The following is a 72,089-nucleotide window of genomic DNA, read 5'->3' on the forward strand; positions in this document are numbered from 1 at the left end:
CAGTAAATAAACGCTGGCAGGCAGTCAGAGAGTATGTTGATTCAAGTCGAGCATTAGCATTTCTCCTCCATGCTAATGGCTGACCCCGTATCCCCCCGGTGACGACTCATGAGCGTGCCGGCTCCCGCTAAACAGCCGGTGTTAATGACGGGGAGTGCAACCAATCCCCCTGCTGTGTCTTGGGCTAATCTGCTTTGATCACCTTTGCTAAAATCTCTATTATCCACCAGATTCCGGCCGTCAACAAGGAATTACATTAATGCCACTTCCTGTTATCTGGCTGCACATAGCGTGCGCTCCTCTGGGAAACGGAACGGCCGAGGTTGCACAGGTGAAGATTTGTAAATGCAGTAACATGGGCGAGGCCCAACACTGCATTGTCTTAGGGTCTCATTTCAGGCACTCGTACGTGGGAAGCCGACACAACTCATTCGCCAAGAGATCACCAGGTCCATGCAAGGACGGGGGGGTGGGGAGGTGGAGGGAGAGAAATAGACAGTGAGACAGGTCCCTCGGATCATTTAGTGTTATTTGTGCGTTCCAGGGGAAAAAGATGCAGAGCAGGAAATATGCGGATGTACGGCGGGCAGGCACAGCCGCGTCTCTAGTGGCTGTGGGAGAGCGCACCATGAATAAATTGAGCGCCGTCCCCAGGAGATTGCCTTCAATCATGAAGCATAAGGTGTCAGTGTTGTGCCCCGTGTGCAGGGAGCACCAAATTACCGTCTACCAGATTGCTGAACTGGCTCTGATAGAAACATCGGGATCGGACCGGTGAGGAAGGCCTGCTAATGAATGAAGTTAGCCACATTGACGGATGGTTAAGTTAGGAATGTAGTTGGATTTCCAGTGAGGTAAACCTGACTTTTAGAAAGCAGAAAATAGACAGGACAGTATTGTGGATACTGAATAAATGCGGATGTAGAAAAAAAAAAAACAACAGAGAAAAATAATTTTCTATTATACGCGTCTGTTGTTGTTGATTTGCGCTCGCGCTCAGTCTCCTAGCGGCACCAAACAATAACACGGCGGTGCATTACCTGCCTTCAAACAAATATTTGACGACGCATTCGACATGATCAAATATTTATAACCTTTATTATGCTGTTGCGGAAAAACTGTGACGCTACAGTAATGTGGATCCATAATCGCCGAGGCATTTCTGCGTCGCGCGTAACAGCATCAAATGCTCCCAGCGAATCCTATGGTGTATGAACCATAACATTAAAGGCCATCCAGCATTCCGCACAAGCAGAAGTATTAACATCTCAATTTACATACAAATTTCCATGTGTCTAAAAGCAAAAAAAAAAACAAAAAACTCTTTACTAAGCCATTTTCCTGTTTTGAATAATAGGTGGTTTTCCGGATTCCTGTTGATTGACTAAACAAAGACATGACTAGTGCATTAAAGCAATTGTTTATTGCCACTAAATCACAGCATATGTATAATTTTTTGCTGTAAACGGTTATTAACTGATAGAGAAACCATGGGTTTGTATAATAGCTGGTAATCAGTCTACCTCAGAATGCGTTTTCACCCTCATACACAAGGTTAAAGAATGAGAGCGTAGTCAATTACATTTATCAGGTCACAGAAATTGATTTAATGCCTAAGGAAGGTTTTTTTTCCTCCCCCATCTCTCTCTCTCCCTCTCTCTCTCTCTCTCTCTCTCCCTCTCCTGCTGGGCCTCGGCTCTGTGGTGGCATTCTGCTCACATAATCAAGGATGAACGTCGCCTGTCTACCCAATCTACTGCTTGGTCCCACAGGGGAGGATGACTTGCAACAGGAAAACCTGCATGAATACTAATTTGCCTACTTGGCTTTAACAGCTTTTGCAAGGCAATCTCATAGGAATTTGCAGAATATGATGCCTCCCCATCTTTCCATATTAATTACCCCGTCTGAAATCGGGGACAGCGAGAAACGGGTGGGTGGGTGGGGGGCGGTAGGGGTTGGGGAGAGGCAGGCAGAAGAAGGTGACAGAGGAGGGGCGTGAGAGAGACAGAGAGAAGCATGGGAATAGCTCTAAGCGGGGACTCTGCTCTCCATCCTAAATACGGTTAATTATAATGTGATTTGAGGCATCTCGAGCAAGAATCTGGCAATCTGGATTTGGAGCGCTGTGTGTCCACAGGCCCAGTTTGGATCTCTTCATTATGGCTGCAAGTCGCCAGGCCCTTCTCCCTCCATCAGGCTGAGTATCATGGAGAAAGATTACACCGACCTCAGACGTGTTAGAGGCCAGGTAATTCAGACTCCCGACCTCCTTTAGGATCATTTAAAGGTCCCATAACATGCAAAATAATATCAATACTAACTGTGTGTCTATAGACTGTGAATGACCTCCACCAGATATGAGGAAGAAGTCCGTCCTTTACTTCTTCTGCATGCTCTATTTGCGAAAACACGCTGTTCTGGAAATGGGCCTTTTGTGAGGTCACAGTGGGTCAATCACAACACCTTCAGGAGTTATTCCAGTCCCAACGCTACCTAGGCTTTGTCCACATGGAAATATGTCTAAAACCCAATGAAGCATCAGTTTTACGGAAAAGAAAGATAGAATCCAAAGAATTCCAAATCAGGCCTTTATCTTGATTAAGGCTAAAATGAAAGATCTGAAAGTAAGTCAGTCATATTCAGAATAAAATATTTTTGACTCAAAGGGATCTGCTGAAAACTAGGAAAGGTGTTTTGTTGGCATCCAATATATCGGCGCCTGCATGGAGAATTTGCAGAGAAAGTACTGCAGTACGTATGCCAAGCCACTAGTTGGCGGCATAATTATGCTCCATAGATGCAGCCAGGGTTAAGACTGTATACGTACATTTCAGTACTCGGGAGCAGTAAGATCAAACAACTAAGACAATGCAAGCACAACAGTTAGAGAAGCGCTTCAACACATTTGCACAGGTACTGGTACAGGTCCCCCTCCCTCAAAACTCATCAAATAAACAATGAAACAACTCCAAAACGAGCTATACATTAACTCCAATGACACATTCAGAATGGGGGTCATTTCAAAATGAATTTCAGCTACGATTTATGACCCTGGTCATCGTTTCAAATGAGAATTAGTTCTCAATTGACCTACCTGGTTGAATAAATAAATAAATCCAAAGAAACCTTTCGGTTTACGGCTGTCATATTAAAACTGAAACGATGCGAGGCCCCGATGTTACTGGGTTCCATTTTTCAACAAGCTATTCTAATGCACTCAAAACAGGAAGGACTAAGGCCGAGCTTTGTTTCCTTCTTTATTGCAGTGTTGGGGCTGAAGAGAAAAGCCGACCTATTGTGCCCCGTAACAAAGTGGCTGTGGGTTTGATCTCGCGTCCATACAGATATGCAGACGACCATGTATTATACAATCTCATATAGCAAAAAAATATAGTACGGCGAACACAATCAGGAGATGAAAGCGGTGAGGATGTGTGTAGCGGCAATCCATCTACACACACACACACACACACACAGCATCCAGCTGGGAGCTCAGCGTTTCCACGTGCAACCAATGAAATCCTCTGCGAAGCGTCGCCACAATAAGGGGTTTTTAGGCGTCCGTGCTGAACAGATTTCCACTTGGCCCTTTGTGCCGGAGAATCTCACCTGGTCTTTGGAGTGGGGGCAAAGGGGAGCAAACCTTCCTGCCCCGACTATGGAGAGACAGCCTTCCTCTGTAACACACTCTCATTCACAGACATCATTCATGTGCAAATCATCCTTGGACCCATTGTTCACCCCCTGCGCTTTTCAGATACTTGCTGAATCAAGTGATATATGTAATGACGGCGCTGCAGATATGTTCCTGAGCGAGGCGGTGGTGGTGGTGGTCGGGGAGGGGGGTGGGGATAATAAGACAGCAAACATGTTTGTCCGACAGGAATTACAGCCGACCTGTTTGGGAGAAATTCTCACAATTTGAACAGAACTTTTGTTTGTCTATTGTGTTCAGTGAGGATCGTCAGTTTGCACTCGGCTGGAGTGACCACAGAGAATGACGACTATCACTATTGCGTACCAATATAATATACAATATATTCTAGACTAATACTATTGTAAGTGCTCATGAAAGTATTTTTTATTGTAGTTGATCAATTCTCAGATGACAACGCCTGAAGACAGTCTTTAGAATCATCCTTCTGGAAGAGACAGGAGCTGTAATGGCGGATCAACTCATATTAAAAAATAAAATATTGGCAGCACGTAGGTTGCGTTTTGGATTTTCAGAAATACATCATCAAAAAAAGGTCATTTGGTTATAAAATACTAAAATTCAATTATAATCTTGATGTGTTAATATTCGTCTTTAACCCTGTACACCAGAATTTGAAAAGGTATGTGGTGTTTTGTGGAAAAGCCGGACTGAGAAGTGAAGAAGCAGACTGAAATCGAAGCTAGAAGAGCTCCATTCATCTGCTGCGGTGTTGCTGCGGTGTTGCTGTACACCTGAGAGAGATGCTGAGGTCCAAGTGTTTTGCCAAGTTTACGGTCAGGCGTTTGGTTAGACTTGCAGTCGGTGGAGATTCGCTTGCAAAGCTACAAAACTTGAGTGTTGCATGAAACAACGGCAACAAAACATTAAAAAAAAAAAAAAAAATCTATTTACACATTTCAGGAAAGTTGCAGTTGATTAACCCAGTTTAATGCGACTTCAGCCGGCGCTCGCAGGCAGCAGATGAATTCTTGATGTAACAATGAGGCATGACACACGCACCGGGAACCTTGGAGACGCGGTTCAATTAGGCTTTGAATCGCTGAATAACCGAGCCGTTTTGTTTTAACATTCAAGGACACAATCGCAAATCCCCGCCAGAGTAAACATTCTTTTTTATTTTTTTATTTTTTTAACCAACAACTCTGCTGATCAGTGAAAAAGATTGGTTAACTCTTTGTGACGGTCCGATCTCTTTGGAAATCAAAAGCACAGCCCTTTGTCTCTGCAGCTCACATACCAAAGACGTTGCAGAGGAGGCCACATCAGAATGAATGAATATTTAATTGAGGCCTATTGAGGAAGAAGATCAAAATGACCTTGCTCCAAATGATTATTCACTGATAAAAATAAAAGTAGGCTACAGGGGAAGAATGGAAAGGCACACACTCGAGAGCCTCAGTTTGTCCAGCCGGCAAGAATATATTACAAGAAAACATGCGAGGACAAAACCACGGCGCGGCTCATTAATGTGTTTAACTTTCCCACTTGCTTTCATCTCCCCCGCGCTCCCTCCAACACACTCGCCGCTAACATTAATTCCCCATTTGAACCGACGGCACTCTTTGCGGCAACGCTGCAGTGGTTTCAGCGACACACCGAACGGGAGAGGATCAGCCGCTGTTAGACAATTATTCCTGATTTATTTACGATTATCTGTCCATGAAATCTAATTTCGTGGAGGGATAAATGCACTCTCTCTCTCGCTCTCTCTCTCTCTCTCACCCTCGCTCTAATGTGCAGTCGCTCTCTCTCTCTCTCACTCTCTCTCTCTCTCTCTCTCTCTCATATTGGTAACCACAAGTGTCTTGGACGAAATGCAAAGCGCCGATGAAAGAACAGTGACCCTTTCTTATTGGAAGTTGTCCGGACAAAAGACAGGTCAATCTGGCTTGTGAGGGAGCAGGACCCTCCCTCCCTCTCAACTCTGCAGACACTCACAGCGAGCTATTGGGCGAGGAGGAGAGGAGGAGAGGAGGAGAGGAGGAGGGGTATGGAGGGGAAGTGGGGAGAGGGTTGAATTGATGGGGACTCAACATGAATGGCTTTAAGCTCAGTACTTGGTAGCATGCCAGGCTGAAAGGGAAAGGTTTCCATATTTCGTTTAAAACAATAATAATAATAATAAAAAAAAAGAGCTCACATTCTGAGGTAAATTTGGAGCTAACTGGAAACTCTGCACGTCGGGTCCGCAACAGTTCAGGATCTGCAGAGAGCTAACATGCATATACACATCCAATTAAGTGCCAACAGGACTAAAGCATCTCTTCTTCAGGGCAATTCTGACCTAACTGGAATCAGTCTTTAAAAAACAAAGCAAATTAAATGTAGCAAATTTTAAAAACGCTCATTCACCTTTTGTGCGACGAGCAACAAATCACTCAGCTTCCTTGTTGTTACCGACAACAGAACCCCTTTAAAACAGCGTCATTGTTTACTGTAAGAACAACTGTAATCTATTGACAGACCTTTTGTCCATGGCACAACCAAACAAGTCATGTCATGGCACTTGTAAAAGAAGGTCTAGGCCACCCTGCTTATTATGAACCTCTTATTAGTAATAACTTAGAAGTGCAAGTTCCAAAAAAACAAAAAAACAAAAAAATCCATCAATCAATCAATTGAAAATAACAAAATGTGCGTAATTACACGTGATATCATTTAGTTTAGTTTAATATAAATCTGATCTGATCTAATCTAATCTAAACTGCCCATTATGAGGCCATACAAGACTGGCTGTCTTTCCAGTTCTGAAAATACTTTATACTTTGTAAACTTTATGTTTCTTCACTTTTGAATTTTCATGGTATTTCTTTTATATGTATTATGACTTTGTCTCGTGCTTGTGTGTAGCGAAGTCAATACATCCTGAACACAAGTGAAAAGTCAAATGTCATTCTAGATATACAATACATATTTGCCTTGATTTACAAGCCAGTAGACCTGCCCGTTTATATTAATTTTATCATTTTAAAATTGAAAGGACAGACCAAGAACTCCAGATGCGATAGGGTTACGTTTCTCAACAAGCTATTCTAATGCATTTAAAGGGGAATTATGCGGTCCGTCTCCTCTTTGCTGTTTCTGCTTATAGAACTATCCCTATACTTTAGCAGTGCGTCACAGCCTAAAAAAAAATCAAAATCAAAATCAACAAAAACAGCTACCACCCCTGCCTCCCCCCCAGCAGACACGTGAGCATTTATTTTCATCGAAGTTGTCTAACAACGTGGCTAACATTATATATGCTGTTATGAAGTGTGTATTAGACATATAACCAGTGCGTGAAGGTCAGGGTGCAACATCAACAGGTTAGGCTAGAATGCGAACTATGTGCCTATATGTAGCACAGCTGCTTGCAGCAGCCTTCTATTACACATCGCATGAAAGGGTGTATGGGCAATCAATGAATGGTTCACAGCGGGGCACGTGTGCAGCATGCTTCCAACCGACGTGACTGCGCACACTGTTGTTATGCTCAGATTTCACTAGAATTGCTTTTCTCATCTGCCACTGAAGGCTAAACGAGTTAGCGAACAAAACATCATTTGCGATTGTCACCGATCCCGTCGGAAGCTGATGACGAGCGAGAGGCTGTTGCTGCTGTTAGCGCACGTGGCTGCAATCGTGCCGTAAATTTAAGTGCGGCAGTTTGCAAAAAAAAAAGAAAAAAGAAAAAAGAAAAAAGAAAAAGAAAAACCCTCAATCTGACTGAGCTTCACACAGATGTGTCATTTCTGAACTTATTGTCATATAAAACGAAAAAGGTGATCGCAAGGACAAAGAATTGAAAATGGTGGTACTTGTCGTGGGAACCTTGAGGCTTCACTCAATGGAAACAAAAACGGTAAAGCTTGAGTCTGAGTTGTTCCACTTGGCTTTTACCTTTTCAAATGTACTGTGTTATTCATTTTCATATCTGCATTTTTCATTTTTTTGGACTTTCGGGCCAATGAACACGTGACGGGGGGGTGTGGCTATTAGCAGAAGAGACGTTTTTTGTCCCTCAAAGGGGCTGACTGACTTCCAGAGCTGCTTGTTTTTCGCTAGCACAATCTGGAAAGTGGGAAAGGCAAAATAAAGTAAAGGGCTTTTTCTCATTTCAGGGGAGTTCACGGAGCATATTTCTGAAATCACAAAGAGAAAGAGGAAAAGGAAATCTTTTTAAAAGGTTGTTTTTTTTTAAATCTTTTAATCTAATTCTAGAGACGCAATTGTATGAAGACACCAACCAAATCCATCAGTACTCAAGTTGGATCACTTTCAAACAACACCAAGCCCTTGAACGTAAACCCGATAGTCGCACAGTGTCAACCAGCACGTTCTTCTACACCACAAACGGAGGATAAGAAAATTAAAAAAAAACCTCTTCCGCCCACGCCAGGCGGACTACACAACTAGTCTCATCAATGCCTTCCCAATGAATCAGACAAGGTAATTTCTTTTACTACCAAAAGGAAAAAAAAATGTTATTGTGTGCGTACATAGCAGTACAATATAACGCCACTTCCACCGCAAGCTATCTGTCACACACAAGTATCTGTTGACATGCTCCTTAACATGGATATTATGTTAGGGAGCCTTTTAGCAAACTCCAAATTATTCTGCCACCGTCCCTTTTCTGCGGTGGGTCAGGGCTGTCTGAAGCCATTACTGGTAATGAATGTGGAGTCCTACTTTAAAAGGTTCAGCCATGTAAAGTCATCTAAAGCTGACTAATGGAATCCTGCTGACACCGGATGCCGTCTTTTTTTTTCCTTTTTCTTTTTTTTCAACCCCAAACCCGGAATGGCCATTTTGGAAATTTACGCTGCGGCCATAATGAACTATAAATGCAAACTTGGGAATATGGCCTCCCACACAATGGCTCAGAGTTATTTATAGAGTCGCGGCGAAATTCATAAATTGCCGAATGGCCGCCGCTTGGTTTCAGCTCCGTGCCGCTCATTTGCACAATAATGTGGCAGGACGGCGACGCGCCTCTTTTGTGTTTCTGGAGCGGCGTCGTTAAAGAAACAAACCCGCGCAGGGGCTTCGCCAGGAGGCTCCGGGGGAAAAATATCGGGAGTTTGTCGGCGCTGGAACACTTTGGTGCCCTGGGAGATGGGCCTCTTCAGCGGGTTCACAGGTCGCGCAGCGGCGTGCAGAGTGGCCATTGTGCTTTGTCATTTCATAGGTGACTCACATCATTACACTCGAGCGTGCTGGAGGCAGAGCACTCGGAGATGCTTGCGGCATTCAAAATGCATGATTTTCAGCCTAGTGCAAACAAATCGCTTTAAAAGATCAGTTTAATCTATTTCGAGCTGTTATTATGAGCCGGGAGAGTTGTTCAGATAAAGAGACTGAAGCAGGGTTAACATCAGAGTGTTGGACAACTCTTCACGTACTTTACCCAGCGTGAGAGCTGTCAACTTTATTATTTGTTTTTGCGATACAGTGCGCACAGGCTTTACAATGCAGACCACTAAAGTAATGGTCACGGGGTGAATTACTGCGAGCTCAAACTGCCTGATATTTTTCAGTGATATAATGTAGTGCTTTTTAACCAAAAAAAAAAAAAAAAAAAAAGTATCTGTAGTGGTGGTTGAAAAAAAAAAAAAAAAATCAGTCGGCGAAGTCATCGAAGTCATCGAAGTCATCTGCGTTTGTGCTGAGAGGTTGAGGACGTAAGGCTGCTTCAATGTCTGAGTTGCTTTCATCGGAGTCGCACAGGAAAGCTGCGGAGAAAAAAAAAAAGGAAAAAAAAAAGACGAAAAAAGCAGTGAAGAAAAACAAGATCGCATAATGAGAGCAGAATGTTTACCCTTCCCAGGTTCAGGGGAAACGTGACCCTTTGCATTGTGCGCATAATTTCTTTACACAGCCTCTTAAAACGAAAGCCGCGCTCTGAATGCGACGCGACTTACCTTGAGTTTTGATTTAGGCATTCAAATTTTTTTTTTTTTCTTTTACGTGCAGCCGTGACTTTATGGTCTAATAAGCCGGCTTGTTCACTCGGGGGCGAAACATCGCAGCACGGCCGATCTGATCTCAGCTGGACAAACCTGAATCCACATAATCCAGAGAATCTGAATATCATCATCATCAATATGCATATTCCACTCCAGTGTTTGTGCTGAAGTGTGGATATGCTGTGTGGCAACGTGAGACTGATGGTCCAAGATTAGCTTAGCAGGTGGCTAACTCAATATAACCTACACTACCAGTCAAAAGTTTGGACTCACCCTATGGATTTAATGTCTTTTCTTTCATTCTCATGACTATTGACATTGCAACTTCTCACTGAAGGCATCAAAACTACGTATGAACACACATGGAATTATGTAGGAAACAATAAAAGTGTAAAAATAACTCAAACATGTTTCACATTTAAAATACAAAACTTTAAAATAGCCACGTTTCATAAAAAGCATATTACAGTTATTCAACGTGTTTTTATTTGTTGCAGGATTAAATATATCCTGTTCATATCTTTGATGTCTTCTGCAGTGTAGAAAGTTGTAAAGATGAAAAAAAAAGATAATTGCATGAGAAGGTGTGTCCACACTTTTGACTGGCAGTCCATGATGAAACTTTGCTCTTGGACTTCCAGCAGTTTTGACGTGAATTGATTGTTAAGCTGCGTTTTTAATAAGAAGTGCCATGATGTTTATACACTTCAGCTCTGTATTTACTGTTGCTGCGGAACCCTTCACACAACAAAAAGTAAGAATCATAACATTTCTGAGAACAAAGACACATATATCGACTCTGGTGCCGGTATTAATCGGTCCCTCTTTAGCTCAAAGGGCTAAAGAAAAAAAAAGGTTTGAACTAGAGACAGATTCACCTGCCTGCACATCAACTACTTTCTACACTGTAGATACTGTACATACTGAAGACATCAAATATATGACCAAGATATGTGGATTCATGTTGCAAAAAAGTTAAATACCTCTATATGTTGTTACATATATTTTATATGAAGGGTGGCGATTCTAGATCATCTAAAATATAAACCTTGTTTGAGTTATTTCACACTTTTTTCGTTTAATACATATTCCATATGTGTTCACGCATAGTTTTGATGCCTCGAAGTGACAATCTACAATGTAAACAGTCATGAAAATGAAAGAAAAACCATGACATCAGAAGTATGCGTCCAAACGTTTAACTGGTAGTGTGAAGTACAGTGCATTGCAAAAAACGCTGTTCTCATACGTGTTGTTATTTGACAATGTTTTATGTCAACCTTTTAAAGAAATGCAGAATAATTGTTGGGAGTTTACCAAATAGCAAAAAACAAACAAATAACATGGCATTGGCATTGTGTTTCCACTATCCTGCCATCTGAATCGCTGGAGTTTCATGTGGACATTAAGTCAGAAACTTCCTGCTATGACTCGCTGTCTGTTATGGGTGAGTATTCTGAAACATATCTACACTTCTTGTTGCAATGGTAACATCAGAGCCTGAAGTCAGGCGACGGCACACACCAAAGCGCTGCAGAACCTGGATGTTGCATGAAGGCCGTTTCATTGCCCCTTAAAAGGCAGAGCTGCATTGACTGACTTGATAAAACGGCTGTTGTTCTCGTCAAAGCTTCACGCCTCGCAACGTCAGTCAGTATTCAGTTGGGAACCTTTCAAAAACTCCGCCGCTTCTCTTCCGTTTTGTTTTGTTTCCTTGTGTTTTTTTTTTACCGCGGCACCGAGCGCTGAATGCGGACCTTGTGTCTGCACTCACCTTTCGACTGCGGAGCAGAATGACTCCTGGAGGAAGCTGCGTTTGTCCTGGAAACACAAAAGGCAAATCGTCAGCCTTGCAAACTTACTGCCACGGCACATTTTTATTGAGAATGCCGCCACTGATGCCCACCTATAAAAAGAATATATTTTTTTAAATAAGTGAAGGCATCGGGACGGCTCATGGAAGTTTCTTGACACCTGCTGCTCCAGTTGCCCCCCCCCCCCTCCCTCAGGAAAAATAAAAACCACTTCCACAGGACTCCTTTGGTCAAACACCTCGTCCATACGCCGGGTTTCCAGGTTCCCATAGCTCCGGTGATATCGCTATGGAAATGTGTGACTTCCGAAAAGGCTTTGATCTGCCTCAATGCATATGCAATAAGCCCCCCCCCCCCCCCCCCAGTCCACTTTTAAAGGCCTCCTCTTTAATTTACATCATCACAGGGTCCCATTCAAGCCCCACAATATAGCCTCATCATCTCCCAGGTTTTGCATGCACATCCATATGGCTTATTTGTTAAGACCCTCTATATCGAAACCACGCTGCTGCTTTTCTTGGGGAGGCGGGAAAAAGAAGAAGAGAGGAGGTAAAGAAAAAGAGTTTGAAGCAGATGAGCTCTGAATCGAGCAGGGTGTGTGTGTGTGTGTGTGTGTGTGTAGCTGTTGTGTGGCGTGTTCCTCCATCTGTGTCAATTCCGACCCCTGACCCCTCTGATTGCCATCCTCTCAATCACCCTCATCTTCTCATCTCTTCGCTGCAGCAAAAAAAAAAAAGAAAGAAGAAGAGTCTGGGCGCATGTGCGTGTACATGGAGTGTATGGAGCAAATGAGGCCTGGCTGCGTTCCAATTGCCATCTCCTAAACTATATATCGCCGCGCCGCCGCCACTTGAGGCAGAATGGGAAGGAGGAAGAGGACGTTGCGCCGCCGTGGTTTCCTTGTCGCCGAGAACAGATTGCCCGCCGCCAGAAGCAATATACCTTACACGCCGGAATAATCACCCACCCCTCCCCTCACAACACCCTGCCCCCCCCCCCTCCCCCCGAGCGGCTGTAACCTCTATATTCACACAGCGGAAGACTTCCTGCAAGACACTCTGGATGCTCCTCCATGCTGTTGGTGAAACTCGCCGGACGCCAGGCGATTAAAATGCGAACAAATCGGTGTGGAGGCGGAGCGAGATGAGCGGCGCTGGAAATGAAAAAAATAATAACAAGGGAGTGACAGAGAGGGGTGGGGGTGCTGCAAGGTGATGCTAGGTATGGGCAAACTACGGCCCGGGGGCCATATGCGGCCCGTTAAGCTTTTTAATACAGCCTGCCGAACTTGCCGAAATTATATGAATAGTCAGTAGGTAAAAAATAGCTGCGATTCATCCACAGTTGTCAGTGTTTTAAGAGTCCTTTCAATTAAGAGCTAAACACCGTGGGACACTGATTTTGTTTTGACTTTGTTTTTGTTACTTTTTCAATAGACATTGAAGCACAGGTTGTTGTTTTTTACATATCCCATGATATACGTATTCCTCCTATGAGGTGGCTCAGCAAAACACTCCATCCATCTGCTGCTGCTGCTCCGGCCCCTCTGTCAAATTCTAGAACCCATTGTGGCCCCACCCGTCAGAAAGTTTGCCCCCCCCACCCTTCTAGCTCGCAGGTCTGCTTGGAAATGCATCATGGGAAATCAATGCTGATGATTTACCCCCAAGTTTTCCATTCAAACTCATGAGAGCAGCTGGTCTTTGTCCTGAAGATGGCAGAATACAGCAATCAAATTTTCTCTACGGCAATTTGGGGGTAGGAGGCTGTAAGCATGAGATATGGTCAGAATACACAGTGAGCTGCTTCATCATGAAAAGTGTTTTCGGGTCGATCCTGAAACAGAGACGTAACGTATCAAGGTGACAATGTCTGACCAGAACTGTTTCCAAAAAAGTGAAAAGAAGTAACTGACGACTTGTCCAGGGTGTCGCCCTGCCTTCACCCTATGACAGCTGGGAGAGGCTCCAGCTGACCCCCGTGAAACCTGAGCTCAGGAAGAAGAGGGTAACATAATGGATGGATGGATGAAAGTAAGTGGGTAAAAAACTATTATGAAACAAAATCAACGTACACTTACATTCTGGTCTTGTTCTTTTGCTTCTCTGATTGTCTGAAATATAGGACACCATTGACCAAAATATAATGGTGATGATAATAGGGCTATTATGGTTCTGAATAATAATGGGTTTGCTTTAGATCATCCCTAAATACTGTTTCCCCCTCAGGACAAAGAATCCTAATCCGATGCCTGTATGACAATCAACAGATTAGCAACAAAGATCCTGTTGTAGCCATTTTTTTTTTTTGCCGCCATACGCAGCTCGAAACAAGTGTTTTTTTGCTAAGCCAGCGATGATGTGATCCTGTCTTTAAAGGGGGTGGGGGGTTTGTTGTTTTTTTTCTTTAGGAAGGAAGGTGAAACTCAATGTATTTATGCCAACAACGAAAAAGAATCAGCAATAGGAGTGGCGTCTGCTCCCTGTGAGTGTCCTGTATCCATATCCAGCTTTACAGACACACGCATAAGAGATAAAGCGCAGATGCTGATGCGCGGCCATTTGCGGCGTGCGCGGCCTGGACCCATCCGGCAGCCGGGAAGGAAAAACACAGCAATAGCAGCCCATCCGATTAATTCCGCTACTTTGTCACAATAATAGCTGTTGCGAAGAGTAAATTAGGCTTTTCTTCCCCTGAACTTCCCCCCGGGATGGGAATGTTCTATCAGCTGTTCCACTTCAGCGAGGGACAGGACTGATTTCAAGACGGGGCTATTACCGCCGAGAGCCCGGTCTGGATGTGACCCCGCCAATCTAATATTCCGTTTCCATAAACATTTATGCCAGTTCATCTTGTGCAGAGTTCCCCCTTAATTGAGGCAATGATCTGAATATGTAAGACGGGCCCGGCCGGCGTTTCACAAGCTCTGCTAGACAGAGGTGAGCGTAATGTGTAAAATGATGCAAATTGCACCTATTGTGATGCCCTCTTTTTTTTTCCCCCCTCCCATAATGCCTCACTCTATTCTTCCGCCGGCCCTATACACTTGTTACGTATGGTTGTTTATCTGCCGCCTAAACGGTTGCGGTTTGGGCTCCCAAACGCTTCCGAATGACACTTTTGTGCAATGACGAAAGGGCGTTTAGAGAAAAATGGTTTTTATATCTGTTCTCCGTGAATCCCCACCACCACCACCACCACCCCTCCAATTCAAACCCGTGTTGTTTTCCAGTTTACGGCGCAACCAAAGCATGTCTGCATTTGGAGGATGAAGAAATTGGAAGTGTGCAGGCGAACCTGCAGCTACACATTGCTTTCTAAATAGGTCCAATCAGAGAGAACTGTTTCCTTTGCCAGTTCAAAGCAAACTGTGCATATTGAATAATGATGAGTGCAAACTTAAAGAGATAAAGGTTAAAGGTTCATATTATGGGAGAAACAGAATTCTAAATAAAGGGGAAAAAAAGCCTGTTTGGGAAGTTCCTGAATGCACCGTTCAGTTCATCTTTTACAATCCTTCAATAGGCCTCTTGTATGTGAAAGAAAGTTTAAAAAGAAAACATAACTAATGCACCATCATTGCACTTGTATATTTAAAAAATAGAATACTGTGTATTGATTTGTCATCAAACCAAAAAATGCTGCGTAAAAGAGTTTTGGAGGACAGCAGGGGTACACAAACAAAGATGGGAATATAACAGGCTGCAGACAGACAAGGTTGCACTTTTGTATATTTATATGAGAAAAATAGCAGATTGGTTTGAAAAAAAAGGGGAACAGGGGGGTGCTGGCCATTCAAATTTAGCCGAAAATAATTCCCAACTCACACAGCAAGATGTATTTTGGAGCCACTGGAGAGAGAGAGAGAGAGAGAGAGTGAGAGAGAGAGAGTGTGTGTGTGTGTGTGTGTGAGAGAGAGAGAGAGAGAGGGAGGGAGAGAGAGAGAGAGAGAGAGAGAGAGGGAGAGAGATGTGACTGTCTGTCTGTCTGTCCCACACTCACATTAGTGAATGTGAGGACCAGCAGAGGGAATAATGCTTAGCAAGCACTGAATACTACCTTACACACACACACACACACACACACACACACACACACACACACACACACACACACACACACACGGCTAGAAAACTGCTTTTATTTACCCCGGCTCTTTTTTTTTTTTTTTTTTTTTAAGCTCCCGCCACCCACACACAAATGCTAATATCACAATAGCACTTTTGTGCAGCGGTGCTTGTCTAAAGGTAAAGGGAGACCCATCACCTCATCATTCCCATCAACTCCTACTCCCATCCCGGCTATGACCCCGCAGAAACATTGTTTGGGCTCCGTTTAGATGTACTCTAACAGGCCTGAATGGGTAGCAGGATATAGCCCTCGGTGGGGGGCAAACAGTGAGAGGCAAGCGTGAGTGCGCCGTGAGTGGGCACTCTCTGACGTGTGAGTGCTCTCTGCTGGCGACGAGTGAGTACTGCAAGCAGAGCAGTAGAGGGGGGGAGGGGGGAGGGGGGGGGGAGGGGAGGGGGGGAGAGGAGACGGACGGCGCCACCGGCCAGCGGCGCGCGCTCTCCTGCTCACCGCCGGTGATCCGAGTCTAGACTGACGACCGCTGGGGACGGACAATGGGCGGATCACTCGGGTCTGTGTGTGTGTGTGTGTGTGTGTGTGTGTGTGTGTGTGTGTGTGTGTGTTGTAAGGTGGATGCAGAGGCCAAATCTCTCCCTCCCCCCCCTCCCTCCTCTCTCTCTCTCTCTCTCTCTCTCTCTTTCTCTCTCTCTTTCACATGCACACAGTGAAGCAGAACATCACCCAATTGGAAGATGTTGACAAAAAAATCACCACTGCGCCTGAAACAATCAGCGCATATCTGAAGCTACGATGGATTTTCATGGAACTCACAGGGTTAAACATTGAGTACATTTTTACATCTGGCTTGGCAGGACCCTGATGTGTGCAGCCAGAGCTGGACAGTGACCCCCTCTGGCCAGAGCCTATAAATGCCACCGTTCTCTATTCCTATTCTGATCTGCAATGCAGGGGTCAGGGGGGTCAGAATGTATATTTTTCTAGATGAAACACCTTATTTGCGACTTTCAATTGGGAAATAATCGACCCCGATCGGGGCCGCGTGTTAACTTGGTGTGTTTTGGTTCCTGAAGCAGGAGGCTGGACGTCTCCCCGCCTCTTTGTCCGCTATTATAGCGTCTCTCTCTGTCTCCCCCTATCTCCCGCTTCTCTCGTCTACATCCCCTCCTCTCTCTCCCTCTCTCTCTCCTTTTTCTTAGCTCATGCCCCTCGCACCCCTCTCCATCTGCCTCCCTCACTCCCCCTCCCCCACTCCACCCAACCCAGGCAGGCTGCTGGGAGATGCACGCACACATCGCCTCCCAACAAGGGCGGAGCGATGGAGGAGAGAGAGAGAGAGAGAGAGAGAGAGAGAGGGAGAGAGAGGGAGAGAGAGAGAGAGAGAGAGAGAGAGAGAGAGACAGGGTGGTGGTGTGGTGGTGGTGGTGGGGTGAGCTTCTCATTTTGACACAGAGTGATTTGAGGTCGAATGCTTGAGCACATCCTGTTGTCCGAGGCAAAGCTGTAAACCACTAATTGTTGAGTCAAGGTTTTTGTCAAGCAGGCACTAGGCACAACAATCATCACACCAGCTGACGGCTGGAGTATTTTGTGCGTGCAAGTGTGTGTGTGTGTGTGTGTGTGTGTGTGTGTGTGTCCCTGCACTTGTGTTCAAGCAATTTTTTTTTTCCTCCTCCGGGATCAAAACCAGGGAGCAAATAAAAAGGTATTAAAAAAAAAAAACCAAAATAAAAATGAGAAAGGAGCGGCGTCTGAAATGCCTACAGTAGAAAAGGGGCGCACAATGATTCTTTGCACGGGAGGAAGCAGCGGCATGCACTTGCATACAAAGGGGAACAAGTGGTCTTTACATGGAGTGCAGCTGCTTATTAAGACTCACTCCGTCGTGCATTATTCCTTTCATCCCCACTCAACCACAAAGTGATTTTACTTTTTTGCCCCTCACAAAGACAGCAAAAGATTTGTAATAGACAAATCAGTCGCTTCCCCGCGAGTTATAATACAATAAACAGCACATTCTATGAAAGTATCCGAGTGAAAACACTGTGTGGGAGAGAGAGCGGCGGAGAAAAGAATATGAAAGACTTCAATTCTCCCCGACGCCATAATAGTGAAATGAGCACATATAAATGTGTTAAGAGTATCTCTTTGCATCTTGTATAGACTGCATGTATTTAATCTGTAAAGCTTATTAAGGCCCCTAGTCATTGCTATGCAAAGCAGCACCCAGTGCTTTTCTCTCGCCTTTCAGCCGAGTGCAGTGTTTGGCCAATAGCACTGGCCCCCCGCCTCTCATTCTGCATTCATAACATGCAACATTTGCACAATGTATCTCTCAAAGGCCCTGAATAGAAGGCCTTAATACTCATGTAAACAACTGCAAACCAATTACTTAATGAATCGGGCCCACACATAATGAGAAGCCTCACAAAGGGCTATAAATGCATTTTTTTGCACCAAAGCCTCTGCTTTAAACTACAATCCCTCCCGCTGTAGTCCGCGGCTTAACTGGCAAATCATAATTATTGTCTAAGACAACACAGAGGAAGCCATTTTTGTATTTCGAGTCCAGCGCCGTTCCCCTTTTGATGTCACTCATCAGCTCGCTGACAAAATAAAGCAAATAATTAGCAAGTAGGATGGCGAGGCGCTGTGGTGGGCGGTGGTGGTGGTGGGCGGGTGGGGGCAGGATGGAGGGGGGGGCAGAGAAGAAGAAGAAGGAGAAGAAGAAGAAGAAGAAGAAGAAGAAGAAGAAGAAGAAGAAGAAGAAGAAGGGGGGGGTGCAACAGGGTGAGACGTGCAGAGAGAAAGGCGAGAGCGCGCCACAGTGTTATGCTTGTGGTTAAGTGCAGGGCTTTTAGACCACTTGTGGAGGCAATAAAGCGCACGGAGCAGCCGCGGTAAGTGGAACGCTTAAATCTACGCGACGGACGGAAGAAAAGAAAAAGACGGGTGGTGGTGGTGGGGGAGGGGCAGGGGGGAAAGTGCGGAGTCGCCGCCCTGGCCGACGCCGTCCGGCCCCTCGTCTCGCCCCGTCTTGAGTTTTCCCCTCCTCTCCTCGGACCTTTTGTTCCAGTCGGCCACCGCCGCCGCCGCATCGGCTCATGACGGCGAGACGCAGTGGGAAATTGGTTCATGTTTATGAAAAGAGGGCGGTCACCCGAGGCTGGTGGCAGCGGCAGCAGCAGCAGCAGCAGCAGCAGCAGCAGCAGTGGCAGCCACGATATAGGACCACAATAGAGGCCGGCCCCCATTAGGCACTTCCCCCAGGCTAATAGGCAGCCTGGGCCGGGCCGGGCCGGGCCGGGCCGGGCCAGGCCAGGCTTGGGGAGAGGGGGGGATGGAGAGACTGCCACCCCCCCACCCCCCACCGCCCCTCCTTCCCTCTCCCCCTCTCCCCCTCGGTGTCAGCGTGGTGCCCCGCCGGTAATCACATGAAATCAGAGAAGATTATTCCTCATAACGTTTACCCAGCCATTACCGCAGCCAAAATGGGCCCGGCAGTGAAGAGGCGCTGCGAGGACCGAGAGGAGGGTGGGGGGTAGGGGGTGGCGTGGGGTCGCAATTGCAGATCTGATGAAGCCGTCGTCGTCGATATTCAAAATACGACGGCCATTTGTCATCAGGGTCTTCCTCTCCCCCTGATTCGAGTCGAGCCCCTGAATGTGTTTTGGAGGGTGAACAATGAAAACTCAGCGCTGGAGTGGCCGCCTTCCAGAGCCGTCGCCGTCCCCGCGCCGCTTCTTCACGCGATCTGTTTGCCTTCCGACGACGAGACTTGAGACGGCGACGCTCTTGGCCTTCTTCTTCTTCTTCTTTTTTTTTTTGATTTGATTGGCGGGAGGGGGGGAAGTAAAAAAAAAAAAAAAAAAAAAAAAAAACCCGGCTCAGCCCCATGAGCAGCCAGTGAGAGGGGCTTTCGGGGGCCCTTTTGTCTTTGTAAGCGAGTTAATGGGTGGCGGCCCCTTGATCTTATGGAAATGAACAGGGAATTATAAGAGAGGCCATGCAAATGTACATCAACCACTTTTGTGTCTGGTGGCCCATTTCCTGTGGCCCGCTGAATAATGAAAATGTTCTTACCGAGGGTAAGGGTCTTGATGTGAGGAGCGTTTGGCCCTCCCCAGGTCCTCATCACGCCAATGATTTATTCCTTAAAAGAGCAAATAGGGGCCTGATAAAGCATTTGATTTGAACACCTCATCGCGAGCTCGCCGCTGTTTGTTAGCACAGAGACTCGTCAGCCTGCCACAACATTTCACTTCCACTTCCTCAGCCTTTGGAGTGTGCACATTTTTAACCCAACTCTATATACGGCTATTCCAAATCAACCTCCGCTATCATGCGCTATTAATTTGCAATTTCATTCTTACGTTACTGCTTAAGTCCTTTTTTTTTTTTTGGTAAATACTTTCATTTGGCATCATCATTTCTGTCTCTGCTTCTTTGTCATTTCATTGCAGCGTAATCTGTCCCTGATTCTCCGGCATCATCATTTCCTTTTGCAATCGGTAAGTTTTATCTTATCCCTTCTTATTTTACCTTATCACTTTTCATCTCCTCTGTAATTACAGAGTTCTTTTTTTTCCTTTTTTTTGTGGCAAACGTTGAGACCCGCCTGGCTGGCTGCAGTTGGGGGGTGGGGGGGATCTGAAGTGTTGAGAAAGACTAGCGAGAATCTATGACAGGAAACTATTGGCAAACTATGGCCCGGGGGCCACATGCGGCCTGTTAAACTTTCCAATCCGGCCTGCCGAACTTGAAGAAATTATATTAATAGTAAGTAAGTAATAAAATAGTTGTATTTCATCCATTTTCAGTGTTTTAAGAGTCATTTCAATAAACAAAAGTACAAATTTTGTTGTAATAATTTTGTTCATTATTTAACTGACATTAAAGCACTTGTTTTCTAGATATCCATCATGTATATTTTTTTCCTCCTCTGTCAAATATTAGAACTCATTATGGCACACGAGTCAAAACATTTGCCCACCCCTGATCTACGACATGGAGATACAAAGTAAAACATATAAATAGAATAAAAAATGAAACCCAGTCCCAGCGCTGTTCTATATCCTGCAACTGTGTTGTGAGACCACATGACCGTCATCACGCAGACCAATGGTCACGCTCCAGTTATTCCAAACCCCGCCTTGATGTGAAGCAGGACAGCGTCTCTTACCTGAGAGGCCTGCGTCATCCTCCTCCTCTTCAGAGCTGGGGAGCCTTTCCTGCATGGCTGATTGTTTAAGTAACTGATATGCTTTGGTCTCTGCGTGCGCGCACACACACACACACACACACACACACACACACACACACAAGCCTGAATCACAGTCAAATATTTGCACAAAACCCAGGTTTCCAACTTTCAGAGGTTTCCGTGTTTGATGAGACAACACACTCCAGTAGCCGAGGCTTTCATCTCGCTGCCGAACGGCGGTGGCTGAGCTCAATCAGCTCGGCTGTTGATTTTTTTTAGCCTCCGGTCGGCGGGCGACGGTTTCCACGAGACGGCAATCAGCGTCTCGCGCTATCTCGCCTCCTACCCCCCTACCGACGAGCCGGTGATTGATTTTTGCCTTTTTTATTTTATTTTATTTATTTTTTTTAAAAAAACACTCATAATTACTTGTGGCACGCCAAAGTAGGTATCATATTTGAAAGGAGCGCGGCAGAGAGAGCGGCGGCGAAAAAAACCAGCGGAGCAGAAGCACATAATAAATGGGCTGTCGTCTCAATGATATCGCTCAGGCACGCTTCCCAAATCAAGGCACATAGCCAGCTTCTTCTTTTTTTTTTACTTTTTTCTTTTCTTTTCTTTTCTTTTTTTTAATAAAACACCACGTCCCAACACTTGTGAGGGGTGTTTCATAAAATGAAGTAGCACTTTAAATCATGTTAGTGCACTACCCCTGGAACACATATTCACACTCACATTCTATACAGTTGCAGGTTTAAGTTGAACTTTCATCAGGATCCCCATTAGCGAGGCAACACCAGCCGTTCTTCCTGGGCTCCTTGTACGGTGGTGGGAAGTAAAGTTTTCTTGAACAATCTCAAATCACCTTCACAGAGTTTTTTTTTTGCAAAAAAAACAAAAAAAACAAAACAAAACAAAAAGATGTGGCTGTACCAAGAAGGAAACAAATGATGCGATTGAAACATCCAGTTTGGACCTGGAAAGAACAGTGCACGTGCAGACGGGGGCACGTGGGTTGTGGGTGACCAAACTAAAGGAAATTGCACTTGGGGAGATTTAAGAGTGATTCTTAATGCAATTTATCACAAATGCACGGGGTGTCCAAATATTTCTTTCCGCCACCGTATCACAGTACAAACCCTTTCCTGGAGAACAAAAAAAATCTTCCTCCTTGTTGCTAGCCGTGTGTATGTGTGTGTGTGTGTGTGTGTGTGTGTGTGTGTGTGTGTGTGTGTGTGTGTTTTCGGGGCAAGTAGGGGGTGTTTGGGAGGTACGGCTCTTTTGATTAAGTGCAGCGATTGGAAGCTGGATTCTTTTTGCTGGCCGGGCACCGCAGGGGATGCTGACACATGAAACAAGCAGTAGGAAATCTGATAGCTGAGGGCAATACAAGACTGCTTTACATTTCAGAGGTGCAGCTTAGGGGACGGGTGCACCGACTGCTTCCAGGATGCCTTTACATCTAGTATTTTTTTCAAGTTGGCGGCCTCGCCCGGGCATTGTTTAGAGGATAATGAGAAGCGGGGCCACGGATCTCTCGCACCTCGCCACCTCGGCGTCCGGACAATTAAAGCAGCCACATTATGCCGGGGCCAGTGAATTATCACTTTTGCCGGAACGCCTCAGACGGGGCTGAAAACGCAGCGAGGGTTTTGTTTTCTCCGAGATAATTAGAGGGAACTAGCGCGGGCTCTTCAGGTAGGGCTTTGACCCCGGGTTCACCTTGATCATCCGGCCTCAGCCGTGGCGCAAAAGAGCCCATTATTCACCGCAGTGGGAAGAAAACAAACCACAACATAAGGACAGTGAGAATGCAGGGGCACCAGTGATGCCTTTTTACCTCTAATAGGAACACTTTCCACAGGGCTTTCGTCCTGGCTGTCCTCTTCACTACTTTGTAGTTCTGTAAGAAAAGGGAAGGACATAGTGAGAAGCAGTGGCAGGGAGGAAGGGAGTTTAGGGAGAGAAACGGGAACGGGGGTCTTTTCTTAGTTCTGAATAGAAGCAGGGGGAGAACTGCTGTGAGGGATTTATACATTTATATAACTGTATAAAAAAGACAGAGATAGAAAAAAAGCTTCATGCTGAAACAGATTTCCTTCTTTGGCTGGAAAGTTTTTACATCTTTGCAAGAGTTGCTGTGTAGAAAGAAAGAAAAGTCCAACATGGATTATATAATAATAATGGTGGTTATATAAATAAAAAATGTAGTCAGTAGCCATTAACCATTTGCGATAGAGAAAAAACAAACAGTAGACTATAAGCAGGGCCACTTCTACTGGGCGACCACGTAATCTCAACATTCAAACACAGACTCATTTTCTATAACAACGTCGTCAGTGTCGTTGACAGCTGCACAGACAGAGAAAAAGGGAAGCAGCAAAGTCGAGTCAGCATCAGGCCACTCTGTTCGCTCTTAATGACCTGGTGGGAGAACCAGGACGAAGTGGTTGACGGTGCAATGGGAGGCTAAATGACTCTAGCAAGATTTAAATGAGATGTCTGCAAGCATTCTCACTGTTTCCCAGCCAGGGGCGGCGCTACGTGGTGGCCATGCCCACCCCCCCCCCCCCCCCCCCAACACTACAGCGTCTCAAGTCATATCTTTGCTCATCGATGTACGGTATCTTTTATTTCAGTCAGCCAAGGAAACATTTCTAGCCCCGACACTGTGCTGTGGACACTGTGATGTTGTCCCCACCCTCACAGCTGATCGTTGGGTCACCTTGTGTCGGCCTGGCAGCCTCCGCAGCCGGACCAGGCGAAGACGACGGCGACGGCGAGTCACTCCGGTCCTCCGCTGAGGGGCACTCCTCACTGGACCGGGACACGAGTGTCCTCAGCAGCACTTTGGCCTGCGAGCGGCACAAATTAAAACCACACTCTTAATTGTTCCAATTCTTGGTAGTGGCGGTGGTGGCGGCGGTGGTGGCGGGGGTCAAATTGAACTGGCTGCCGATTAGTCGAGCCATTTGCTCGGCGGCCACGGCTGCTTGCGCCGAGGTGCGGCGAGGACAAAATAACTTCAAACTCTCTCCCTTCTTTAATGGGGGAGGAAAGGAGAGACGGAGGAGGAAGAGGGGGAGGGGAGGGGGAGAAAAAAAGATTATTTCGCACAATTTTACTCCCGCTCCCAATCACACTTTGTCTCCGCCTGCCGCCTCCTCCTCCGCTCTTCTCATCCATGAGATTAGAGGAGCGCCTAAAGAATGCAATCACCCTGGCGTTAATGTGCAACACATTCCAGATATCTCCCCCTCTTGGCTGAGTGAATTGAGACAAACTGCTCTCTTCCTCCCTCTCCAGCTCGCTTTTTTTCCCCCTTTCTTTTTTTTTTTTTTTATCTCCAGAGAGATGAGGATACACAATTAAGAGGAGCTGCTCCGGGAGATGAGGAGCAGGGAGATGCCACACACCGATTTCCCTTTCACTCCCTTCCTCCTCCTCCCCCCCACGTTATCAAGTCCTGCCATCATCGTCATCATCATCTCTCTTTTGTCATCAAACAGAACGCCTCTCACACTCAGATGGCCATTTGCTACTTTTTTTTTTTTAATGAACACAAACACGGAGGGGGATGATCAGGGGGATTTTTGACAGTGACAAAAAAAAAAAAAACAACAACTTTTAAGTGCATTGTAAGTTGTTATCGGCGGGTCGCGCCACACGTTTGACAGTTGCGCCGCTCGCTTTCATTTCCCGAGGAGCTAGGAGAGGCAAACACGGCAGTCTGAGCTCGCCACTCAGTATTTGATGCCGCAGCACAATAATAATAACTAACAAAAAAACTGTCCTGATCCTTGTCCCTGATAGCCGTCTTTGTTTTTTTTCCTCCCCTGCTTCTCTCTCTTTTCTTTTTTTTGATTTCGTCAAATGTATCATGGATTGAGGGCTCTCGCGGGCCCGCTGCATTTTAAATATCAATGAATGCAACCGTCAGCACTTGAATATTCAAAGGGCCTCTTTGAGTGCGTGCATCCGAGCTGCATGCTGCCATTTTGCCGGCGTGGCCGAGCTGTGCGCGCATTACGTGAATGGAAATTTTCTGTTTGCTCTTGTGCGCCCAGAATGAGCTGCGGCGCGAGAGGACGGAAAGAAAAAGCGATGGAGACGGAGGAGCGTGGAGTAGATGCGGAGGGAGAGATAAATGGAGAGCAAGATTTTTGCGCGCTGGCTGCTTCTCACAATGATGGAGATGGCGGCGTCTCCCTCTTCCCTTTTGTCGGGTTCATGTTTTCAAGAGGCTCTACAGCCTCCCCACTCGGCAGCCTCTGCCATTGTGGCGGCGACACTGGAGCAAGATCACCAAGCGCTCGGGTGAGAAGAATCCGCAAAAAAATTATCATAAAAAAATTAGAAATGCACTGAATAAAAATGAGCGCTACGCGCATGATGGCTGTTTGTTTTATACAGGAGAAGGAAGGAAGTGAGGGGATGAGGAAGAGGGAGGGGGGGAGGGCGGCAGACCTCTTGACACCGTCTTAGGGTTTGGAGTGTGAAGGCCGAACTTTTAATTTCCTTTTTTGTCTAAGCGTGAGCGTCGCCGGCGTGAGGTCAATGCGTGGGAAGTTCAAAATAATCCAGTCCATTGTGCGGAAGCTCTCCCAACTCTCTCAGCCGGCTGTGTTTTTGGCCAAAGCTGAGTAAAAAAAAAATAAATAAAAGACAGAAGAGGAAAAGAAAAAGCGAGCGTCTCTCGGACGAAAGACGCCAAGCCGGGACGGTCATTTGCGATTAGAGCGCGGGTCAGAGTTTCCCTTCTGTCTGGGTCAGCTTGTGAAGTGATCCAATGGGAACGCAGCTGAGGTTTGCTTTTCAACTAATGCTGCTGAGTGCGACTGAGCCCTACTGGAAAATACGCACAGAAACAAAAATAGTATTTTTTTTTTTTTAATCTATCACAAAAAGCAACATTTCATCCCCAAAGTGGAATCTGTAGGTGTTCTATCTTTTGATTCCCTGATTTGTTTATCTTTTTTTTTGGCCCCCACAACCCTCTACCAGTCTGAATGTGTGCCTCCGACGCTACCTGGTGGCCGTAGGTGGCATGGCGCTCCAGCAGCAGCGGCGTGAACAGCTGGACCAGATGCTCGGCGCTGAGGACACGGCGCTCCTTGAGCAGGAGGGCGTGCTTGAACCAGCGATCCCACAGCCGAGCTGCATCTGGGGTGAGGCTGGCGCTGCGGAGAGGGGTGCAGGGGGGTGGTAGAAGGGAGGTGGGGGGGGGGGGTCGGCGAGAGGAAAAGAGTGAAGCATCCGCAGTGACAGGACACGCTTTGTCGTTGTTTACGTCGAAGGAATTGAGGGAATTCTTGATTATTTTTTTTTATGTCACATCCTTCGTATGAGATCATTAAAGAGCTTCAGTTCGCACTGAGATACACGGGGAGAATTAAAAAGACGCCCGGTCAGGAACTGAAACAGCAGGGTCAAAAAGCCGGGAGGTATCACAACACGGCAGAGGGTGGGTGCTGGGTGGAGAGGTGGGGTGCTGCTGTTGCGGATGGGAGCGTATAGCAAAGGAGGTCTGCGTGAAATCAATAGAGTGGCGAAGCAGAGGACGGATTTGGCTCAGAGTAAACTACTTATTATCCAAAGGACTGGGAGTCACAGATAGGGCATTTTAATTTGCCCATGACATTCACCCAGGCAGCGTTTGCACGCAGGGTGGCACCGGAGATGACCTTTACATTTGTGGACGAGGAGACTGTATAGAATGGTAGCCAGCGGTAGCTGAGGGTGGCTGCGGGTTCAGGCTCTCTCTCTGTCTAGTATATGTCTAGTAAAAAAAAACCAAACAAATAAAAAAAAAAAAGAAAACACACCCAAACACAGCCGCTCTTCAACTGGAAAGTGGAATCCATCTTTAATGCAGGTCTATTTGCTTGTCCCTGTCCATTACTGTGCACTATTCATAGCGGGAGCGGCGGATATTTTCATTGTCAGCATCGCTGTGAATGCGTGAAGCAACATTGAATGTGTTTTTTGTATGTATATACATATATATATATATATATATATATATATATATATATATGTATATATATATATATATATATATATATATATACATAAACATATATAGGTATAAACATTTATACCTATATATGCACATATATGACTGTATATATACATGTATATAGTCATATATGTATATATATATATGACATGTATGTGTAGATAGATATATGTGTGTGTATATACTCGTATATATATGTACATACATACATATTTGAAATATCTGTATATAGACATATAAAAACATATGTATAAATATTATAAATAATATATATAGTATACATAAACAAACTTTATACGCATGCACGCACACACGGAACCTCTCACCTTATTTCATTTGGCTCAGTGCTGGACTGGTGAGCGCTCACCACCTCCCGCGGGAGGACGCAGCCCTGCTTCGTGCTCCATGACAACCTCTGAAGCCCGCGGAGGACGACGGCGCCGCACGCCCCAAGGTCCTCGTCAGTCACGCCAGCTCGCCGGTTACAAAGGCTGCTCCCACACATAAAGAAAGAGTCATCCATGGCCGCGGAGCCCCGAGCCCGGCCAACGGCTGGGGGTCAGCGCATGGAGTGCGTCCACAAGCTGCTGACACACTTTGAACACACACACACACACACACACACACTCTCTCTGGTGAACTTACTGTATGTGTGTTACTCAATGCAAGTAGTTCATGTTGGTGGAGGCTTAAGACAGCCACTCTACTTATTCTTGAAGGTGTTGATGATGCTTCACAGTGTTCATTCATTCTTGTAGTGATGAGTGCGGCCGTGGGGTAAAATGACAATGAACATGTTGACCACATGTTCATTGTCATTTTTCATTACATATAGGTGAGGTGACCTCAGGTCTTTTTGTGTATGTGTTTATACCTCTGTCTGTAAAAACGACAATTCATTAAATACTAGTAAAAAAAATTCATCTAGAGTGTAAGAGTGAGCAAAGCCTCACCTGGTAATTCCGTTTAGTTGGCTGTTGTCAGCTGAAGAATTCCCATAAACATTGTCCTTATCACATTGAAGGCGTCCTTCAATGCTGTCAAGCAGATGAAAGAGTCCTTCCTGTGAGAGGCTGCAAAAAAGGATGGAGAGGAGCAGGAGATTAATATCCCCCCTTTGATATGTAATGATAATAATAATAATAATAATAATAATAATAATAATAATAATAATAATAATAATAATAATAATAATAATAATAATGATAATAATAATGATGATCACTAATTAACGATACTATAACCGCTTGATGAGGTAAATGTTAACACAATCTTAATATTCACATAATATAAAAATATGTATAAATCTATTTAAAAACAACCGCATCACAAAAGTCTTTGTACATTAGCACCGTCTGATGTTAAAAAAAAAAAAAGTTGAAGGAAAACGGTCAGGAAAAAAAAAGGGGGGTATGGGGGGTGTGGTGGGTGTGGTGGATGGCTGAATGTGATTTCTTTTGGTGTGAGATTTACACCTTAATCTGGTGCTCTGCGAGGCCGCAAAATGAGAAATGGACGCCTAATGCATGTGGGTATTGGGAATCCATCTCTTTCTTGAGCATTAAGCTCTGGGTGGCCCTCATTGAATTCCCCCCCACCCCCCAGAAAACCCCAAGCTGGGAGATCCTGAGCAGCCCCCCCCCAACATGAAAGGGGGCCAAAAAGGAATTTATGACAATCTGTAATGGGCTCTTGGGTTAGGGGTCAGCAAACAATTGCTCCCTCTTCTTTTGCCGGTTGTTTCCTGGTAACATCCTGATTAAACCACCGGCCCAGAATTATATCCATGACATTCTGTAGTGTGGTGGAGTCCGCCGGCGCCAAGTCCTCTTCACCGTGGCTGAAGTAGAATACACAAAAGCTCCCTTTTTATTATTGTTATTATTATTATCATTATTATTATTATTTTTCCTCATCATCTGGCTGCCTTCACCGTCGGCACGAGCCTTGAAATAGTCACCTTTCTCTCTCCACTTTATTTGTCAATGTTCTTCAAAAAAAAGAGGCCTTTAGAGAGGGAATTAGCTGCTGCTGCTGCTGCTGTTGCTGTTGTTGGGTTTTTTTTCACAACACCCCCCCCCCCACCTTCCTGCAAACCTTGTTCCCTCTCCTTCTCATTGTGCCTTTGCCGGCTTTCATGTCAAGGTCTCCAACCTCACTTTACTCGCCGCTGTTGTCCACGCGTCGACATCATCAGGAGACGCATTGTCGGCCGCCGAGGAAGAGTTCAGAGCCCCTCGGTGGCGACACAGACTCTGGGGGTGTGAATGGCCGCCTGGAACGACCTCACTGCGCTGTGATTGGTGTCAGAGGAAACCTTGTTTCCGCGGCGGCGGCGGCAGCGGCAGCAAACACAAGACGCGCTACTCAGGCAGGATGTATAGGACATGTGGTGCGCATTAAACACACCCGACATCCCGTGACATTTAGCATGAGGTGATGAGCGATTCAAATCGCATCCTGGCTCTTTGCAAATACACGCAATTGCCTGACTTTCTGTCCACAGTCGTCGGTTCGGGGAAGAAAAATCTTAAGATACTTGAGGAGATAAAAGAAATGAAAGATATTCATGTTTAGTCAAGCTTTGACCGCAAGACACGGCGAACAGGAAGAATAACAGGATAATCTAATGAAGCGCTGCGGCTTGTTTTTTCCCACCCCGGCTGTACCTGACTGAGCGGAGGTGGCGGACGTGAACTCTGACCCCTGGCGAGGAGAGAGGACAGAGACCGCGCTGCGTTCAGGGCGCCACATCAAAGCTTTCCGGTTCTCTCCTCATGCGTGTGTGTGTGTGTGGAGCCTCCTCCATGTGGACAACGACGGCTCTGCCAGCACACCAACAAACCCTCTCTTCCCCGCTGACTCCTCCATTCCCTCTCAGGGTCGCGCTGTAAACAGCGTCGGATGCCACGCACAACGTCTCGGGAGACGGGGCAGGACCTTTGGCGGCGCGTTCGACACGCTGCTACAGCGCGTCGGTTGAAGATTTCCTTTATATTCATTTCAAGTGAGATCGCTTTTTGTGTTTTATTGTTGAAAAAAAAAAAAGGTTCTTTACAAACGCGTGCATTACAGAAAGAAAAAGGAAAAAGAAGAACTCTTCACAGTGTTCCTCAGACCGGTCTTGACAGGAAGGGAAAGGAAAAATAATTTCACAGTTTTGAAAGGACACTGAAGAGGAGGGAAATGGATCGTTCTCTCCTGAAGGCAGGTTGTTTAGAGTGTAACCTCGAGGAAAGTAGTTGGAGAGTTTCGTTTCGTCGACATATGGAATTACATGTGGACTGCAGTCCGTTTTGGACGAATATTAGGACGATGTCGGGACAGCCTGAGGCACTTTTACAGATTTTAGTGCAAGGGTGGGCAAACTTTTTAACTGGTGGGGGCCACAATGGCTTCTAAAATGTGACAGAGGGGGCTGGAGCAGGAGCAGATGGATGGAGTGTTTTGGTGACCCACCTCATAGGAGGAAAAAAATATATAATGGGATATGTAGAAAACAAGTGTTTTAATGTCAATTGAAAATGAACATAATCGTTACAGCAAAATATGTCTTTAAAGGCTCCACGATATTTAGCTCTTTATTGAAATGACTCTGAAAACACTGATAAAAAAATGGTTGAGACGCAGTTATTTTATGACTTATTTACTATTGATATAATTTCTTCAAGTTTGACCGGCTGAATTAAAAAGCTTAACAGGCCGTAGTTTGCCCATCCCTGTTCTAGCGCCTCCTCTGAGAGGACAGAGAAGGAAAGACTGACCTGGAGTCCGGAGGCAGGCCAGCTGTGGTTGTGGGTGCAAATGTTTTAGAAAAATCAACCTGGACTCACAAAGAAAGGGGGTTTATTTCTTAGGAGCAAGGTATTAGCATTATATGTGAAAAAAAATAAAAAAAATACTCCACCCGACCAGCAGCTGGAAGAAATTGTTTGTCTTGCAAATTATTCACAAGGGATTAAAAAACAAAAATCTGGTTGTAAAGGTCTAAAAACGCAAACACATGGGCGCTATCTTTTTAAAAAATAAAGCAGAAGCGAGTAAAAGAAGCATATTTACATAATCCGAAAGACAGGGAAAATTCAAAAGCAAAGGCACTCCTTTTTTTTCCCTCTGAGCTTATATTTCTCCTTCTTTTTCGAGAGCGCAATACGTCCCGTTCGCAAAACACTGAACAAAGTCGGGAGAAAATTCTTGGGGAGCAAACGTTTTACGGCGGATTTTCCGTGACTCCAGACTCCATCCAAAATGATCCTTCAACTCAGAGGCCATCATCACGCCAAGGATTTGTGGCTGTAAGTGCTGTCCACATGCCCACCCTCCAGAACACTCTATGGTGCCACAAATTTCCTCCTCCACTGGGGACTTCCCCGAGGTCTCTCAAGCAGAAAATTGCTCTGTTACAGCATTATCTTGGATTATGGCAATATTGTTGGTGACAGGTCCTGAGCTCCCCAACACCCCTCCCTGCCCCCGCACCCCTCCCCCCCACCTCCCCATAAGATGCATCACTGCCACCGCAGCAGCTGTCTCTGAGCGACAGACGCAGAGAGAGCACGGTGGCATGGACCGTGACTCCCACAATCCTCTCTGTCAGCCTCTGATGTGATGGTGGCAGAGACTGCGAGGCGTCCTCGCACTCTCCTATCATGTGGCCTTCTGCTGCAGAGTAGCTGAGCTGAGCACAACATTCCGACTTCTATAAGCTTCCCTTAGCGCTAACTGTTTGGGAAAACGCGCCGTCCGTCGGTTGGTTTGCACAGTCCATTGACTGTATGAGATGTAAGACATACGATGGATGAAGCTTGTTGTTTCAGAAAGGAGGCCCACACAAGCTGCGGTTCCATTACAGCTTTTCGCCAAATAAAAGTGATATTTATAAAAATTCGACAAAGCACAATTGCGATTTGCAGGTGTTTCCATTGAATGGTGTGAAGCACATAAGCCGTAATTCTCATAAAATCCCGCCCCTCTATATTGATACGTCTGAAAAACCACCTCATGAGAGCGTCAAAACCGTTTAGCCATAATTGAGTTTTTTTTTTTCCAAGTTTAGACGTTTCCATTGCCACTTTTTATTGCGATAGTTAGATTTTGTGCAATTCTAGGGGTCATGGAAATGCAGCTACTGAAGCACCAAAAACCTGCTTTGAATGGTATGGCCAGCAGGAAGCACAAAAGTTGGTGGCAAAGAGGCTAAAAATGACTGGTTGTTAATATGGAAAGGAAACCTCAATTCACGACTTTACAAAATGATTTTTTTTTTTTAAATCAGGCGTCACCTTTCCAAGTTTTCCACTGGAGCTGAGGATTCGCAGCTTCGCTGTGGCGAGTCGTCGGATCCGCTGGCAGATTCAGGGCTGTGCCGACTGCGGTCATCACTCCCTGCAGAAGTGGCACTCCTCTCAGGTGCCTCATCCTCATCCTCATCCTCTTCCTCTTCCTCATCCTCATCCAGCTCGGATTGTGTAAGAGATAGGGACCGGTCACTCTCGCTGCTGTCTGACAACTGCACGTCAGAGCCTGCTGTGCCATCGTCCTCGCACATGCCTGTCATGAGTGACAACACAAAGCAGATTATCGCTCAGCTTAATTCAGTTCTTAAAAAAGGGACAATATGGGGTGACCTTGCTGGGTCACTCTGATTTGAACTCTGAAATCTTGTCAATCCATCTCAGCTCCTCCAGTTGTGGTCCAATCACCAGCCAAACCAGCCTAACCAGCTCAGTGGTCTAGAGGTAGAGGCTCCGCCCTGGGAGGTTGTTGGTTTGATCCCCAAAGACTATAAAAATGGTCCCCAATGCTTGGCACTGGGGAGGGGGGGGGGGGGTTAGATCACCCAGTGATTCCAGGCCAAGCTGCTCACTGCTGCCTCAGGGGATGCGTCAAAAGCAGAGGACAAATTGTATATCATTCGGGACAATTATTGGGACTATAAACTTAACCTTTAGAGATTTAATCATCCCTTAAGCAACTGCTATTAAAAACGACAGCTGACAAGGAACTTGGAAGGAGCAGCTTGCCTCTAGGCCACCTCAGGCAGCTAATTCTCCCACTTAGACCAGTAGCTTCAACTGGGAGTAACAAGTCTGAGTGGGCGACATGCATGTGATGAGGATTCACCCCATTTTCTTCCAGGTTTTGTATCCTTTTAGAAACGCTTTCAGTGGGTCCCTAGGTGGATGGCTGCATGAGATGAACCCCAAATCCAAGACTGACTTTGCCCCACTTAACATTCATACAACCAAAACAAAAAAAGAAAACGCTGTAACCAAGTGCGGAAGCCACTCCAAACCTGGTGTATGCTGAGCGTCTTTCCCAGTAGCTGTTTCTGGCATCAAGTGGCCAACGACTTTCTCTTCACCTTCCGTCACGGGACTCTGGGGAGCCACCTCACAGGCCTCCGCGTGTGCGGCAGAGATATTCTTCACAGCCTTTGCCGGGCTGCTGCGGCCACCGCCGCTGCTTCTGGGAGACCGATTCATCTCAGGACCCGTCAAGGTCACCAAAGGTGACGGCCGTTGTCCGTCATCGCTTCTGAAAGGCGCGCCGCCAGCTGCGGGGACAGATGGGAGCCTCGCCGTCGTCCTTTCATGTTTGTCACTCAAATTACTGCCGTCAGGGGAATCGTTTGAGCCTGAAATGTCATCTGATAAACGTGCTCGGTCGCTGGCGGCATCTCCTCCGCCAGTTCTGAAGTCCTTCAAAAGGCCACTTGGTGGGTGTTTGCCGGAGTACTGGCTGCGATCGGGCGAATGATGCAATGCTCGCCGTGAGTGTACACTTGTGGCGGCGGCATCAGCGCTCGACTCTGTGGAGGTCTGCCGGCCCGTGGAGACGATGGCCGGCGGTTGCACTGAATCCTTGTCTGGGTGAGCGGTGGAGCCGACCTGCTGGGGCTCATGCGCCCCTTTAACCTTTCAATAGGAGACAAAATTCAACATTATTCCTTATTTGGGGTTTATAACAAACAGAAAAAAAAAATGTATTTCTTGTTTGAGTTTAATTGCGCTCATGAGCTCAAGTAACATGAGCTCAAGCATCCAATTTGTTGTTTGTAAAAAAAAAACAGGGCTTTATTTAGGCCAAGGTCATGTTTCACTTTCACTAAATCTCCCAGTAGAATGCAGCGGGATCAATGTTTTAACTTCTCATCTTATTAGAAATCCTTTAGACAAGTTTTGATTCATGTCTGCAATGTCGCCGGGGGTGGGCTGCAGGGTGGGGGGTGGAGGGGGGGTGCGGCAGAAGCCTCCCTCTAAACATAATAACAAAAAGCATGGCTTCTGTTTCTTTTCTGATAAGCGTCTTAAATACCAAACAGTTAGCCGCTTAATAACATCCACTGTAAACCATGCAGCCTTGCCCGGCAGATCCACAAAGTAGGTAAAAAAAGAGAGAAAAAAAAGAGGAAAAGTTAATTTCTTGGCTGAGTGATTCCATCGGTGGCTGCAGGGCAAAGTAGAAAGTGTTTCACTAAAGTAGCAATTGATTCTTCTATCAATCTGCGGCACGCGTGTGCTCTTCCAAGGAATGTATTAAATATGAAAATCATATCCCGTTATCATCTGTCTCCAGCTTTCAGCCCGGTAAGCTTCCCTTAATGAATGCTGCAGCCTGAGGGACATGCACACTGCCAGCCAATGGCTTGTATGCATAATGGAGTGACGGTACCATTTTGCTCATTACAATATCGACAGGCTGACGGGTGTTTTTTTTTTTTTTTCTCTTCCTCTTCCTTTTTTTCCCCCTGCACACAGTTACAAGTGACTGCTCGAGACAGCATGCTCCAAGTTATTATGAGATGTCTTAGACATTTCATCTAAAAGAGCTTTAACTGCTTTAAGTGAAGGGAGAAAGCAGCCATGGGCTTGAACTACACCGCTGGTACAGATGCGCGAGCAGGGATTAGACACCTGTGCCACTGCAGATACCCAGTTTAACTGTGGGCTCCTCCACAGATTCACTGAGCCCCCCGCGCCTGCCTTTATTTGTAATTCCAAAACCTGAAAATGCAGCTTGAAAGAAGCGAGATTTACATAGCTCTCGTAAACATTAAAAAAAATAAAAGTAAAAAATAAACAGTGTTCGGCGTGTAAGAAAAACGGCCGGTGTGAAACAGACACGCACAACAGATGTCGCACGATGTGTTGTAAAAAGCGCAGTGTGTAAAAACTGCCCAAATGTTTTGCGAGCAGCGCGGTGAATTACCTCGGCCGGAACATGAGTTTGCTCCACTTTTCCCCTTGCTTCTGTAAAATTTGCAATCTTTCTGAAAAATTCATCCTAAAAAAAAAAGAAAAGAAAAGAAAAAAAACAGAATCAGGAGCAAAGGGACGCAGTCAGATAAACAGCCTGCAGAAGAGGAAACTGGATGGACCAAGAAAGACAAATGCTACATTTTACTGGCGCTGTGTGGAGGTACAATGAGTTATCTGCTGTGCACGACTGTGAAAGCGGGGGAGAATATTGGCGGACGGCTGGTATAAGAATGAGAGATAAGCCAGCAATAGTGACGAAATCAAGCATCTGTCAATCACAGTCAGCGAGGGGTTTTCCCAGGTGAGTGTTCTCCGCACGACCGCCGCTCGCTGCCTTTTCACATTTATCAGGGCAGCCAGATGAAGTGCACTAATCCCGACTCAATTAGAAAACCAAGAAAACCTCTTTAGGGGTTCATAAACGGCCAATCGAAACAGTTGATCAAACCAATTGTCTTTTTTTCCCTTTTAATCGTTTGTGCATTTTATCAAACCGGTTTGAAAAAAAAAAAAAAGCATTTTCAGCACAAGTACATTCACTTAACCATATGTCACAGTTTCCTTCCTTTAGGAACTAATTGTTCTATTGTTGATCTTTTTTTTTCTTTTTTTTTTTTTTAATCACTGCATCTAAATAATTTTAGGTTACAGAAATGCCAGACATTTAAGTGGTAGACAACAACACGGGAGGAAAATAGCAAGTGGAGAAGCAAAACAACAACAACCACAAGCATGCAGAACTCATAATGCATCAAGAGGAAATAAACCAACTGCTTGAGGGGAGAGAATGACTAAACCTCTGGAGCACTTCAGAGTCTCTATATTGGGCAATTAACTCAGTGAGTCATAATTAGCCAATTTTGTTAATTTGATATTAAGCTGTCGAGCGCTGTCGTTGAGTTTTAAGTGATAATCTGACTGGCTCATTGTTTTCACCCTCGTTCATTGGCTCGTCATGATAAATTGCACAGTTTGAGTGTTTGCTATTGTCCCATCCACCAATAGCAGGCAAATAATCACACCGTATTTAGGAACTCAGGCACTGAAACAGCATGGCTGAGAATGGCTCTTAAAAAAGAAAGAAAGAAAGAAAAACACATAAAGAATTTGAAAAGGTTCCTTACATTATTGCTCTGCCTTTTAAGGTGGCAATTCTCAAGATGAGGCACATTTGGCACATGTTAATTTACAGGCAAGAAATTGACAATGATATTGATGAAATTTTTTAAAAAATATATTATTTTTGATTTGTCCTGAACAAACCTGGGTGGATGGAGTGCTTCTTAAGATTTCTTTAAGCCTACCTCAAGAAAGATAAAAACAGTGCCCCTGAATAAATGAAAGTGTGTGTGTGTGTGTGTGTGTGTGTGTGTGTGTGTGTGTGTGTGTGTGTGTGTGTGTGCTGTGTGCTGTGCGCTACCTTTTGTTGTTGCAGAGGGCCATGGTCAGGACTGTATTCCTTCATGCCAATCTCTATGCACTCCACATCTCTTAAAAGCTCAAGGTTCCTTATTTTCGCTCGCGCTTCCCTGTCACAAATTTCCTTGAGATAACTGTGCAGTTTGGAACGCTTCATCTGTGAGCTGAAGGCAGTGAAGAACTATTATTTCCCAGGAAACATTATTCTTTGATGGTTGTCAAAAAGAAACAAAAAAAAAAAACGGTGTACTTTTCATTTTTATACTTTTTAAACACACTATACTTAGGTTTACTGCTTTATTGTGTCAGTAAAATGCACAGTCAAAACATGTTTTGTTTGTAATCCAAACGAAAGCTGACACAAACACATCTGTTATGTGACTCAAATGTATTTTGTTTAACAAAAAATAAAATCATTAATTTGAATGAATGAATGAATAAATAAATAAACACTCCAAAACAATTGCTTCAGTTTTGGATATGGCATTGACAATGACAATTGAATATGTCATTGTCTTTTTGGAAATATGATTAAATAGACACATAAATGGCTATCTTGTATAGACAAAAACATCTCCAATGTCTCGGGTATACAAGTACATTTTTGAATGTGTGAAAGATTAGAAATAATTCAAAACCCTTTGTTGTTTGTGTTAACTTACACTCTTTTGTCAGATCTGCTGCAAGCAAACAGTTCTCTCTCCAGCTGCAACCTCCGTTTCTCTCTAAACACACACACACGCGCGCGCGCGCGCGCGAACTGTCATCTCCACACACCACTGTAGCGTAACCGTGATTTACAAGAAAACTGCATCCGACAATAACAAAGACTCGCAATGCGTTCCATTTATACAACAGATTAACTCCCGTGCATGCACGTTGACGTTACTGTTATTTTGTGACGTGACGACGACGGGTTGCACGACGCTACATACAGACGTTAGCTTTCTGACAAGTTTAGCTAACAGTAGCGCGCTAATGTTTACAGTCGTACGCACAAGTCGCTCACATACTTAATGCTAGAAATAGCTTAGCAGTACTTTATTCTTCCAAAATAACCACCTGGTTTGAGATAATGGGCAAAAGAACTTGCTACACATCCAGAATCTGAGGCTAAACTGTATTTGGTGGTGAGCTAACCGGCTAGCCGGCCAACTCACGCTTCCAAGCCGCAGCAGGCTGGCATCGGGCGGAGTAGACCGCGGCTTTAGCCCGCGGCTCTGCCGGGCCTACCGATGACAAAACGATAAACTCCTTACCTTTGGTGCATGCTCTGTTGAATCGACGCCATCCTCTGATAGTGCGCTTCGCCGCTGACAGACATGCCGGCAATTTTCGCAGACCTGGCCCCGCCGCAGAGAAAGCGGAGGGAAGGAAGGAGACGGAGGCTTCGAGGAGGGGGGCGGAAGATGTTTACGGTGGTTGTCACGGCTACCGCTTCCCAGAATCCTCTGCCGGTGGCAACTGAAAGCACGTGGTGCAAAAACAACCGAGGAAAACAACATATATAGCGACTATGCATTGTGAAACAATTCTTGCTAAACCTTAGCAAGAGTTGCTACATTGTTACAAAAGCCTTGTAATTTGCGAGGTTAATACACATTATATTCTATTTACTTAAAAAAAAAAAGATGTGGCTAGAAGGCACTTGCAGGGCTGCTTAGGGTTTTTTCATATAAATATATTATATGTACATTTACAACAAATACCATTTCATATATTTATAGATAAAAAAAACAGTGAAGGCCCATGTTCCAGAAAGACTTGCTGTTTGTCGACATAGCATATCGGCAAGTTAGCCGAGCTGAATACCAGCCATCAAAGGTATTTCATTTTCTTTTAATTGATAAGCAACTCTCTCTCCCTCGCACTCACTCTCTGTCAGATACAGACTGATGTCTCATTTGCTCAGATGCTGTTGTATCATACCTCGATCTTGTCTCGTATTCTCAAAGTTCACGGCTGACAGCTCTCCCTTAATGTCATGTTTTGACTGCAGCAACGTGTCATTCTGTCAGTGCGACAACACACGTCCTGGGACTCGGGGCCCCATCCAAATGCTACCTCTAATCAAGCAATCGGGGCCCCTCCCGCCCATTCCCGGGCCCATCAAATTGCTCTTTAGTGGTTCAACTGGGGTATTTTGTTGTCCTTTTCTAATGCTAATCTGCCCTATTCAAAATCTCTCTATGAGGCAATTTGTTGTGAAATAAATCAGCTTGTTTGCCTGCTGCATGTATAATTGATATTGTTACAAGGCTTTTTGTTTGTGTGCCGGAGAGCTGAGAGGCAGCACTCTGGAGGTGATGAAGAAAATTGGACTTGCAACGTTGCCCTTCCAGCTGAGCTGGGCAGAGGCTGATGTCAGCTGATGCCCAGCCACGAGCACCGGCACTATAAATTGCATTTGCAAATGTTCAAGGATAATTTCACTTAAAACAGAGAAAATGTTTCCTAGTGTTGCTGATTCTGTTTCTCTGTCTTAACTTGTGTTTTGTTAGGCAACAACATCCTATCAAGATATGCTGTCTTCGTCACGACTCAACCCTGACTCCATGTTGGTGAGTAGGTTCTGTCACTTTGCGCGCGCAAATGTGTGTAGAAACGACAAAGCTAAAACAAAAATTCTTTCCCACTGTGCTTATTTGCATATATCGAAATGTTTAGCGTAGCTTTGCTTTTTTTTTTTATCAGCAGCATTGTTTCTTCATTTCATAGTTCTATAAAGCATTCAGCCCCCGTGCTGGAAAATAAAATAAAAGTCCCGATGATAGAGTCTGTGTGGACTTTAAAATGTGTTTATCAGTAGAAACAAAAAAGTGCCTTGCATGCATTTTCAAATCTCGCCGCATGAATTCTTTCACAGAAGGGGGAAAAAAAATGTTATTACCCCTATTTGTAGTTTCATTCAGTGTTTTGGCACTGTTTCCGCCTGCCGCTCCACTAAAGACGTACAATGTGTATGGCCATTGATATGCCCTAACAGAGGTCACAATTTGCATGAGAATTAACAGCTAGTAAATTAAATTGATATTCCGTGCACATCTCTGTTGAATCCATCAGACCTTTGTTACCCCGGCTGGCAGAGCCCACGTTCAGCCCCTAGCCAGTCAGAAAACATCTGTGCAGTTAATAATTTGATAAACAGCTTACACAAATGCTAAATTATCTCCTCGGCGCCCCCTACTCCTTTCTTCCGTCCCCTTGTGTGAGTCGTGGAACAGTTGGCCCGCCCCTCTGTGGTACTGGGTTTATCTGTCTTTTGTGGCTGCTCTTCCGTAGCTCTGCTTTTCATGGCCCCTCCCTTCACTCCTTTCACTGTCAGTCAGATACTGAAGCAGTGTTAATGCTCATCGATGTTGGAGGGGAGGGGGAGGAAGGAGGAGTTGCCCATTGTGGCCATTTCAAATGAACCTGCTCTGAACATTTGTTATTCATTCATAGTTTTGTTTGTGTAACGTTTACAAAAAACTGCTGGAGGAGGACAGTGACATTTATCAGCACATTTTAACATTTTATAATGCCACCGTGGTCCCTATTGAGTTATAGCCTATTGTTTGCCCTAAACCTAGGTGACTGGCTGTGAAATTGCAAATTAAGGTCTGACATATTTTTTTTCCCAAGAGCACGCTGCATCAGAGTGCAAAAGCTTTCAAGTTCTATGTGTTAATTCAATGGTCACTTGTTCCTATAATTGGTTGGTAGCGCGAGCAAAAGAGATTTGACCAGGCTTTTATAATCGTTTCAAAAAGTAGCCACTTGTAGTTGGCCTGGCATACTTTGTTTTTTAACAAAGCAATATTAAAAAAGACTGCATTTGCCCAGATTGGGATATTAATAGTATCTGCTCAAAAAAAAAGAGAACTGATTGAATTTTCTGAAGGATACTAAAATTGATGGTCTTGCCTGTTTACCGGGGTTCGTAGGCACGTGCGCCTGCATGCCAGCGTATGGCTTTTGCCGGTGCATTTAAGTTTGCGAGTACGTTCTCTGTTGAGGGGACAGCAATTAGTGAAGTGCTATCGAGTGGATGAAAAGCTGCAACAAATCCCCCTCATAATAATTCCATGCAAAAGGAAGGTGACAAAATAGACTGGGCTGGAGAGCAGCGCGTCTCCAATGTTTCCCTTTTCATTTGCAGCCGAAGGACGAAAAAAAGGAACGGCAAGAGGCCACATCGAGCTGCATTTGCACACTTTCCGCGTGATTTCAAACACTTTTTGTTAATTCTCTCTTCTGCGTGAGCCCTTTCTTTTTATCGCGAGGAATGAGCGAGGAGATCAAAGTCACCGTGATTCGGCACTCGTCGGGTATTTGAATAAACATCAGGGCAGTCTCGAGTGCCGTCTGAGAGCACAAAGCCTCAGTGTAGTTTTGAACAAAGACACCCAGGTCTAATGACAGTGGCCTGTTGTTAGCACATGTACCCCGTGCGATGTCGTGGTCCACAGAGTGGATTCATTCTGTGCCTCCTTTAACTTTTATTGTTTCCCTTTTTGGACATCTGCCCTCGGCCTCATTGACACTCTCTCCAGTCATCTCACATGTTCACAGGCCACAATGCTGATTGTGTGTTAGACGGACGAGCCGAAAAGGACGGAATGTCAGTGACTTCGGTTGTATAAACAGGGCAGTGCAGGAAAAAAAATACAAGGAGAGCATAATTGGTCTATTTTTCGTATATTGTATTTAGCATTTAGGTCAGTGATCTATATGAACAATCTATAATGTAACTGGTATGTCTAACGTACTACTGATAATATTGAGGTTTTGTTGTGTTTTCGTTTTTGACCTTTCTGTCTACATTTCTGCTCAATTGTATATAACAATCAAAATCCATTTTGTCAGCCTTTATGCTGCACCTCGTAGCAGTATTTGAAAAACAAAGCTTATCTTTTTCATTAAATTTTTTTCATTGCACCGTTTGTGGTCACCAAGTAGAGGGAGGTATTTGCACAAAGGGCTTATTTCCAAAACAGCTTGTTTTAGACATTCTCAGAAAAATAGGTCAAGCAAGATAAATGAAGGATGGACTTTTTGAATTGCCCAGAGGTTCCACTGACTACGCTAGGGACTGTTATTGTTGTTCAAAAATACAGGTATAATGAGTTTATGGGGCCATTAGAGATGTCTAGCAAGATCTGTAGTTTTATGCCTCTGAGCTCAGATAAAAAAAAAAAAAAATCAATAATATACAGCTCATTATATGAGAACCTCATCCACCACCCCGAGAGCCAATCCAGTCCTGGAATAGCTCATTTGACCCTGTCTCCAGAAACGCCCTAAAGGGCACGTGTCACCTCCGCATTAAGGCATTATTGTTTGTTTGCGTGAGGGGCTCCTTTTCCCGTCTCTTTCCCGGGTCACATTTGATTGACACTGCAGCCGGATGTCACCGTGCTGATGTGGCTTCAGTCTCCCAGGTCGAATTATCCTTCGATTTGTACTGAAATTGTCAACGGCGAGGTCGGCGGCAGCCCGGGCCCTCGCTGCTGTATTAAGCCATCGCGGTCCCAGTAAGGTGAGCTCACATAATGAACCCAGTCACCGCTTTCGCTGTGCCAGTAACCCCCCCAACCCACCTCCTCCGTAACGCGGCGCGCATATTGATGGCGAGTTGCGAGTCGCATGTTTGTGCAATGGGTGTATGTATGCACGGCGGCTCGTTCGCTCGCTCGCTCGCTCCTTTTCTGGCAAAGGAGCGGCTGGAATCGTGTTACTCTCCGACTGATTAGAAAGCTCATGCATAGGAAATCACGACAGAGACACTGCTCCCCATCTGCCCGCGGTGCAGGTGAAAACAATTTACACATCGGCAGGCTAATGGATACATTCATCGGGAGCACAGGCAGAGGGGACGGAGGGGTAGAGGAGGAAACAGAGAGGCAGAGAAAAGGAGAGGCTCGGTAATAGGGCCGGACCGACGCGGGCCAGTGACCCTGATCGTGCGGCCAAACCAGACAGCGGCGTATCAGATAACACATAATCACCGGGGGTCAGGGACTAACGAATGCGGTCGCGGCCCTCCAGAGCGGGCTTTTGCCCGCGCTAAAGACACTTGTAAACAATTCGGCCGGGTGAAACATGGCAATAATATGTTGATTCAGCAGGTAATGAGGTTCCCCCCCTGAATCAATACCCCGCGGCTAACCCTTCTCCCGGGCGGGCCGGCGAAGAGCACGGAGTCACGCCGGTGAGTGCACACCTCTGCCGATGACCTTTCCCTGGCAGTAAGGACACGAGGCAGTCTGAAGAGGACTATTCTCGCGTTGCACAAGGCGCTGAGTGTCAGAACTTTCATTCGCAGCAGGCAAATGAACAGGCAGGCGCTGCATGCTAATGAGTGGCAGGCTATTTTCCACCTTTTTTATCTGCACATTATGCTCTTGACTTTGGAGAAGGTGGGAATTAGGTTGGACCTCAGTGTCAGGCTGCCTGATGGCTCCGCTCAGGAAAAACTGGTAATTGAAGCCGATGGCTGCCGCGGAGGAGGTCTGAATTTGGAAATAAACAGTTTCAAGCACTGCACGTCATTTCTAGAGAGATGACAGGGGGAATGGAAATGAGCTGTCTGGATCAAATTTGCTTTCGCAGGAGGGTGGGGGGTGTGTGTGTGTGTGTGGTGGTGGTGGTGGTGGGGGGAGGCGAAAAAAGGGGCCCATCTTTCAGATAACAATTCCACTCATTAGGACTTCAGTGGCGAGGCAATGACGAGAGACCAAGTCGCTAAATCCAGAGAGGACAATTAGGAAAGGCTGGCACCCAGACACACAGGAAAACAAGGACACATGGCTCTTAATTGTACATATACTGAGGCTCGATGTTCAGAGACACGTTTAAGGGCTACAGTGGCACTGCAAGTTTATTGGAATAATCAAGTGTCATTAAAGGGTCCTTCCAAACATTGAAAGTCTCCTTTCAGTTGATGTAGCGTTGATTCAATCCCATAAAATAAATATCAAAATGTAGACTAAATAAATAAGAGAAAAGAAAAATCACAATTCTATATATATATATATATATGTATATATATATATATATATATACATATGTATATATTCATGTATATGTGTATGAATATGGATTTATAGATAGATACATATGTATACATAAAGTATATACAAACTATGTAACTGCCAGTGATTATTGCCATTGATATTTTTGCTGAGATCAGAAATGAACGCTATGACACAAAACTATAACTAGGAAAATAAAAACTCTTTTTTTCTTGCAGCACGCTAGACTGTCCCTCTCACTCATACCCCACGACTGCCGTCAGCTTCTCGCATTCTGCAGGGCTTCACTTTTGCAAACGGCACAATGACCCCGTTGTATAGTTCGCCCTCATTATTGTAGGTTCCAGAAGATTAGCATTAATAATGCATTACATTACCATTTGGGAAAAACCTTCCTCTTGTCTCACACAAATCCCTTCCCTGGTAGCCCCAAAATGTCCAACAAAATCTCACTTGTGCCAATGATATTGACGTTTAACACACGACTCCAAGATGTGCAAATTTCCACCATGGCTCGTGGAGTGAAGCCTCTCTCACAGAGAAGAAGTGAATGTTTGTATCCTTTCAAATAATAACTGTAGTTAATCTGTGGTGCTTTTGCAATGTGGCATGTTTAAAAAAAAAAAAAAAAAAAACACACAAAAAGAAACTGTAACCTTCCCTGAACGTGGCGTGCAACCTTGATGCGGCGGGTGTAACCACAGGGGTTTCTTAGACTTTGATAGCCTACATGCTCATGAATAAAACAGGGGGTTTAGGGGGCTTCCTGTGCCGCTAATTCACAGCGCCGAGCTTCCAATCTGTTTTTATGGTACTTGGGCGGAACAATTTCTCTTCCCCTGCTTCAGGGCTGCATAAAGCCAGAGAGCGGATTCTCAGCAGCTTGTATAGGGATAGTAATTTGCCATAATCAGTCATTGTGCACTAGTGAGCTCAGCACAAGCTGGGCCACATGATATTTTGCGGTATATTTGTTCAATTTTATGCAAATAAACAAGGGCGGCGCGGCTTCTGAAATTGCCCTCCATTTCTGATGCGGAAATGTCTTTTGGCATGGAGCCGCCAACACAACTTCAGCGCGGCTGCCGGTAATTTATGCATTAACTAACCTCTGCTGTTCTCTTATATGAGTTTCGCATTTGGCTTTTTTTTTACTTTTACATTTTCTTGTTTTGTAAAGTGCAAATATGCCTCACGGCAAATGTCTAATTACGCCCGACACCTGTCCGTGTAAACGCAACCTGTTGCGAAAACCGCCGAGCAACACACACACACACACATCGCCGTCAGACACCCCCGCGCCCTCACCCTCCCAATTATTAATGAGGGATGCGGTTCTCCTTTTCCTCGCGAGTCCTGTTTGCAGACTCATTACCAGACCCCGCTGGTTCCTTCAGCACTGAGAGGAAGTTAAACAAAGCGCCACTCACGCGCGCGGCCCCTCCGTGGTGACAACAGGCTCCAGACCAATCACCAAACGCTGGGAAGTGAAGGGCCTGCGAAAACAAACCGCTACGACACCCTTCACTCTTCCCTTCTACTCGACCGCACCCTGTCACGGTCCAAGCCAATCACCGCTACCCCGGGCTAAGTGAAGAACTGAGAAAACAAACCTGCCGGCAACAAAAGCCCCTAACCTCTCCGTCTTAATCCTTCTACACACCTCAAAAAACACCTTCGCCTTGAAAAAAGAAACAAAAATGTCGATTTCAACTCGGGACTGTGACAAATAACTAAAATGTAGCCTGGAAAATCGACATTGCGCGGTGGAATATGTGTCGTGCTGACAGAGACGGTTGCAAAGTTGGAGGAGGACGCGCATTTCATCCAAACACCGCACACACACATACACACACACAAACACACACATGCGTGTCTGCTCGCACAGCAGAGGCAGAGGGGACCTAATTAAATACAGACAGTGAGTAGTGTACAGTGGAGCCGGGGCCCCCCAAGCTGCCAAAGCGCACAGTTCATCTCGGCCAATTAGATGTGGCATCAAAGCCCGGGGGCTGCCGGAACTCGGTGGCTTCACAGGCGACATTGTTGTGTGCGTGGTCAGCAATCAGCAACATCCCCCGCTGGGATCCGCCGCTGTCGAAGATGTAGAGAGGGTCACCTGACAGCAGCCAGTGCGGCGCAGGCCTCCTCACCCCCCACCCGCCCCCCTGCATCCCCCCGCCGTGTGATCTTCCCCCTAATGTGCATGTGACTGAGCCACAGGCCGTCGGGATGGAAGTAATGTCCTCATTGTGGGTGTGGGGGTGCGGGGGGGGTGCAGGGGGGCATAAATCTGAACCCCTGCCAGGTTTTCTGGTTATTGGCCCTCATTCTCCCAGAAAAAGGTACGGGGGCTTGATCCTCGTCTGTACCTGCGGGTGAGACGGCTGAACCAAACGGGGGGCAAAGACTAACAACTTCTGAACAAGTCGTGATCTAAAAACTGCTGCTCAATCCCAGCGGGTTTGCCCACCACATTTGCATTTCTTCCCTCCTCCTCCTCCTGATTTACATAATCAGCTGTCATTGATGACATTTAAATGTTCCGCAAAATGCTCAATTCTCTTTGGTGGTGTTTTCTAACAGTGAAACGGTGTCTCTAGCCTCTCAGTAAACTACCAGAAATGCCAAAAGTCCGTCCATCTACTGGTTTTACTTGCGCCGAATTTGGCTGCTGAAAGACACGGTCCAGTAAATCCCTGTGTGATGTCAGAAGGGGCACTGCTTTTGTTCCTCATTGAAACCAGCCTTTGTTTGTGTCCCCTTCCAACAATTTGGACACTACGGAGATATCAGTTTTACAAGGATACTAAAACTGAGCATTTTTTTTTTTTACCACTTTTTTACTGAGCGAGTAGAGTACAAGTACGGCGCATATTTCAGTACTGACCGATACTGATACTGAGTACTTGATATGGTCATTACACACTGCAGAATTATTTCGATTTTTTTTTAATCATTTTTCCACAGAGGTTCTGTGTTTTGAACAACATTCCTCAGCATGTCTTTCTAGAACACGGTATTAGTGGCATGGTAGCTTGTATTTTACGAGTTCAAGTAGAGTACTCAACCTCGGTATCGGTACCGATACCCAATACTGATATTTGTGTTGTTGCATCTCTAATTGTTTTTATCATTATTAGTATTTTTAAGAGTAGTAGCAGTAGCAGTAGCAGTAGCAGTAGCAGTAGCAGCAGTTGTTGCTTTTTCACCTTCATCAGTCTAAATGTTTTCTGCTGCTCCTCTGGAGTGAACGCTATCATATAAATCATGGACCTAATGATTAGATTCCGTTTCATCTTTCTTTGCCTGCAATGTTCGCAGCTACTGCGCCGTTCTTTTGGCCGTGAGATGAAATTCCTCATCACTCATTCCCCGCTACTTACCACACAGTAGTCAGCCTCGTCTGATGTAGACTTAGGTGATCCCGTAAGAGCCGCGAGAGGCACGCGGCCGGAAGACTGGAAGCTGTGCGGTGAAGAGTTGGGTGTTTAACCTGTCGACGGCTGCGCCCGCCAACTCCAGTCCTCTCGGTTGCCGCGAGTGAGCGGCGGCCGTCGGTCTGTTTCTCTCCTCAAACCCCCACAGAAGCGTGCGGCTATGAGGCGGGAGTCAGCCTTTCGGATGAGTTTCCCGGGATTAGGAAGAGGTCAGGACTGGAGTGCTGCCACTTTTCCTCTCAGCAGCCGGGCCGCGGCTCCCTCATTATACCTGAGGAGTCCAGACAATATCCGTGGTGCAACTGAGGGCTACGGGACAGGCCCCGCCCCCTCGCACGTGAGGCGGCGAGCCCTCGCTGCTAGATCCTGTCGGCCGTGGAAGATTATGTTTTCATTTTTTTCTTTTTCGTGGTTGCGAAGCACGTACGAGCATGTAAAGCAAATAGGAAGGCAAAAATTTCAAAATTGTCTCCTTGCATTCAAGCCTCCAAGAGCCCTTCAGTGCACAAACTGTCTTTTAACTCTGCCACTCCAAGATGCTTGTTAACGCGTCTATTGTGGGGGTCACAAAGTGCGTCGACGCCGCCGTCTTCTGACGGGGACGGCGTGAGGCACTCATCCACCAATCGCGTCAATGGCCCCGGCTAATTGATGTTTATTTATTTATTTACATTCCTCTCTTTCTTCCGTGAAACATAATTGCAGATTATGTAATGTTTGGGCCCGGCATGTTGATTACTGTCCCGACTTTTTGAGCGGCTGCAGTTCTTAGTGAATTAGAGAATGATTAGTGTGCGGGCAAATCTGCTTCATTCCAAATATGCTAATTAACAGCCTATGCAGCGGGTGCAGTAGTTAAAAGCACCAGTAACCTCATGCGAGCTTCAAATGCAGCCACACTCTAAATTGCCTGCAGTGAGCTTCTTTGAAAGGCTATATTTAATTAAATGCCATACAGTAGCCATTCCGGGGCTAATGGAACTTATATTATATGTAAGAGATCTGGTGAGGAGTCACTTAACCATCCATTACGACTGCAGTTTCAGTCCCGCCGCAGCAAAGGTTCCGCAGCCGCATGTAAATGATTGGAATTAAATCAGCAATCTAATAAAAAGAAAAAAAAATGGAGCTGAGATGTGCAAATTAAGCGCCGAAAACCAGAGAGGATTTTTTTTTTTTTAATTATTATCATCATTAATTGACACAGTTTCTTTATTATCCATCCCGCCCCTCTGTAACCGCGCTGTCTAAAAATACAACACGTTTAACATAATGACTACACCTGCTTTCAGGTGAAGTCAAACGTGGCTTTGAAACAAGGAACTGCGGGGGGGGGGGGGGGGGGGGTTCTCTTTCTTTTGCGTTTCATTCCTGAGCCGGTGAGGTGAAGACAGGAGCCTTTTTGTCGAATCCGCAGTATGTAAACACAAGACCAATTGAGTAAGACCGAGTGGCTCTTCACGGGCCCCGCTAACAGAGCACAGAGCCACCTAGTGTTAGCACTCGACGCACTGTGGACCCCTTAAGCCGTTTCAGGTACACCGCAATCCCAGAAGGGTCAGAAAAACCGACGGCGTCGGAGCCCGTATGTGCTTTGCACGCATGTTCTGTGTTAAACGCGACGACTATATGTAGCGCATGTTATTAACCAGCACTGGAAGGACCCGGAGCAGCGTGCAGGAGTGGCTGCGACTGAGGAAGTTGCATTTATTTAAAAGGAAAGTGGGGGTTTTATATATAAATATATATGTAACAAAAAAAAAAAAAAAAAAAGTAATTCAACTTTAGATCAGGTTTGAGCCGCGACGCATTCCCTAGTAGTCTCCTGCGCGCGCACATACACGGGCACGCACGCGCACACACCTCCTTGTTGCATCAGTGCAGCGTCGCTTCTCATATCTTGTTGAAGGGTGCCCCCATCTGGCCGACAGCTCCACCAGTGTGCCAGCGATGAGGAGAGGATGCTGTTTGCTGCGGTTGCTCCTTTTTTTTTTTTTTTTTGCTTCCTCTTCCATCCTTACTGCTCATTCCTCCTGCGTTCACCCCTATATCATCAATGCTAATTGCTGGCTAATATGGACTGTGCATATATACCGGCTGCATTAATTTAGCCCTGCTGTGGGGTTGTGATCGCAATCGCGTGTGTCGGTTATGCGGAAGTAAAGAGAGCCTGCACTAGGGTGTCGTCAAAAGTTTTGAACCGGGATTTGAATCTTTCCATATTTTACCCTCCCCTCCTCCCACACAAACACACACACACACACACAAACACACACACACACACACACCGACGCATATGCCCCCTCGGGCTCTATGCAACAGCAGTGATTTTTTTTATTATTATAATTTTTTTTTTTTTTTTTTTGCTGCTGCTGCTGCTGCTGCTGCTGCAGCACCGGATGAAATAAGGGCGGCGCAATTTGCTGCCTTGCCGGAGGATCCCATTTTCTTGTGCGTGGTCACCGGGCGCCGGCCACTGTTCATCAGTATGAAAGTCTGTGAGGTGAGAAGAAATTGTAATGATGGACACCGAGCGGCGGGAATCAGCTGCTCAATAAGCACCCCCTGCCACCCCCCTGCCACCCACCACCACCACCACCCCCCTTAATTGCTTAGCAACAGTGTTCCAGGGTCTCTCATTTGAGATCAAGAGTTTAGTGGACTGGAGTCTCCGCTTTGGAGAAATAGAGCTTGTGCCATTTGATAAGGCGGCGAAGAAATGGGCTCTATCTTCTACTTCCTTTGTGCCCTCCCTCCCATTCCTCCACCCCCTCTTCTCTCTCTCCTACTCCCTCTCCCGCACTGACCCCCCTCTCTCCTTCCCTCCCCCCACACTCCTCCCCCCCAGCCCAGCCCAGCCCAGCCAAGCCCAGCCAACCCTTTCCCTACCGGGATGATTATGTTACTTTCAACTGCATGATGTATTCAGTTCACTAGATTATTTTCTGTCATCTCAGTTAATTGAATTCTGTCCATCACATATAGATGTTTTCACATTTGCATAAAGGTTAGAGTGGTGAAGAGTGTCAAACTTCAATTTAGACAATGTCACTCAAATAAATATACCGGGCCTCTGCCTGGCGTGCACGCGCCGCGCCGCGCACACCCACACACACACACGCACACACACTCAGTGCTGGCTCTCCAGAGGTGGGCATTTACGGATTGTGTATGAATTTAAATGGATCTGCATTCCTGGAATGCGCTGATACACCGGGGCTCATATACATGTAAATATGAATATGAAAATGAGCGGATGGCTTCCTGATATGGCAGTGCGTGTGCGTGCGTGTGTGTGTGTGTGTGTGTGTGTGTGTGTGTGTGTGTGTGTCTGTGTGTGTGAATCTTTTCAACAATCTGGCACCTGTTTGATTACGCCTGTGTCTGTGCGTCCACATGGTCGCCCTCATGGCAGGTTTTGGAGACACAGACGGCATGTGGGCATCACTTTTCTCTACAGAGGCTCTCAGGAAGCACTTCCGCCTACTCCCCTACTCATTGTCAAGTGCCTCTAACATCCAGCAGCCTACTGCCACGTGAAGACGTAGGGCCGGCGAGAGGAGCGCGGCGCAAAATAAAAAAAAAAAAAAAAAAAAAAAGACCTACCCCACCCGAACATATCGCCGCTCTGAAAGGCGTGCGGCCGAATGTACGTGTACGCGTTCATTTTACACGCGCACGCACGCACGCACACACATGCAAACACGCGCGCGCGCGCACACACACACAGAGACCCCTTCCGGATTTTAAAGCAGTCCCTCTATGGCAGGCAATCTGTTAAATGACTGCGACTGACAGAAGGAAATGGAGCATAATAACACGCCACACAAGGAAATATAGCAGAGTGTTTTTTTGGGGGGAGGGGGGTGGTGGTCGGAGGGGTAGGGAGGCAGGGGTGGGAGGGGGGGGGGGGGGTTAGTCGCTCTCACAGACAGGAAGACCCAGTGCCAATTCACATTTAATAAGTGTCCCCGGAATATCCAATTATGTTTGCTTTTGAAAAATTGATTTGTGTGTCTTTAGCGGCAATTTTCACATTAGCCCCCCCCCCACCACCCTCCCATCCCGACCCCCCCCCCCTCCCCCTCGCCTTTTTATTTTTTTTTCTTTCAAATAAACATGCATTAGTTTTCATGTATCAGCGAAAGTCCGAGTCCTGTGTCAGATAGTCAATAAACGGTTCGCGCGGAGACGGCGGGCAGATTAGAGTGCTTATCTCCTTTCATCAACTCTGAATGCCGGCTGAATTGAAGGTCAATATCTGCGGATTCTGCGAGCCCGTGCAGGTGTCTGGAGAGTATGGATTGGCCAGCGCTCGCAGCACCTCTGTCCGTCTTTGTGGGCGAGCCAGGGCCAATTTCAAACGTGTCAACGGCGGCATTTGAGCCAAGCGTTACCTGGACAAAACCACTATACATTATACTGCATTCCTCTTTCACGCAGCTCTCCCCTCCCCCCCACCCCCCACCCTCCTCCCCTGCCTTACTCTTTTCTCCTTCTTCTTCTTCCTCTACTTCTCCTTTTTTTTTTCCCTTTCTGCCGCTCGGCGCCCGAGACTTGCCTCTGTTCGTCTAGATATGTCACATCGCGCCTCCGCTTTGTTACACCCCGTGACACAGCTATCTGCCGAGGCTTGGGGGAAATGTCTGCAGAGAGACAAACCTGGGGTGGGTTACTATTTATGAGAACATGAAAGACAATTGTGTTCCTGTATTGACTGGGAGATTCACAATCTGCTTGTGTGTGTTGTGGTGTTGCGTTGTGTTGTGTGTTTTTTTTTTTTTTTTTTCTTTTCAGAACAGGTGCAGCCAGAGACTTAAGGTTGGATAAAGGGTCTTTTTTTTGTCATTGTAAATTAGAAAATACAAATATGGGGGAGCTGGAGATGCAGAAGGTGAAAACATCTTTTCAGCGGACAATCTGTTTTCAGCCATTTCAAGGTTGCGTGTTATTGATTGCATCTCTGTTTCCCCGCCGCTCAAAACTCGGAAGATAAAGAACTATTTAAAACTTACTCAGTGCAATGCTATCTAGCCTCACACCCTCCTCCTCCCTGGTTTCCTATGAATGCAGAGGGTTTTTCATTTTGGGAATGGACGGCGAAAACCTGATAGGCCGTGAAAGAGGGCAGATGGCGCCCTGCTCTATAGCCTCTCTGGGGCTGACGCTGTTTGCGTTTGGGCTTAGCTCTGAGAATCACACAAAGAAAACAGTAGATAAAAAAGGAGAGGGGGGGAAAAAAAACACCGTTGCCAGTGGGTTGCCACGCATGTGCGTATGCAGAGCGCTCACTCATCTTTGTGTGTGTGTGTGTGTGTGTGTGTGTGTGTGTGTGTGTGTGTGTGTGTGTGTGTGTGTGTGTGTGCATTTTGGGGAATGGCTGCGAAGCCTGCAGAGGTTGCGCTCCTGCATTGAAGGGTCCTGTCCAGTGTGTCAGAGGGCCCTTTCGGCGACTCTCCTCTCAGACAAAGCTCCGGTGAAGGGCCTCACTCCAGCAGGACATGGCTGCTGGGGGGATGGAGAGAAGCAGCAGCGCCACTCCAGCGCCACTCGCCTGCAGGAGGAAGCCCTATCTCAGCCGCCGAGTCCGCTCCTCAGGCCGGCCGATACCCTCCACCACCGCCACCACCTCCACCTCCACCGCCACCTCTACCTCCGCCGCCACCACCCACAGGGAAGCCCGTATATCTGACCTTATCTCGGATTTTTCGCGACACACATTGGCCACAGCCGCGGCCAGCGTTGAAAGTAAAGAAAAAAAAAAAAAAAAAAGGAAAAAAAAGGAAAACAAAATTGTGTAAAGCGTCTAAAAACTGGATGCTACAGCGGGAGGAAATGGCATCGGCTTGGCATCCGCCCGCCTGGAGATGCACGGATAGATAAACAACGGTGCCCAGGTTGGGCGTGGATGAAAAGAAAGAGGCAGAAAATGAATTTATTTTGTACGCCGCACTTGAAATTACGGTGCGCAGGAAACACTTCTGCGTCGCGCGGTGAAGGGAAAGGAAGAAGAAAAAAAAAAAATGCCCGCTGAGTGTCACAAGGAAATGAATGGCTGGCTTTATTTGGGCATTTTTATTCATGCGGGCAAAGTTGTGAGCTCACCCTTGGCTTTTATTTACATGGCAGTCTTTCGGCGGCACGACGGGAGAGCCGAGCTAGATGTAGATAGGTCCTTTCACGCGCTCACAAAGGCCGCTTCAGCGGCTTTTTGTTGCAGTAACTACCTCTTTCTTCCTCACATTTCAAATATCTTTGGTTCAAACCTGGTGGCCTTGATGAACAAGGTCCATGGAATCAATCAACTGCTTCCTTTAGAAGATCTTAACATGGTTTAATGTTGGCCTTGCCACATTGTCCTTTTGAGATATAAACCTCATCCAACTTGCGCCTGAAATCCAAGTTTCTTTTCTGAGGAGTCTTTTTGTGTAGAGTGGGTTTCAGAGAGGCCTCGGTGTAGTAGTGGGTGCTGTGGTGGTGGTGGGGGGGCAACCAGAGACAAGCAAGGCTGAGGTGCATTGTTCTCACTAACAATGACTGACAGTAACCCCCCCCCCCCCCCCCCACTCCACCACCACCTCCACCCAACCCCAGTCGTTTATTCAGCGTGGTCAAAGAAAAATCTTTATAACAGTCGACTTCAGATCATATTTATCCATAGATGGACAAACACACACACACACACACACACACACACACACACCGAGGTGTTGTGCTTTACATGTTCAGCATTACAAACGACACCTGTGCTGCCTGTTTTCTCTCTCTCTCTCTCTCTCTCTCTCCCTCTCTCTTTTTTTTCCGGTTTTGTTTTCCTTTCCCTCTGTTTTATCACGGGGCGGCAGAAGCGCTGTTAGCGGAAACAGACAGACATTCACGGCGGACATATGCGCGAGGCATCGTCGGCGTCCCACAACCTCTCCCGCCTTTTCCCGCTAAAACAGTAACATCTGCCTCCGGCTTTTATAGCCCGCCAGCATATGTCCCGTCTTTAGTGACAAAGCTGGCGAAGGCTCTCATGCTGTTCCTGTCTCGCCAGTCCAAACATACATCTTTAGATACCTGTCAGCCCCTTTATTATTCCGTCCTCTGCCACTGCAGATAAGGGAAGTTAAAGTTTAATGAAATGCAGCCCGGCTACAGAGGCCCGGCTTTTTTTTCTTTTTTTTTTTTTTATAATTTGTCACAAGCTGGCTGCCGGGAGCCCGCTGCTATGTAAACACGGGAGACGGCGGTCACGGCCATTACTCCTAAATGACGGCGCGCGGACCAAGTGGCAGAGATGTCACATCCGCGCCGGTCATTTTCCCGTTGTTGGAGCTTCGCGCCGCCATAAACCAAGAGACGGAGACGTGAAAATGCGAACAGCAGAAATTCTAATAAAACTGCAGCGGTGGTGTTTTCTCCTCCGCCCAACCGCAAGCAAATTACCCACAAAAAGTATCCAAATGCAGTCATTCCCCGTCTGTATTCTCACATAAAATTGATGGGCCCGCATGCTGCTCGGGCTGTGCTGCGAGTGGCCACAGCGGCGATATAAGAGCAAATGTTGGGGGTGTGACGCGTGTTTCAGTGGCTGCAGCAGCAGTTGGGAAGTAACAAGATTTTGTCACTCTACTTAAGTAGATTTTTCCGGTATTTGTTCTTTACGTGAGTATTTGCGTTCTACTCCTTACATTGGGTATGCACGCTCGTTACTTTTGTGTTTAAAGGTGTTTTCAAGATACAAGTTCTGTCCAAAGTAAATCACTTGTTATTACAGTTGCTGCTGCATGCGGCTTCAACAAATCAACTAATGTATTGTTTCATTTATTGCAAACAAAAATAAAAAAATGTACTTTTTACTTCAGTACATTTCCAAATCTGCACTTTCTCTCGTTTACGAGAATAAACGAGTTGAACCAGTACTTTTACTGTTGCCAGAGTATCTGTTCATCCACACTTTTCCTGAAGCCCAGAATGTGAATACTATATGCCACCTCTGCTGCGCATACCCCACTATGGGCCCGGGGTGGAAGCGACAACCTACTTCAAGCCTCACGCACGCACGCAGGGGGCCGCAGCACTACTTGCACCGCGTCCACCTCTACCACCTTAATGGTAATTAAAGATAGTCCAGCCAAGCCTGCGGCAGTGCTGGTCAAGGAGCCCTGATGCACTCTATATCGATGAACCAAAGAGTTCCCGCCGCTCACGGCTTGAAGTCGTGAAGATAATGTGTTTTTTTTGGTCAACTGCACGACGATGCGCGAGATCCCTGGAGGATTCTGCTCACTGAGGAAAATAAAACCGTGCCGATGGTTCGATGACTGTTTCATCACGAGTGCAGCAAATCTGCCGTTGAAGGTCAAGATCAAATTCTTCCCACTTTCTATCAATAAAACGGCCTCAGTATTTCTCTTTTATTTACATCTTGCACTTGCTCCATTTTTCGAAAAAGCTTGGGCTGATCCGCGCAGTTGTATAACAGCAAAGCATCACTTAGAGTCAGAGTAGGGAAGCTAAAAGCAATTGTTTTTCGCACGAGTGTGTGTGTGTGTGTGTGTGTGTGTGTATGTGTGTGTGTTTTCAATAACCGTGCAAAGCTGCTTCCCTGGGAGCCCATGGGAAGAGACATAAAGTGAAAGGTACCACGTGGCACCTTTTAACTGCAGGGAGTTGCAGTGCGGGGCCATCGGCAGCGCCGGCCGTCCCTCTTCCTTATTTTGTTCTCCACTACACGGATCTATGAAACCACTCATCCAGCCACTTCCATTTCAAGCTTGACACCGGCCCCCAGACTGGCGGCGCGGCCGAGTGCAGGGGTCCCCGCACTCAGACGCATGCACGGCCGCTCAACACTCCAGCTGCCGTTGATGTCTTAATAGAGGCAGGATCTAATTTAGCTGATCCCCTGACATTTATCCTTTAGGTAAACTACTGCCCCCACCCCCTCCATCCCTCCCTGCCTCCCTCACCCATCCACCCCCGCCTCCCTCTCAGTCAGCGGCGCCCTCGCCAACAAAACGGCGCGGGCATATTTTAAGAGCGCCCGCTCCGTGGCTCCGAGTGCCCTCAGGGACACTGAGTGCCTCCTTTCTGCTTCCTAGAGAAACGCTCCCCGTTTGATGCTATTCCCCGAGCCCTTTGTGATCAGGTAGAGCAAGTTAACCCGGAGTGGGCCCTTGATGAAAAGAGGATTTTATTTATTCTCGGCCCGAGACTGTTTTTCTTTTTTTCCTGAAAGCGCATGGGAAGTTGACGGACGGACGGACGGACGGACGGACGGACGGAGGCGCAAAGCAACGGACGGCGCGCGTTCGTTTTGCAGCAAAGCGTGGCAACAAAGCCGTCGGACGGGCATGCGCAGCTGCGCTCAGGGGTGGTGGTGTGTTTTGCGTGCGCGCCTGTGCGTGTGTGTGTGTGCGCATGTGTGTGTGGACAGACGGTGTACGAGCTCGAATCAGTAGCTCTGTGACAAGGGAGGGGAGGAGGTGGCTGGCGGGAGGGACAGAGGGACAGGAGTGATAACAGATTGAGCGACTCTGATAAACTCTCCTCTAATGGCTCTGCCCCCCCAACCCCCACCCTCACCACCACCAGCACTACCACTACCACCACCACCACCACCCCTGCCTCCTCCCCCCCCCCCCCCCCCCACCCGCCCCTTTCACTGGCGGCGGATTAGAAACGCGGATAAGGAGAAGCAAACACTGGCGGCTTCTCCGCGGCGAGCGGCGGGCAGGGGGGAGGAGATAGAGGGAATGAGGCAGGGAAACTGGGGTTGGGGTTGGGGCGGGGGGGGGCACGAGGAGGACAGGAGGACAGGAGGAGTGAGGCAGAGTGGGAAGGGAGCCGGAGAGGATATTCTACGAGTGGCACTCAGCCGCGGTCGTCCGCCGCTTTCTCTTCTCTTTCGACAGTAGCAGCGCAACAACAAACCTCCAACACACACCCATACATACATACATGCCGGAACCCCCCCCAACCCACAGCCCACCTCGGTTTGTTTATTTATTTATTTATTTTTTGCATCCTCGGCCCCCTCGACGCTGCTCAGGGAACAATAGGGCCGCTCCTTAAACCCGGGCCGCGATGATGGGTTCAAGTGCCGGGTTGCGGGGAGGTGTCAAAGCGGGGCCTAATTCTGTGTGGTTAACGGCTAGGCGTGACACGTGCAGGACAGTGTAAACATGGATTAAGTTGACGTCTCAATCACAGCTTGGCAGTCTGACAGACAGGCGGCTGACAGCAGCAGCACCGGGACGCTGACGGGAGGCTGCGAGATCAAACAGCCGCCCACAGGACGCCGCAGGCAGCGTTTGGAGCGACCGCTCGGTGCCTGCAGGGTCAAACACCGACGACATTCTGGAGAGTCGAGGGGCCAGAAGAAGGAAGAATGTTAATGTGACCCTTGTTTTCTGACGTACCACCTTTTCCTCGCATTCTTCCTCCACCAGCAGCAGCAAGGTCAGGCTGAAATCGTAAAGGCCTGGATTACCGTAGCTATAGCATGGCATAGCGTAGCGTAGCATAGCATAGCATAGCATAGCGAAGATGCAGAGTCAGTCTTTAAGGAAAATTAGTTAGTTTTCACATCATATCTTGATTGCAAAACAGTTTTGCGCTTAAAATGTTTTTTTCTGTGTGTATGTTTACATTTGACCAATACGTTTGGGTAATATGGAATTCAATTAATTAATGATTAATTTATATATTTGCATCAACTTTTGCAAGCTGTGGTGAGTGAACATTAATAATGTGGTATAATGGCGCCATGGATGGAAGGATACCCTGAGCCAAAGAAGTTTGCTGACCTCTGATTTACAGTAGAGATGCCATTAAATGTTACACTGTGGGCCTTTAAAGAGACCAAAGACAAGCTAAAATTAGACTGACACACGAGCAGCTTTAAAATGAAATCTTAGCTCCCTTACTGCTTCTCAAACATGCGCCCTCATCTGTTACCTCACACCTCCCACATCTGCTTTGCATTTGTGATAGATGGGACAAGTTCAAGAGTAAAAACTGCACTGATTTCACAAGATTGCATGGAAGCACATCACTGTCACGGATGTCTTCAATCACCCCCATGCAGATTTTCGCACCAGAAACAAGTAAGCACCTATAAACCTCTGTTTGTTCCTCTTTCCGTGAAAAAAAGGAGCTGTTTCTATTTTTGTTTAGTTTGTTTTGTTTTTTTTTGTAATGGATTTGACACAAACTCATGGCAATAAGCTCGTCAGCCGGAGCTAAGCAGGGCTTTTGTCCGCGGACATTGACTTTTTGATTTGCAGCGGTGACCACAATGCGACCCTATTGAGCATAAGTAAGGAGTCGGATATTTATTAAGTGAAATTCCGCGTGGCATTGAATGGGGGATGGCTAAAACCCCGCACGCCGGGCCACTATTGGCGGAGAAAAGGCTCCAAATAGAGTAGGATAATGTAACCGTGCAAAATGAAAAGCAAATAATTATATCCAGCTTTAAAGCCTCTATTAGTGCAATTCTGCGCGAACACTGGAAAATTGCACACTTAGTAATTTGTCCATTTGATTATGGCTCCTGAGTATGTGTGATTAAAATAGTGTAATTATATCTACTGTATTGCATTTGTGCTCTGAACAAGATATTGAAATATCTGACAATTGTGTTACTGTAGCGACATTTTGATTGACTGGACACAATGCGGCAGACTGCGGCAAATTAATAGAATGTTCCATTTGCTAAATTGATCCATGAAAAGGATTCATCCAGAGTAGCTGAAAGTTCAGCCCGCACATAGCTTTCACAGTGCAACAGGGGTTATACTATTAAAAAGGCAACCATTGACTTCTACCACAATGTTCCTTTTCAAATTGTGCGAACGCCGAGCATTAAAGCACCACTCCAGACAGACGGTTGGAAAAAAAAAAGTGTGCGCAGCGTGCAAACTCACAATTTTCGAAAGAAGAAATAACACAAATTGTCAGACACCCGCCGGCAATTATGCTTAGTAACATAGTCGACGCGCTCGTCTTTTCTGCGCGCGCAAGACAATGTCACACTTCTGAGGGCCAGCGAACTTGACACCGGAACACGAGGCTCGGCGCCGCGCCGTCAAGTGCTGCAAACAATATGCACTCACGGCGAGCACCGCTCGACTCGAGACGACGCGCTCCGGTGATTGTGCCTTTGCCGGCGAGTATTTGTGATTGACAAAGGCCGGCGTAACTCGCCATTGACTTTACTTCGCCATTCGGAATCTCCCCGTATATATATGTCTCGGTTGGGAGGGGAAACAAAACGAGCGGTAAACAACTCGCTCGTCAGGCTGTCAATCAAGCGTCTCGTGGTCGAGCCCGGAGCCGAAGTGATCCGGTCAAACACGACGGGGAGCGGTCCGACTTGAGGGGGAGGAAAGAAAACAAAAACCCTGCCCTCAAAACAATCTACTGATTCCAATGCTAATGTTTCGGCTGAGGCAAATAATTGCGCGTGTCGAGTCGTCGGCCGGTTAGCGAGTTGCTGCTAGAAGTATCGAGCCACGTCTATGAGAGCGCCGTCTCAGTTTTTCGGGACTAAATGTACTCAAAAAGTCATATTTTCTCAAAAGATTACGATTAAGGTACCCTCCATAGTCTGTCTCCTTCTGGTCATATATTATCCATTTGGTCCCGCTGCTTCCATTGTTGTATATTACTGCTGAGTTTTTATCCAATCATGTTTCAGCTAGCTTGTGTTGTCAGGTTCTATGAAACTACCCTGAGGCCTTCTGAAATGACATTGCAGACTCCTGTGCGCTGTTAGTGATCGGGCTAGCTGCTAGCTGGCTGGAAGCCTTACGCTGAGCTGTGATTGGGTGAGCACTGGTGAGAGCCAGACTAGACCAACCATGGACACCAGATGGCGGAAGGAGGAGAAGGTAAATCGCCAAGTCATCTGCAATTTATAACGTAAATAACGTGGCATCTTATTGTTCCATTGTTTTACTGTCGCGTACTCTCAAAGACAAAATGCAAGTAATCTGTTTAGGTTTATTTTGATCAAACAGTTTGTTTTGTTATTGTCTCGTTGTTGATGTCTTCTATGAAACGGCAGCAATGCACAGGTAGTTGGACAATCCTGTTTAAGCTCACATAGCGCACTTTCGCTGGACTTATGAAAACTTTGTTGACTAACGTCTGCAACTCGGCATCTTTTCCTGACAGTATTGACGGCATTGTGAGGTGTAATCAGTTAGGCTAAGGACAACGTCACTGAAATGCACAGCCCGCCACTTGTTTTTACAATGGGCAAACAAGCGCGACGACATCGCGTACTATATTTAGTCCAGACAAAAGAGCCGAGAGACGAATTACGGAGAGGCGAATTTGTGAGCTGGTTAAATGTTGTCTAACTGTAGCCAAATTCCAAATCTTCTCTCTATTAATTGAGCCATTTAATCATCCGCCGCACTAAGTGCATAATTAAATCACTGCCTCCTGTGTAGCGACTGATGTGGCAGGCGTTGGGTAATCTGGTGGAAAAAGGAAAAAAAAAATGGCACTTGTCAACAATGTGGGCCGCTTGATAATGGAAAATGAGCGACTTGGACCAGCGCAAATCGCTAGCGGCAGCTTGCCTCGTTAAAAAAAAAAAGATGCGTGAGACATTCCGGCCAGTCGGCGGCGTTTTTCACACTAAAAATGCCGCCGCGGCCAAAATATTTCGTAAAGTGTCACAATATCTTGGTATATTTTTTTGGACATACGTCCATCTCGACTCATGGAAAGGAATCTGGAGTAATTTAAAAAAAAAAAAAGTGTTCTTCCTCAAGAGTAACAACATTTGCTTACTTGTGCACGCACTTCCGACTTTCGCCTGGACTGCCTCTACGAAAAAATCGCTCGGTCGGAATCACCTTGCGCGTTTGGCAGCGGGTCGGTCTTTGCACCCGTCTGAGCGCAGGCGCCCGGCGGTCCGCGGCCAAGTGTTTAAATTCCTGAAGAGCCTCCAGAAGAAATTAGTATGTAATGGCCCGCACTTCTCGGCGAGAAGGAAGACCCATTATGGCTTCTTTCTTTTTTTTTTCGGCGACTGTACTCGGCTTTCATTTGTGAGCTAAATTGATGCGCGTGAAGGTGAGAGTTCAGCAGCCATTCAAGTATTTGGCTTTAACGGGCTCCAGCACTCCTGCTTTAATTCGAGCGGAAGGACAAGTATGAATAATCGCTCTGGATAAGACTTATCACAACTAGCGGCTAACCCGGCCTGCCTCCGTGCACACGCACGCACGTGCGCGCACTCACCAACACCCCCCCACCCCCCACCCCCCCTCCAAAAAAAATGGCTGCTGAAGCTTAATGGCAAATACCATTTTACATCCTCCCCCTTAATTCGCAATTTGCCAGCTTTTGTGGACGCTATCTGATTTTTGTGTTTTGTTAGCTGCGACACTGTATTATTTTGATGCAAATTCTTTTTTTTTCTTTCTTTCCTTCCTCCCTCCCGACTCATGGGCTCTAATTTCACATTTGTTTATCGGAGCCGGGGAAAATAGCTGGGGAGAAACGGGTAACTCTAATCAATGTAAAATAGAACAGAAAATATCCAATGATTACGGCTCCGCGGAGGCGTGTGTGTTGTCTGTGTGTGTGCGTGTGTGTGTGCATGTGTGCATGTGTTGTTTGTTTGTCGTGTGAGGACCTGAGAGAGCGAGACGCAGCCCCACTGCGCCGACTGTCCCTGGGACTGAGACCACACCCAGCCGACACCGGGGATCAGTTCTTTCAAACAAAAAAAATAAAAAATAAATCCTGCGGTCCGGACTAAAAACTGTCTGTCATCGGGCCCGTGACGAAGTAGCGGCTGCTTCATTTAAATACACAAGAGTGCACAGCCAAAACTGCTAATACGAGGCCCCGAGGGTGTTCATCCCATGTAATATATGCACAGGCTAATTTATTGCACCAGGACTAATTTCCATTGCTTGTGCTTGGAGTTGCCTCGCTAATTAAGGTTTTTTTTTTTCTTTTAACCATTTTTTTCCCCCTGCCTGATTCATAATTGCATATTCGCATTCAAGGCGGCACCTCTGCAAATGAGATGAGGCCTTGCCATTTGGCATTCATGCCCCCCCCCCCCCCCCGCCCCCCAACCCAACAACCCCTCCACGCACACCCAGGTGAGCTCACAGCCCGCACAGGCGCGAGCGACGCTCCCAAATCCCCTCCAAAAAAAATATAAAATTAAAAAAAAGAAAAGCACCAACCGCCCCCCCCCCACCCCCCAATACCCCTCCAAAAAAAACGCTTGCATCTTTGATGGACTCTGCCCTCAGAACTGCCATCGCTATTTTCAGAGATATCAGAGGCTGGTGTGTGTAGTTAGACTTGGGACTTTAATTAGGAAAAGTTAACTGTTAGATGAAAGCTGTCACATCTGTGATACGTAGCGCCGGCTCAGTGCTCCGATCCCAGGGGGGTCTCCATCAAAAGGCCCTTCCCTGCTGAGCAGGCCCACTCTAGCATGTTCTCGGGCGCCAAACCAGGCCCTCCGTGTGGCAGCCGATGTGAGGGGATGGAAAGGGAAAGAAAAACACACACACACACACACACACACACACACACACGCAGAGGCAAAGGCACAAGTTAACTGCAAAGGAGAGGCGAAGGGGAGGAGGAAGAAGAAGAAGAAGAAGAAGAAGAAGGGAGCCCGAATGGAGAGAAGAGAGAAGAAAGTGAAAATATCACCGAGCTGCTTGGCCGCTTTGTGTGTGTGTGGTGTGGTATGTGTGTGCGCGTGCGTGCGTGCGTGCGTGCGTGCGTGCGTGCGTCTGACTCGTTAAACGGCGAACACGACGCCGACACAAAGGGGATCTGAGGGAAAACAATGTCGCTTAACAAGACATCACTGGCTCATCATTAGCAATTTGTGGAGGGCATAATTTCACCCCCCTTACAGCCCCCCCAACCCTACCCACCCCCCGACGCCCCCTTTGCATAATAGGTGCCCTGGGATGTCGCCGGGTGCCTTTGTGCGCCCTCATTTGGGCTATTTATTTACTTGGCTCGCGTCACAAAAGAGATCTGGCCGCCGCGGGCGGGAGCCAAGATAACCGCCGTCCGCGGCGGCGCATCACAGCCCTATTAAGACAGCGGCGGTGTTGGGGGGGCTGGGGGGGGCTCCTTTAATTGACTCCGTGAGCTCGCTGGCCGACCTGAAGTCTCGCCGATCCCGCTTGGACAATAAGAGGTCTTTCCTCTCAGGGCCCATCGTCGAGAGTCACCGTAGATTTTTTTATTCATTGTTTTTTTTTTCCCTGTGCAACTTTCCTATCAAACGGTCTTTCGTCAGCTGGAGGTCCTTTTTTGTTCCCCCCCCCCGCTGTGCACCACGCTCGGACGTAAAGGTCCAGTTTGTAAAACTTTTTCTTTAAGGTAGCCTGCCTGACAGTAATTAGGTCACTATCAGATGGGCTTCCTTAAGAAATGGCTGTGCAAGGTGGCTGCTAACTAGGAGCACGACCCTGATTGCTCAAATTATTGCTTATTGGCCAAATCTGATCTGCAGTGCAATGCAATACAAAAATCACTGCTGGAGCTGCAGGCCCGCTGCTATCATGCAGCACATGTACCGTTAATACTACAGATCCCACAATGCTGTGCTGGTATTTTGGCGCGTCATTCAGGACAGGACGTTCATCAAAGGATATTATTATTATGATTTCATTGATCTATGTATACTCTTATACATGTGAGAACCATTATAAGGGTGAGAAAATGACTTTCATTGTATTGCGAGTATGCACTTTTATTTATGTATTTATGGGCAGTGTGTTAAGCTTTTACCAATGTAAAAATCATAAATGAAGCTAAATTTCACTCACTGGACCTTTAAGGTGCCGTCAGGATAAAACACTAGGAGTTGCATGTTCTGTGCTCGGCCTTTATTCCTTTCTCCTGTCTGTACGGGGTGGGCTGGTGGTGATGGTGGTGGTGGTGGGGCGGAGAAAAAAAAATCCCAACAGCTGCACAGCGCAGTGTCAGTGTTAAATACGGTGAGACGGCTTGACGGATATCACTGCCATTAATCACACCAGCGATTAATGGCCTCGCGACTTCACCGAGCGCCGCTTCCCCCGTTTGGGCCGTCGGCCGCAGACAGCGCCGCCGCTCCCGCCGTCTCTGTGGCCCTTTTGTGACAACGGCCGTCTTTCACACCCGCCGGACACATGCATCCGGAGGGAAGGGACGGACGGACGGACGGACGGACGGTCCAATCGGAGGACGGCCCGAGACGAGGCGAACAACGCGTCCGTTTCAGAACCCGTGACGAGCGTTTTTTTTTTTCTTTTCTTTTCTTTCCCCTGGAAATGGAAGGAAATTGACGATGCTAGCGTAGCGTAGCGCCACCTCTGACTTCCCGGGACTCACCCCTCCCCTCACCACCACCCTCCACCCCTTTTTCTTTTTTTTCCACCCGCTCCTCACTTTTGAATGGCAGCATTCACATTAGTGCAACTGTACAGCGATTGTGCCGGTTGTTGAGGAAATGAAAATCAAGCATTTGACCTTTGTGTCTCACAAGTGGCTCGGTCTTCCACAGCGGTGGCCTTTCCCACCCGGCAGGCTGAGAGCGTTGCGGCAAATCTCACATTCAGTTCATATCAGGAAACTGTGTGATTCTGAAGCATTTCTGACATGGCCAACCGACTCTAAATGTCCTGCATTGCGCTCAGTCCTTTAACGTTGTCTAGCAACGTTATGTACGGTGGCCGACAAGGGACAAATACAATACAACTGCCTAATGCGCCTTAGTTGGCGAAAACAGCTGCAGAACGGCTGACTAGAAAGTTTTGTAGTAGAAACTGGCGTGAAATATACTCAAATAAAAGTCACATTAGCGTGCTAAGTCGTAACTTCCCGCTGTCGTTTCAAACACCGTCAGTCAGCCGTCCTCGGTCTACTTGTGTGTCTCTCCGTTGGACTGTTCCACTTAGAGCAGTCCAATGGAGACTATGGAGATCTACAGAGGCTTTTATGCAGCGTTTTGTTTTTTTCATTTGCAAGTGTTTTCTTTCTTTGCAGTGTCTATATGTATATGTAAGTATATGTTTTTTCCGTTTACACCCCGATCCTCTTATTGTACCTTGTTTCGACTTGTGTTTGTGTTTGTGAATTAGCATCATTTCCATACCTGCAGCTGTTTTCGCCAACTGAGGCGCATTAGGCAGTCGTATTGTGTTTGGCCCTTTGTCGGCCACCGTAGTTACGAGCTTCTACCCTGGCATTTACATTTAACACGGATGTTCTGTAACTTCAGTACTTTGTGATGTCACAAAGGGCGCTGATACGCTTAATTCTGCAGGATCCGCAGAGATCTACAGAGGCTAATCAGTCGTGCGAGGCCGCTCCCGCTCTGCCGGAGTCTGAAGTGAAACGCCGAGACCTGAAAAATGGTAACGCTATGGAAGCTTTAGCGCGTTCTGCCCGTCGGCGCGGCTGCGATTTGCGTGAATCGAGTGTGCGTGACGTGCACACGCACGTGCACTGCTCTCCGGCTGCGGCGCGGAAAAGCTGCGCGGCGAGCCCGACGAGGAGATAGTCAAATCGATTTCCACATTGCATTTCACACCCTTTCATCAGGCGCGGCCCCAGTGGCTGGGACGCTCGTGATTTCAAAAAGCACTTAACCAACGGCAGCGTCTTTGTTCCCGAAGCAGAAACTCTTTCTAAGGGGACATGAATGCAAATAAAAAAAGAAAACCGAAAAAAAAACGAAAAAAAAACCAAAACAACTAGCGGCGAGAAGGGAAATTCGAGCTGAAGAACAACCAAATTACCCGTAGTTAATACGTCTTCATCGCCCGCCCACCCCTCCCTCCCTATCTTCCTCCCCCACTCCCTCCCCCACCCCCCCTTCCCCCAGCGGCGCTGAAGATTCTCGCCACTAATGATTTTCCGGGTATTAAAGAGGCACCCACTGCTGTCACTCTGGATATGAAACAAGAAAACAGATTATTGTTGAGATCACCCACTGTGAACACCCGAATGATACTTAAAAAATAATGATGTTCTTAACCACACTCATTAGCGGCACAGTGCGGGAAAGAACAATGCTCTCCTCCAAGAAAGCCAAACAGATTTCAAATTAGAGCATGAAGCGGAGAGGCAATCAGTTTGGGAAAACAACTGAGGGCCGAGACAAAGCGGACGGTGCGGGCGATATTCCCTTTTCCTGCGCGCGGCGCAGAGTGGCAGTTTCGACGTGACAGAAATTTGGACACGGCTATCGTCGCGCGAAAAAAAAACCAAAACAAAACAAAAAAAAACTCTCCGTCTTTTCGTACTTTTTAATCATCGCTCCCACATGATGAAAGGCGCGGGGTGGGAAACTGAAACGCCTGCAACTTGCCGCAATGCGTGAACTATCTGCGTGACGCGCGCGCAATTGTGTCCAAACGGGCGAAATAGTAATGATAATTACCGTCCCCCTACTGTTCTTCACTTCAAACGCCCTCTGTATACGCGCTGTATATTAATGTACATCTGTTGCGGGGTTTGTTTTTTTTTATATTATTTTTTTTTTTTTCCTGCTGGCCCGTGCGAAAAATAATTGGCACCATACAGCAAAAACAGAAAACGTGAAAGAAAAAAAGGGGAAAAAAAAGACAAAAAATAGTGTGGACATTGTTTTGTATACAGGCTGGAGTGGAACAGATTCTTGCCTAATTTAAAGCGGCTCGCAGCTTGACGGGGAAAAGGCCGTTTTCGACGAGCGGCTGAGGCCTAATTTTTCCGTGACACTGGGGGGGACGATTCGAATGGGAGCCTATAAAAAGACTGTGAGGAAAGTTCAACGTTCCATAAGTCAGCCCTCGTAATGGCATACTTTTCCCCTCAATGGGGCGACGGCGGACACAGTGGGATTGTTCGCTTCTCACCGAGCCAAAACGATTCTTTGTCAGCCGGGCATAAATAACACAGTGTTGATTGTTCTGTCAAAGTTAATCTGACAGCTCGGGGAAGCGGTTATTTATCTAATGACAGAGTTTCTATGACGACAATCGATCCTCCCGCAGCCGTGCGCGTGCATGCGGGTGTGCGAATGGGGGGCCGGGGGGAGAGAGGGGGGGGCGCGAGGGGGCCGACGATGTTATTGAAAGCACTAATGCACAATAGTAGTAAAAGTGTTCACTATTTCAATACCTATGGCACAGATTTCTCCTCCCCCTTTTTTGTTTCACTAATGTTCTTAATGGAGTTAATGATAGCTTTGGCACATGAAAATCCCCAACCACGCTTTGTGCACCAGGAAACTTTTCATATATAGAAATTTCATTAGAGTTATTGTTCAATAAGTCTTAACCGATACATTCACTGGAGCAAATAATTGCAATAATTGATGAAAATCATTATTATTTGTCTACATTATAGCTCATGATAATCACTGTATTTATTACTCAAATTCAGATATTTAATCCCACAAAACTTCAATAGTACTGCTCCCACATCTCATGTGTGCCCATCTAAGCTGCAAAAGCTGCACATTTGAAAAAAAAACCAAACAGAAAACAACTGATACATCAGACAAAAGTAACGCGCAAAAGGTCAGACACAACTTTTAATAATCTTTTCACTGAAAAGATTCAAAATCAGCCCATTTCGGAAAAACGTTTTGTTGGTTTCTTGGAAATACGAGCAAAGAAGGTATTGCGAAGTCTCACCACTCTGCACAATGCACATCAACAACATGTGACAACAAATGGCACATAAGAGGTCGCTTGACCCCTTTCACTTTTCTTTTGTTGCTGTACTTGAAGCCGTTCTGTGTTCTGAGTTCTCAGTTATAAGAAGGAAATCAACTTAATGCCGACATTTCTGCAGGTTGTGGACTAGTTTGTGTGCACATGTGCCATCAGTGAGGGATCGGAACCTCGGCAGACGACTCATCTGAGAAACCTCCTCTCACTGCGAAACCCTTCTTGCATGACAGACAGACAGACAGACAGATAGATAGATAGATAGATAGATAGATAGATAGATAGACAGACAGACAGACAGTTAGACAGATAGATAGATAGATAGATAGACAGACAGATAGACAGATAGACAGATAGATAGATAGATAGATAGATAGACAAACAGATAGATAGACAGACAGATAGATAGATAGACAAACAGATAGATAGATAGATAGATAGATAGATAGATAGATGGATAGATAGATACTTTTTTGATCCACAGGAGAAATTCACATAATCCACCCACGATATTCATCGATGCAGAAATCGTTTGGACATCAGAGAGCAGTCCGCTCGAGAGTTGTCCTTGTATTAACAAACAACTGTGTGAAATAAGAAATAGGTTCCCTCTATATTGTGACCACTGACACTGACAATGACAGCTTTACAGCAGCAGTGGAAGGTGGTGGTGGTGGTGGTGGTGGTGGTAGTGGCCGATACATATCCCTCATAATGAGACGCACTGTTATTGCGGGAACGTCGTGGAATGCCTTTGGGATTAGTATGAGCTGAATGACATTGTGGAGCGCTGAATGACCCATTAGCAGCTGGTAATAGCCGGCAGCAGAGAAATCCAAATAGTTCCCCGGCAGGAGTCTGTTTGCATGTGTTTAACTGGCATTACCTTTAGCGACATTACATGCACCCTCGCTTTAGAATCGCGCTGCAGTCGCAACGTCTCTGCTCTTCTTCTTTATTGCGACGAGGTGAAATTAGCACAGACTTGCTATATGTGCGCCTTCTAGTGCTCTGGAGCGGCGGAGCAACGTCTCAAATTGGGTGGACGAAAAAAGGCCGGGACGGAACATTGACAAATATCATCCATAACATTAAAATGGCCCCTATTGTCATTACGGACAGAGAGATTAAATTCATCTCATCAGACGTAAGTGTGACTGGTGCCTCAATAGGCCGATGCCAAGCGGCAAGACAAGAAGATTAGCAGGGCACTGATATCATTACTTCCGCCTATCAGGGATTTTGCAGGGAGGCAATTGTAATTTCTAGGCTTATTAGTTCACACTCGCAGGAGAGAAAGCCCCGGTGATAGAGAGAAAAAGAGAGAGAGAGAGAGAAAAAAAACTGAGTGCGACAGGCGGCGGCGGCGGCGGCGAAGTGCTGTCACGGTGACACTGACCAAATGCCAGTTGCGACTCCGTCCCTGTAATCCAGCCTAATGGAGGTTAACACGCAAACACAAAGAGGTCCTCATTAACGATCGCAACGAGGCCCCCCCACCCCCACCCCACCCTCCACACACACACACACACACACACACACACACGCACACACACACACACATTTGCATTTTTAAGTTTTAAGAGCGGTCGCAGAGAAAATTTCTAATAAATAAATGGAAAAAATTGGAGTGCAACTGGTGGAAGTGGAGGGCGGGCCGGTGGGCGGGAAGGCGGAGGGATACTGGGCGAGGCGTGGAGCGGGCACGTACGGGTGGAGTGCCTTTTTTTTTTTTTTTTTTTTTAATTGTGCGCCGGGGAAGTGGAGGAGCGTCAGTCTTGAGGGCGGCGGCAGGCGGCGAGGCGGGCGGGCGAGCAAGCGGGCGGGCGGGTGAGCGAGCGAGCGAGCAGATCCTCTTGGCAATTGGAGACATCTGCCTCTCCTGGCCGGGCAGCCGGTGCCAGCGCTGGCGTCTGCAGAGAGCCCCGCTCGCAGCATCACTAAAGCCCAGGAGTGTTTGTCTAGCCTAATAAATATTGCACCGCGCTTCCCCCTTAATCTCATTAATGTTCATGCATGTCTGTAGATATAAACAAGGGATGAACATTAAGCCCCTTTAAAAAAAAAAAAAAGGAAAGAAGGAACGGGGAAGGGAAGGAGGGGAAAAATAGCACAGCCGTCAACAACACCTCCTCCACCTCCTCCTCATCCTCCGCCTCCTCCTCCTCCATCGGTCGGGCATTACTATCTGCTCCCCAACACCTGAGTCCATCCACCGCTCTCATTTGTCTCTGTAAATCCAGGCGCGGGATTTGGATGGGGGGGTGGGGGGAGGGGTCGTGGGGGAGGTTGGGTGGCAGGGTTGGGGGGTGGGGGGTGCTGTCATATTTGGGCCAGATGAAGATATCCGCGGCTCTGTTTGGCAACACGTCTCCCTAATTATGCCTAATTTGCAGACCAAATAGCCGCTTATCACTCCCACTGTCTGTGACAGCTTAATAATCTCTAACCTCAGTGTGGGTGTGCGAGGGAGAGAGAGAGAGAGAGAGAGAGAGAGGGAGAGAGAGAGGGACAGAGAGGGACAGAGAGGGAGGGAGCGTAACCGGGGACCTTAATATGATTTGTGTGTTTTGGTGTCATGGTTTAACAGTTTTATAAGCCATCCCGGTGATAAGTATCATGTTATTAGGGAGTTACATATTTGCCTTTATTTTTTTCCCTCAAAGGGAGACACATTGTGACCAATCGTATTACAATAAAGGCATTAATCAGGGTCTCCGGGGAGGGGCGGAGGGGGGAGGGTGGGGGGCAGGGAGGTTATTTGCATGGCGACAGCTGACAGCCCCTGTTAATGTCTTCGGCGGAGCCCCGGCGAGGGTCCTGCTGCTGCTGCTGCTGCTGCTGCTGCTGGAGGAGGAGATGCGAGCGCAAGGCTTTCAAGTCGCCCCTCAAAGTGATGGCGAACGTCGAGGTCGTTACGCGAGACCAACTGCGATAAAATGCAAAACACACTTGGACAATTTCTTTCTCTCACGATGAGTTTCTCAATCACCCCCCCCCCCCCCCCCCACAAAAAATAAATAAATAAAATAAAAATAAAAACAAGACACATCCATCTTTTCCTTATTTTGCATGCATGCAACCGTTTTCAGGGAGCGTGTCCCTAAAACACACAGCTCTGGAAACCGGCCCTTTGTGACATCACACAGGGCCGCTCCCACCTCGGAGAAACCTTTCCCGAGTTAGTGCCCGTGGTGTTGCTTCCAACCCCTGTGAAGAAGATGACTGCCCGACAGCATAGGTGTCAAACTCTGGCCCGTATTATACAACACATGTACCGCTAGCACTACAAATCCCAGAATGCTCTGCTGGTATTTTGGTGCGTCAATCAGGACAGGATGTTTTTTGAAAGATATTATTGTTGTTATTTCATTTTTAGATGAAATGAAATTTAAATCAGAAGGCTGCAATTAAAAAAAAAAGGCATACCATTTTATTTATTTTAATGACTTTTTTTATTTGCAATCTGATTATGCATGTGTGCAAAATGAAGTTATTTATTGGAAAATATTAAGCTTTGCTTGTTCCATCCTCAGCGTTAAAGCAAAACTTGTTTGGGTTCATATAAAAAGGTTTGCTGGTCTGTGAGGAGGAAGATTTTGTTTGATAAATATCAATGTTGGCCAAGATTTGTCCAAGTTTTAAATCTTGGCCCCACTGTGTATTTGAGTTTGACAGCCTCATCAGGGGGGCTGAAACTGGAGTTGTACATATTTTTTTTATTTTTTTTGCTGTTTTCCGCCCCAAAACCAACAAAAAGAAAACCTCCAGGATGAAACACGGGGGCCATTTTTTTTTACAAAAATAAATCCCCATTGTGTCCCCGTCTAGCCTCAATTTATTCCTTAGCTCGACGTAGTCCGCAGGCGCGGTAATGTGTGCTGCGTGTTTAACATAAGGAGGGGGTATGGGAATGGAAGTAGAGGTGGGCGAGAGGGGCCCCTGATGGCCCCCGCCATGAAATCTGCCCGAGCTCGCCTCTACCAGCCGCAATTATCATTAAGCCTCCGATGGAACCGGTCCACTCCAGAGACACCTAAAAGCCGCCGTGGACCCACACGTAATATTGTATTAAATGGGACCGAAAAAATCAATACACAATGCAAATGAAAAGCAGGGGGAGTCGGATCCACTCGGTATGCATATTTCCTGTCAAGTACACTTTCTGACCCGCTGAACGCCGTTCGCCGGCGGAACTCAGTACTTTTGAAAATTACAGATGATCTCTTGTTATGAGCCCCCCTCCACCCCCCCCCCCCCCCAACTCCCTCTCCAACCCCTCCCGCCCCCCCCATCTGCTACCTGCCCGCCACTATTTGCGACACGCTTGTCAAGCTGCGTGCGCGCTGAAAAACCCTGCCCGTTTCCTCGGCGAATTAAAAGACTTTGTCCATGAACCGACGAGAATGAGGCGCTTGTGTCGCTTTTTCTTTCTTTTTTTTTTTCCTGCA

The 72,089-nt window shown here is 46.6% G+C and overlaps 1 protein-coding gene across 2 annotated transcripts; it reads right to left on the bottom strand.

Annotated features, from left to right (window-relative positions):
• Positions 1-9,074: 9,074 nt before the first annotated feature.
• Positions 9,075-37,923, bottom strand: kiz (kizuna centrosomal protein). Of its 2 annotated transcripts, XM_076027523.1 has the most exons (15): positions 37,737-37,923; positions 37,140-37,202; positions 36,479-36,641; positions 35,009-35,083; positions 33,093-33,714; positions 32,080-32,347; positions 27,751-27,870; positions 27,124-27,288; positions 25,808-25,958; positions 23,504-23,633; positions 22,619-22,681; positions 20,758-20,847; positions 19,659-19,728; positions 11,447-11,493; positions 9,075-9,438 (listed from the first exon to the last, which is right to left on the bottom strand). In XM_076027523.1, exons 1-15 carry the CDS (start codon positions 37,799-37,801, stop codon positions 9,326-9,328), a joined length of 2,205 nt encoding a protein of 734 aa, XP_075883638.1. In that variant the 5' UTR covers positions 37,802-37,923; the 3' UTR covers positions 9,075-9,325. The 2 variants fall into 2 exon arrangements, with proteins under 2 accessions (XP_075883638.1, XP_075883639.1); XM_076027524.1 differs by lacking the exons at positions 9,075-9,438; positions 11,447-11,493; positions 19,659-19,728; positions 20,758-20,847 and adding an exon at positions 20,991-21,157.
• Positions 37,924-72,089: the final 34,166 nt, after the last annotated feature.

This window comes from Nelusetta ayraudi, unplaced genomic scaffold (genome assembly GCF_046127955.1).
Source record: "Nelusetta ayraudi isolate G7.1 ecotype Tasmania unplaced genomic scaffold, CSIRO-AGI_Nayr_v1 ptg000021l, whole genome shotgun sequence".
In the NCBI taxonomy this organism is placed as follows: Eukaryota; Metazoa; Chordata; class Actinopteri; order Tetraodontiformes; family Monacanthidae; genus Nelusetta; species Nelusetta ayraudi.

Coding starts and splice junctions, on each gene's coding strand:
- kiz (XM_076027523.1), bottom strand. CDS start 37,801: ATGTCTGTCAGCGGCGAAGCGCACTATCAGAGGATGGCGTCGATTCAA. Junction 37,203..37,736: donor CAACAGAGCATGCACCAAAG/GTAAGGAGTTTA, acceptor GTGTGTGTTTAG/AGAGAAACGGAGGTTGCAGC. Junction 20,848..22,618: donor GGAAAGTGTTCCTATTAGAG/GTAAAAAGGCAT, acceptor GCGCGCACGCAG/AGACCAAAGCATATCAGTTA.